The sequence below is a fragment of the Mercurialis annua genome, linkage group LG6 (assembly GCF_937616625.2).
Source record: "Mercurialis annua linkage group LG6, ddMerAnnu1.2, whole genome shotgun sequence".
NCBI classification, from domain to species: domain Eukaryota; kingdom Viridiplantae; phylum Streptophyta; class Magnoliopsida; order Malpighiales; family Euphorbiaceae; genus Mercurialis; species Mercurialis annua.
In genome coordinates, this window is record NC_065575.1 from 36416308 (window position 1) to 36481898 (window position 65591).

Here is a 65591-nt window from a genome sequence, read left to right on the forward strand (position 1 = left end):
CAATCGCTGAGTCTTACCTGGGTTTGCAATCAATCGCTCAATCATTGAAGATGGCGCGTTCTGCGTGATGAAGGCAGTGTAGAATGGATAAAGGAAAACGAAAAATATCAAGCTCATGGTTAGCACCTCCGAAGATTTCGAAAAATTACAGGTAAGACTCCATTCGCTCTGTTTTTTCAGATTTAAAGTTGGTAACAAATTTTTTTGGGGATTGATTAATCTTTGAATGTTAGGTTATTACTGGAAATAGGTGTTGAATGAATCGAATTTTATTGGATTTGTTCAGCTTTAAACAATGTTATTTCATGCTTATTTGGGCTGTTTGTTCACTCATTTTTGTTCACAATTGTAATTCATGCTTATCTTAGCCTCGACATTGTTTGTTCACTCATTTTGTGTGTCATTTTCAGTCATTTACAATGTTTAACCATGAGACAGATATGGGACAGTAATTAGTGTGTAACATAAGTGTCAATTCTTTTTTTGGCAGGCGATCGTGTCAGGTGCATGTGGGCGTGAAGTTTAGTGAGACAGACCCTATAATATTGAACGATGAAGGGATGATTTTGAAATATTATTAGTATAGAGATGAAAACCTCACATTTGAGGATACTGTCAAAAGGCTTAGAGACATGGGATACCCAGAGGTTGCTCGAATCGGGTATCACAAGCTGATAGGGGACTAGCACACGGTAACAATGGTGAAGGATGACAGAGGCATTATGAACATGTTCAATGAGGGACACAACTTCAGATTCGTCAAAATGTTCATTGAGTTCAAGCGTCCTGAAGCTGAATATTTTAACCACTTTGATTTAGATAAGACTTTTGTGGATGCGGTGGAGAGGAATGAAGCTGATAAGGAAGGTGATAAGGGTACGCCTGAAATAAAGATTGGAAATCAAGGGGATCACATAGATGATTGTATGGGCATGGGTGATCATAGTTCAGATGATGTCACTTTCATTTGCGAGTCTAACAGTGATGATGATAGTGTTAGTGACAGTGGAACAGATTTTGACGAGGAGTATATTAGTGCAAGGGAAAAGAAGAAAAATTTGAGATCTTCTGTTTGTGACATAATATCTGGCTTGGGATTAGATAAGATGTTAGAAGCTCCGGGGGTATATCTAATCGTAACGGCAAGTATTGGGAAGGTGGGGCAGCCGGGAAGTTATATGCCCATAAGCGTATACATTGTTGCAAAATCAGGTAACATCATGTGAATGTTACCATATTGACATGTTTTTTATGTTTATTGATTTGTTGACACTTATTCCGTTGTTAAATTATTGTTAGTTTTATTTTGGTGGGTGGCTATGAAATGAAAGCATCTTATTTGAATTGAATTTGTGTTTGTAACTCAAAGACTGACTAGTTTGGTAGAGAGGTAGAGAGCTAGAGTGTAATTCAAAGACTAATTGAATTCATATTTGTAAGGATTCACTGATGCTACTGAAAGTTATTAAGAAATTCTAGATGACTTTGTATTCATTACATTATTTGTATGAGATATTCGAGCTGTGGCGGACTGGAAATTTGTACCTTTGCATAGCAAATCAGCCATTGAGTACCTTAATGTCTTCGTGTTGAATCTATTTGTTTGAATTGTTTTGATGGTTAAGTCAGCAGACACTAGTTATCAAATTTTTGAACTGAACCATGTTGCTAGATTCATGTTTTTGGTTACTGTTTTTGCAGCCTACTACGCACGAGGGAGAGAGGCATGTTAGCGGAGCAGCGGCGGCAGCGGCTACAGTCAGAGATCCACGACCACCAAACTCCAGTTACATTTCATCTCAAGAAGGATCAACAACCACATATGATCCACGACGACCAACCTTTGTTATGTACAAGTCAACCGCGTCGCAAGTTGCTACTCCTAAAATTGGCAAACTTCCTATTAAGAAAGGAAAGAAGAAAGCGTAGGAGCAAGTAGGAGCTCATATTTTTGTAAAAAAATTTGCATTTTTTGGTATAGATGGCATGGTGAAGTAAAAACCATGCATTTTTTGTATAGATGGCATAGGTAAAGTAAAACCCATGCATTTTTGGTATAGATGGCATAAGTGAAGTAAAAACCATGCATTTTTGGTATAGATGGCATAGGTGAAGTAAACACCTTACATTTTGGGTATAAATAGCACAGGAGAAGTAAAAACCTTCCTTTTTTGGCCATCGATTAATCTAAATTTTTGATACCGATGTTAGTGTACATCGTCGTAGTAGCATAGGTAAACTTAAAGCCTATGGCTTTGTGTTATATTGCTTATGCTTAATTTTACCATTTTATTATTTTTGTCTTTGTTCTGTGAAATGTTCTTGTTTGCCATTTAATGTAGGCTACTTTGTTTGTGTTGTGGAGGATTTTAAACAGGTCTAAATGCAGTTTTCTTACCAATAAAGATGTTGGTGGGGGTTAGTTAATGAACAGTTATTTGTGTGAGTAAAAATACGCAAGCGTACGTACGCCAACTTGTAATACAGACTGCGAAGTCCGGATATCGTACCCATAGATAAAGCTACTAAATACAACCAGTTAGGAAACTTAATTTGAATAGCCAAAAAGATATTTGAATGTTGTTATTAAACTAAATAAACTGAAATAACAATTATGGATAAAATTAACTAAAGTAATATTGAAAATAAGGTTTTAACAATGATGGGAAGAACAGGGATTATTAACTTTCATTATGCTGTTTAATCAGATTGGAATATGGATTTGGTTGTTCTATTAAGGTTCAGGCTAATCGTAAGCATCTAAAATTCTCTCTCGAGCAATTGTAGGTAAAAACAGAAAACAAACTAGTAACAGGCTAATTACTCACTCTCGCACAATAATTAACCTAAATTACTAATCAATTAATGTTTATGAAGTAAACTCTAAGAACACGTACTCGTCAATTCACTCTCGCGCAATTAATTCCTACGTTCTTAATTATGTTGATCTATTCCAGTTTTACTATCTCGAGCTAAAACCAAAACACAAGATAATGAATAAATTGGCCAAATAAATCCAAGCGTTAAAAACAATAATTAAAACATAGTAATAACAACAACCCACAAATCCAATTCGTTTAAACAGACATAAATCCCATTAATAATCCCCAATGAAAGGTTTAGCTACACATATTCAAAGCTAATTCAACAATAAAGTAGTAAGAATTCATGGCTGAATAAGAAACAATAAAATTAATCTCTTAATAGTTGTTGTACCTTGATCGATAATAATCCCAAAACAATAATGTAGAAAATCCAGAATACAAGCTAAAACGATGAACGAATATAAAAAAACCTAAGCTAAACTAATGTAATACTCCCTCCGTCCCACAAAGATAGGCCATCTTTCTATTTTGGGCGTCCCAAATTATAGGCCACCTTATATTTTTATTTAATAATTTTAAACCTAAAAGTCTTACTTACCCATAATAAATGTACATTGTTATCTTCAACTTAATTAATTGCTTCATGTTCCAATATGAAATAAATGTCATTTTTTTAATATCAATGCAAAATACACCAATACAAAAATTAGTCATCAATACATTATTTATTTATTTAAAAAAATATTAAGGGCTAAAAATGGAAAAGTACGCAAATAAACTAATTTTAACTAATCTAACTACTTTTTTTTTAATTCCCGTGTTTGTCCAAACAGCCTATCTTTATGGGACGGAGGGAGTAACTAATGTCTAATGTGGCAAACTAAGCGAACCCTTGATTTGTTGTTTTGTGCGGTATTTATATGTCTTTCAGCTCAGAGAAGGATTTTGGCTCGTACCCATGTGTAATTCCAAAGTTGCCCTCAAGTTCAAATGAATTCAGGTGATTTGGTAAGGTTTAGACGACGTTTTATGGCTTTTCGGTGGTGTGCGTTCGCACACTTTGACTTGTGCGTTCGCACACCATTTTCTGTTGCATAACTGTCAACTTCAAAATTTCGTAACTCGACGCACAGACCTCGGAATGAGTTGGTTTTTGATTCTACGGAAAGCTTAGAATGTATACTTTATTTCTTATGAAGAACAAAAATTCATCAGAAGTCTTTAAGTATTCAAAAATATTCAATCAGTGCAGCGGGGTCAAATTCACAAGCAGGAAATTGTGCTCTCGGAGTCTATTTTCATCGGATCTTCGCACAACTTTCCTCAAAGCTTCAATTATGATCCCAATGGCCTCCAAATGGCTTGAATATCATGCAAAACTCCCACATTATGCCTGAAATTCTCAAACAGAAAAATGAGTACAAAGAAGCTCAAAACCAACGTCAAATGCACATATATGACATATAAAACACATAGAATATAGGAGTATTTCTACTCCTATCAGTTGTGGAGGATTTTAAGCAGGTTTAAATGCAGTTTTCAGACCAATAAAGATGTTGGTGGGGGTTAGTTAATGAACAGTTATTTGTAGTATTTCCCATACCTTCACATTAATCACAAATGCAGCGTTGTGTTCGTAAAATTTGTGAAACGATACTAAATACAAATGGCTAAAACGGCATGATAACATTACGTTGTTAATTGTCAATAACATTAAAAAATTCCAAGTACGGAGGCATAGCTTAAATACATAAACAACAATAAATACATAAATCCTAATACAATACATAAACATCAGTCAGTTACATTGAAAACGCCTACACCTACTTGATACAATAACTAGACTGAAAATAACTGACTGCATAACAAAAACAACACAATACATTGCTACAAATCAACACCGGCTGCCATCACCGTTACTTCTGCGTGCGCTTAACTTTCTCACTTTAAAACCTACAACACACAATACAGCCTAGAGTTTTCATACTAAGGAAGTAGAAGCATTTGATTTGAACTCCTTGTTGATGCCATAACATAAACAAATATGACATACATACACAATAACATCATCAGAGCTTTCTTGCAAAACCTAGAACAAGATTGTGACCCATCTGGTTTAGTGCGTAGTTCCTCATTTTCTTTCCGTAGCCTGTCATTTTCATCTAATAAATTTGTAAAAGCAGCGACTACTTTTGCCCGTGCAGCTTCAAACTTCCTAATTGTGTTTGTCATTTCAGCAATTCGATTGTCGTGATCGACAAGCTCAGCCTTCAGTCCATCGATTTTATCCAACACGATATGAAACTTCAGAATTTGCTCTGGCGATATCTGATCGTCGTACCAGCGGAATGCCTCACAGTCTTGAGGTGTCTGGTAAATACATAAGATACAACATAAAAATTATCAAATACTCATCCAACACAAATCAGGTTATTATAATAAACCATCCAACGCAAATCAGCCTATGATTGCAACCAAATCTGTAACTGAACAATGCAACAGCTCAAATACGTCGATAGAGAAAAATTGTTACTGAACGAAATAGAGGAAGCAAGAGGAAAATGGCAAATAATATAGATTCATAATTGTAAGTAAAAGTATTCATAAGGAGTTCGAGTACAAGAAGGAAACGAAGGATGATTATAAAATTCTACAACGTTACTTCTATAATTTCAAGTATAAGTTATCTACGGATGTACGAACTAGCATGGAAGGAATTTTGATAAAGAACGTGTAATGGAAAAGGGGCAAGGCATCTATTAATCATGATAGATAGATGGATAATTGGATTGAATTAGTAAGATCTAATTCTCTTCTTAGAACCAAAGAACTTTAAGAAGAATTAAATTAAGAATTGTGCGAGAATCTACAAGGTCGGTAAAGACATAAGAATATAACAACATGAAGATTAAGATCGGATTAAAGTAAAGTGTCATTAGATAAGAAATGTCTAATGAAAACCATAAGTGACTAAGTTAAGAAGCTATTGAAAGGATGTTAAAGGGACAACGACGCATCGAGAAATGGATCGAAACAGCATGAAGAATACTTCTAGCTATCAACAAGCATAGGCTACAAAACTAACCTATAAATTTGGAATTTTGAAATACAACCTAAGTGAAGGATAAGCAATACCAATCGGAGAAATGAAAGGAGTCAAAGGATCGGGAGGCGAGATACACCCAGGAAGACAAATGTGAAACATATCAAGTAAATCCAAGGGTGCACTCAACTTCATGAGATTCAGTACCAGGAAACCATAAAACATGAAAAGGAACTATTAAGTCAAATTGTACAAGTTTAAGAGAACGTGTACAGGTGGCACAACAAAGGCAAACGCCAAGAAGAGATTTCCCTAACCTAAAGTAAGGTCACTTTGATAAAGACGTGGACATGGATTCGGACAATTTGAACGAGTTTTGGTACATATACCATGGAGTAACTTGAGTGAGATTTGACTCATGATACAAGACCGCAATGTTAGCAAGTCAACGAAGTAAAATAATGATAAACAACAGGGACGTAGTATCTTTTCATTGTACGATCAACTAGAGTGAAAGTATGCATCGTAAGAAGATAAATAACAATAAGATAATGGATATAAGATCAAGATTAGCAAAACTACATGTGAGATAATTACTTTGGATAAGTAATTTAAGTAATGCAAGCAAGGAACCTTGCTACATGAAAGTAAGTAGGAAGCCGTCAAAAAATGACGACATACGGAATTTCAAAGCACACGATGGATTGCAAAGACGATAGTATATGGTAGTCGCACAAGTCGATGTTACCAGAAAATTGAAATCAAGGTAGTAACAGAATAAGGAACAAGATATTAAGTAACTTCTAATAAAGGAGCGACCGCTGTACGCCATAAGTGAAACAATTACTTCTAGCAAGTAATTTGAAGTATGCAAACAAGGGAACCTACTACCAGCAAGCTTAACCGATGACGTTAGATGTAAGAAAAAGCGATAAGTGTGAAATGCAATGATGGTAACAACATTTGGATGCAACTCCGCTACAAAAAAAGGTTCATCAGAATGACAAGTCTAGAGTAAGACCTCAAGTCATTACAAAGGAATGTAATACATGATAGACAATATTATTGTAATTATAAAGGTATCGATTGGTTGAACTAAATAAAAAGGGTTTAAGAAAATTCGAGGACGAATTTTTATAAGGGGGGGAAGAATGTAATACCCCAAAATATTTTAAGATAATCAAGTCGTTCCACATGTTGTTATGTCGATAAATTAAATTAAGAAGGAATTAATTTAATTATATCGGGAATTTAGAATAAATTTTATTAAGCGGATTAGCGGGATTTAAGGAAATAACTTAAAAAATTAATATAAAATAAAATATAAATTATGTGAGGGAAATTATTTCGCCAAAGTCCGCGAAATATTTTGTAGTATTTACGGTTAAAATCTCGAGTCAATCGCAGACCTTTTAAAATTTGGACGCGGATAAGTTTTGGGCTAAATTGCAACTTTTGAAAAGTTTCAAGGACCAAAGTGCAATTTAGCCAATCATATATAAGAAATGAGATAAGGGAGTGAAGGAATCCAGAAGATATCAGATCATCATTTCCTATCTTTCGTTTCCTTCGCCGTTCTCACCGTTTTCATCGTACGATCTCCGTTTCTCGTCCGTTTTCGACGTTCTATAGCACGAATCGATCGTATTTCAGTGGAGAATCACGGTAAGCATGTCGTTTCGACGTTTGTTTGAGTTTATTTGGTGTATTTTTGGTTAAAACGTTAAGGTTACGGCGAGATCATATCGAAGTTACGTTTTGATTTGTTTTAAGCGTTTTTTTGCTTTTCCGACTAGCTTGATTGATGATTTCGATCCCCTAATCCGATATCGACTTCCATACTCCGAAAATGCGAAATTCGGACGTTAAACGAGTGAAATGTGACTAGTAGTTTGGAATGAGATAGAATATGATTATCAATTGGTTTTGTAAAGAAAACCTATATTATATATGGAGAATTGAATCAAGAAGTATTAAGAAACGAAAGAAGTATGATTCGTTTATCAGAAACGATTACGTTTGAAGCACGACGGTTTATGCTTTGTGTCTTGTCGTGTTTTGAGTCTAGAATCGATCTTAGAATAGGATTCTAATGTGAGTCTCTTGATTTGAAATCGTTATAGATCCGGCGAGACAAGAAGCTACAGGACAGGGAGCTCGCGAAGCTTGACGGTGTTTGAATACCGTGGTGTTTTTGGAATAGCGTGTTTTGTGAGTTTATATTTATACTGTCGATTTTTAATACTTGCATTTGTTTTATCAAATGCTTTACTTAAATTTCACTATTGCATTTAAATGTTTTAAACCTAATATAGATCCGATGAAACGAGCTATCTATTGGGCAACAATAGAACTGTGTGTACACCAGTCATAATAAACTGAATATACATAAAACACGAATAATATTCATTAAGATATTAAGACATGAAGAATATCCTTCAAGATAATTGATGTGAGTTGAACTCGGTTGAACTATCTGGGGACTACATCAATTGAGATACGAGGTTTAACTCGGTGGAACTATCTCGGGACCTGTATCTCCCCAGTTAACTCGGTGGAACTATCCCGGGACTTGGGCCTAATAACTAAGCTTTGATCGAATAAATAAGAAATACAAATTTAATAAAGAAACATAATGAACTTAGGGTTTCATTCGGTTCGGTATTTGGATGCATACAAAGATATTTTTTGTTTTCGTTAATTTTATACGGTATTTATATGAACTCACTTAGTATATTCTCATATACTGACCCTTCATAATTTCCTTTCAGGTGAATAGTATTTTGAAGGGTTGGATTTCCATCCTTTTTCTGGAAGTCTATAATATTTTGAAGTATGTACAGAAGCATGTTTTACTTCGTAGCGCTGCAGTAGTCAGTAGATGTCAGACCAAGAATAATGTTTTGTATCAAACAGTGTTTTGTTGTTAACTCGGATATAATATAATGCATGTACATAGTTTTATAAAGCTGTGCCCTTTTATCCGTTTGATTTACTTAACCAATTGCCTTAGTGGAATTGGTTGTGATCGTGATTAGAAACAGGCGGTGCTGGATATGAGATATCTCTTTGTAAGACCCTGGTTTCTAAAAATCGTTTCGCTTCGGTTTTCAGAAAACGAATATGATATTTTAATAATCATAATTATCTTATTTAAAGAAGTCTTCTGAAAACGTTTTACGAATAATATGTTGTAAATGCGAAAAATTTATAGAGGATTCTAGGCTTGCTACGGGTTTTGGAGCTACCACTCTCATTCCCTAGCGCCGGTCTCGGCTCAATAATTTGGGTCGTGACAACTTGCGATTATTTGCCAACAAGTTTTTGGCGCCGTTGCCGGGGAGCAATTGCGATTAAATTAATTAAGAGTATCTTATTCTGAATTGAATTAGTTTTTATTTTCAGTTATTTCTTTTTATTACTTTGTGAGTTTATTGTTATTAGATTTTACGTTGGTTTTCTTGTTTTTGTTTGCGCAGGGGTTTTGGTTAGTGTATGCCTAATACACGACGAGCCAAACAACCGCTATAACCGTTTCAGTTAAACCTAACGTCCTTCGAAAGAAATATCCGAAAAACAGCTCGGAAATCCAAAACAATGGAGGACGACCGTAACCCTCCGTTGAATCATGATGGGGTTATTCCAACACCACCACATGATGGCCTAGCTCTTAATAGGACAAACGAAAGGGTTGTCCCTCATCCACAAAGACGTACCTTGGGAGAGTTCTTCTTACCCAACATGGACAACTCCAACTATGGATGTTTTGCACCTCCTATCTTTGCTAACAACTTTGAAATCAAGCCGGGAACGATTCAACTACTTGAGAGTCGTTGCCAATTTTATGGGTTGGAAAGCGAGGATCCAAACGCTCATCTTTTAAAATTTACGGAGGTGTGCAACACATTCAAAATCCATAGTGTGACAGAGGATTGGATTCAATCACTTCCAAGTACCTCAATCACAACATAGAAGCAATTGGCACAAGCTTTTCTCAATAAATATTTCTCTATGGGCAAAACGGCGAGGATGACCAAGGAAATTATAGATTTTCTCCAATTACATGGTGAATCTCTATACCAATCTTGGGAACGCTTCAAAGAGCTTCAAAGAAATTGTCCGCATCATCATCTAGGTAGAGAACACCTTATCTCTATCTACTACAATGGTACCAATGAGCGTACACGGGCAACTATCGATGCGGCATTGGGAGAATCACTTATGAAGAAAACTTATGATGAGGCCAACAATTTGCTAGAGGAACTCGCTACAAATAGTTGTTCTAGGTCAACCGAGCGGTTGAGGCAACCACCTCAAAAGGGTATAATGACCCTCGAACAAACCCAAGAATTTGAAGCAATGAAAGCTAAAAATGCGACACTTCTAGCACAGCTCGAGATGTACAAACAACAAGCTAATCAAAGTAATGCTCAACTTGCGGTAGTTTAAATGAGTTGCGAGACTTGTGATGGGCACGATCATTCGGGAATGGATTGCCCCGTTCTACATCAAAACTCAAATGAGCAAGTCAATTATGTCAATGGGCAAAGGCAAGGCAATGACCCATATTCCAACACCTACAATCCAGGGTGGAGGAATCATCCTGACTTTGCATGGAGGGACAATTTGGGTCAAGCCAATGCCAACCCAAACATAGGAGGGGCAAATTTTCAAGGAGGAAACCGTCGTCCTCTAAACCAAGGCAACTTCAACAACTATCGGCCACAATATCCTCCCGGTTTTCAACAAACTTGGAATGCGGATGAAGGGAGCAAACTTGATAAGCTTATTGAGGAAGTTCGATCCGGTTTTAAGAACCAAGCTTCCGTCAATCACCATCTCAAGACTCAAATTTCTCAACTTGCCATCTCGCTTCAAAATAGAGCTCAACGTGGTCTACCATCTACAACGGAGTCAAATCCAAGGGAGCAAGTAAAAGCTATTGAACTTCGAAACGGGAAAGAACTTGATGATCAACATGCAAGTAAAGAGAAAGCGATTGATCTAACAACGGGCTCGAATGAGGAGGAAGAAACCGAACTTCCATATGTCAAGCCGCCACCGCCACCTCCTCCTCAATTCGTGCCAAAAGTCCCCTTTCCGGGACGATTAAAGAAGACGCCGGACAACCAAAAATTCCATAAATTTCTGGAAATTTTCAAGAAACTCCAAATCAACATAAGCTTTGCGGATGCTTTGCGTAAGATGCCTCAATACGCAAAATTTTCAAAGAAATCATAACGAAGAAAAGGAGCTGGGACGACAAAGGCACAATTTCTATAACGGAAAATTGTAGCTCACTTATCCTTAGTGACTTGCCCACCAAGCTTAAGGACCCAGGGAGTTTTACAATTCCTTGCAAAATAGGCGATTTAAATTCAATTAATTGTCTATGTAATTTAGGGGCAAGTATCAATCTAATGCCTTTATTTCTTTTCAGGGATATTTCTGGTGATCAAACTTTGAAGCAAACATCGATGATGCTTCATTGGCAGACCATTCACTCAAAAAGCCATACGGAGTGGTGGAAGATGTTCTAGTAAAAGTAGACAAATTCATCTTTCTGGTGGATTTTGTCGTACTTGACTATGCGGCGGATAAAACATGCCCTATGATTCTTGGGCGTCCCTTCATGAACACGGGGAGGGCATTGATAGATGTGCACGCCAGACGACTCACTTTGCGTATCGATGATGACAAAGTGGAGTTTGATATGAAAATGATCATGCGAAACACTTTTGAAGAGGAAGAATGCATGAGATTGGATATGATTGATAGAATCGTGGAAGAACTTTTCCCGGTTTCCAAAGTCACATTCCATTCCGATGAGACACATGAGACCACCGGAGAAGAATATTCCAAGGAAGATGAGTCGAAAGCCGAGAATTTATTTAGAAGAGAAAGTGTCACACCGCCTTCTTCTATTACTCCACCACAAGTTGAGCTAAAAACGTTACCATCTCACTTACGGTATGCGTTTCTAGGCGACAACATGACACTTCCCATCATCATCTCAAACAACTTGTCGGAAACACAAGAAGCAAGAGTTGTTAAAGTGGTGAAGCAACATATATTGGCGATTGGTTGGCAAATTTCGGACATTCGAGGAATTAGCCCATCGGTGGTAATGCACAAAATCCATCTTAAAAGTGAGTCACGAGCCTCGGCTCAAAGACAACGACGCTTGAATCCAAATATGAAGGGGGTCGTGCACAAAAAGATAGTAAATCTTATCGACGCCGAAATTATATACCCCATATCCGATAGTGCATGGGTTAGTCCCATGCAATGTGTTCCAAAGAAAGGGGGGATGACGGTAATTGAAAACGAGAAGGGTGAGCAAATTTCCACAAGGACGGTAACGGGATGGCGTGTTTGTATTGAATACGGAGATGAGGAAGGACCATTTTCCGTTGCCATTTATCGATCAAATGTTGGAGCGGGTAGCGGGTCATGCTTACTATTGTTTTCTCGATGGATATTCCGGATACAATCAAATTCTTATCTTTCCGGATGACCAAGAGAAAACAACTTTCACATGTCCTTATGGAACGTTTGCTTACCGGAGGATGCCATTCGGTCTTTGTAATGCACCGGCAATATTTCAGCGATGTATGACCTCCATTTTTTCCGACATGATTGAAGATATTATGGAGGTCTTCATGGATGATTTTTCGGTATTCGGGGACTCCTTCGAGATGTGCTTGAATAATCTCGAGCGAGTGTTGGCCCGGTGTGAGGAGACCAATTTGGTTTTGAATTGGGAGAAGTGCCATTTCATGGTAGAAGAAGAAATTGTCTTGGGACATAAAATCTCCAAAGACGACATTGAAGTGGATAGAGCGAAAACGGAGATCATCGAAAAATTACCACCACCAACTACCGTCAAGGGAGTTCGTGCTTTCCTTGGGCGCGTTGGGTTTTATCGACGATTTATCAAAGATATTCCTTATGAATTTACTAATGATTGGCTTGTTGCTTTTTCTAGGTTAAAGGAAGCGCTTATCTCGGACCCAATTATTTCATGACCCGATTGGACTATTCCTTTCGAACTTATGTGTGATGCAAGCGATATAGCACTCGGGTGCGTATTGGGGCAACGAAAGGAGAAAAAGCTTCATGTGATATATTACGCAAGCCGAACATTGGCGGGTGCTCAACTCAATTACATCATCACCGAAAAAGAGATGCATGCTAGTAGTGGTGTTCGCATTAGATAAATTTCAGTCGTACTTACTTTGCTCTAAGGTTATCATCTATACGGACCATGCGGCCCTTCGATACCTTTTTGCAAAGCAAGATGCTAAACCGAGACTAATTCGATGGGTGCTTCTCATGCAAGAGTTTGACATCGAGATTCGCGACAAGAAAGGAACGGAGAACGTCGTCGCCGACCACTTGTCAAGGTTAGAGATTCCGGAACCAATTTTAAGTGGCGTAGAGATTAATGAAACGTTTCCGGATGAGATGTTGATGGTACTTTCGGAGATAGAAACGCCATGGTATGCGGATATTGCAAACTATCTATCTTCCGAAATAATGCCACCGGACTTGACTTACCACCAAAGGAAGAAGTTCTTGAGCGACACTAAACAGTTTCTATGGGAGGAACCGTACCTCTTCAAGGTGTGTGGAGATGGGATTTTGAGGATATGTGTACCACTACAAGAGATGATGCCTATACTTAGTCAATGCCACTCATCGTATTACGCGGGTCATTCTGGTACATCAAGGACCGCTGCTCGTGTGATAGAGTGCGGTTTCTTTTGGCCTACGCTATTTCGCGATGCAAAAGACTTTGTTAGTCATTGGGATAGATGCCAAAGAGTGGGGAACATATCTAAGCGAGATGAGATGCCGCTTACCACCATTCAAGAGGTTGAGCTTTTTGATGTTTGGGGAATAGACTTCATGGGTCCGTTTCCTATGTCGTTTGGAAAACAATACATATTGGTGTGCGTAGATTACGTTTCAAAATGGGTAGAAGCGGAAGCATTACCTACTAACGATGCCAAAGTTGTGTTGGATTTTCTCAAACGTTTGATGAATCGATACGAGACTCCTAGAGCAATAATAAGCGACGGTGGATCTCACTTTTGCAATAGGCAATTCGATGCCTTGATGCGGAAGTATAAAGTCTATCATCGGGTCGCTACTCCATACCATCCTCAAACAAGCGGGCAAGTTGAAGTTTCTAACCGTGAGCTAAATTTTTTTTTGGAGAAGACGGTTAATAGCACAAGAAAGGATTGGTCGCTAAAATTAGATGATGCATTATGGGCATATTGTACGACTTTTAAAACGCCTCTCGGAATGTCCCCATATCGCATTGTTTTTGGGAAAGCTTGCCATCTTCCGGTGGAACTTGAACATAGAGCATATTGGGCCATCAAAAACCTCAATTTTGACCTTAAAGCGGCGGGAGAGAAACATATGCTTCAACTCAATGAGTTGGACGAATTTTGCTTAAATGCTTATGAAAACGCCAAGCTTTACTAGGAAAGGACAAAACGATGGCACGATGCACATATCGTTCCTAAACCCTTCACTGAAGGGTCGTTAGTCTTGCTCTACAACTCGCGCCTCAAATTATTTCCCGGCAAATTGAAGTCTCGTTGGAGCGGACCCTTCAAAATTCGAAGTGTGGCAAATCATGGAGTCTTGGAATTGGAGAATGCGAGCAATGAACTCTTCAAAGTAAACGGACAACGGTGCAAACCGTATCTTGGACCTTTGACGGATCAAGTGGTGGAGCAAATCATGTTCACCACTCCTCCATAAATTCCGGGCCACGGTCTAGCTTTTGACTAAAAACAAAGCGCACTCGGGAGGCAATCCCGAGAAGTTTGTTTATTTATGCTTTATTTTTATTTATTATATTTTCTTTTGATATATTTTTTTCCGTTTAATTCCGGGGTGAGTTCTATATTTTTTTCCGTTTTATTTTCCGTTCATTTGAAAAAAAATGAAAGGTCATGGTTTTATATGGCAATTTTTAGAAGTCGTGACTAAAATGAAAATTTGTGTAAAGGTCATGACTTTTTATGGAATTAACCCTTTGTTTTATCCTTTTTACCTACCCTTTACCTTAGCCACATTACAACCCCAATAAAAGACCATATGATTTTTGTTGATTACCGAATCAAGCAGCGGAGTCCGGGACTATGAGCAAGCTTATGGTGAGTATACATGTTTCAATTGAGAGATTTTCTTTGTTATATACCCCTACTTGTTGATATATTGATGTCATTAGCTCGATTTTTACTAAATTGTGCTATGATTTGCCTAAAGTGAGAAATTTATTATTTTCCATGTCCCGCAAGTGATAGAGAAGCTTGAAGTATGATTTAATTTAACCTTGGACTAATGAGTTAGTAACCGTTGTTATATTGAATTATGTCATGAGATTATTGTTTTTATTTGATTGCATCATTATTAGTTGTCGGGTTTAGATGCTTTGATTGTTCATATTATTCATAGGTTGGGGGATTTCTTTTATTGATTCATTATTAAGATATGTGCTAAGGATTTCTAATATATTTTGTAGAGTAAGATTTACTTCTTGCTTGAGGACAATCAAAGGTTAAGTGTGAGGAGGTTTCATAGGAGTATTTTACTCCTATAATTAGGGTCGATTATACTCGGTTTTTATCACGTTTAGTAGTAATTACATACATTATTAGGCGTTTTATGTGTTTGATAGTGTTTGTTAGTGTTTCAGCGGAAATTAGGTGATTATCGAGTATTTAGAGCTAAATCGACAAAGGATTAAGTGTTGGAGTTAAAGCGTAGCTTGCGGATGAAGAAATTGAATTTCAAGTGAAGAAAATCAAGAGTCTCAAACGAGACATGTGATTCTCAAACGAGACCCATGAAGAAAAAGCATGAGTCTCGAACGAGAAAAGGATTCTCGAACGAGACTCAAGAGGAAACTAAAGGGAACGTTCTTGGCAAGGGGAAACGAGATTTTGCTCTCGGAAACTCAAGGTTACGAATGAGAAGGGGGAGAACAAACGAACCATGGAAATTTGGCCTAAGTCTCAAACGGGAACCTTAGGGTACGAACGAGACATAGGTGAAATTTGCCTAATCAGACTTGGACTTGGATTTAATCTCCTTTTCCGACTTCAACCGAAACTCCTATTACAAATTCGATTTGTAAATCGACTTAGAAGATTCCAGAGCTTCCTCCACTATATAAAGACCTTATAATAGACTAGATTAGACATTAGATTATATTAGTTATATTTTAGTTCTCGTTAAAATAGCGTTTTAGCTTCTTTTTCCAGCAGTTTATAAGTAGTTTATAATTAGTTTCTGTAAAGAACGATTGTGAAGATTTCAAGTTTAATCAAGACGATTCTTCTGAGATTGACAATCCGGTATTTATTGTTCTAATTATGTTTAATTCTTCATCTACTTCTTTTTTTAATTTAAGTTTAAGCATGAGTAACTAAATCCCTTGTTCAGGGATTGATATGAACACTTAGAGTAGTTTTCGAATTGGATTAGGATTTATTAAGTGAGTAAATTGTGTTTCAATTATTACAACTAATGCTAGAATTATTTTGATCACTTAGTTCATGATTTTGTGTTTAATTAACTAATTGAGAGATTGTTAATTAAATAGACATAGGTAATTAAAAACTTAGAGGAAAACACCGTGAGAGCGGGTTGGAATTTAGGTACTCATTGAGTTTGCTTCATAATTATAATTTAATTATTTAATTCAGTTTTAATATTGTGAGAGCAAGTTAATAATTCATTAGTTAATTAGATTGTGATTTTATTTGAATCTTTGAGGCTTGAGAGAGCGGGATTCGGTGCATTAGCTCGTTTCACAATAAAATCACTAAGTAAGTTTTAATCCATTCTTTAATTAGTTTATTTGGAATTATCAATCCTTGAGTTCTTTATCATTATTGTTTAAACCTTAATCTATTTACTTGTTTTAGTTTATATTAGTTTACATATTTGAGTTAACTTACTTTAGATTTAATTTGAGTTACAAAATCCAATTGATTCTTCTAGCTAGCCAATTAAAGAGTAATCTAAATTAGTTGTTTAATCCATTATTTCTGTGGGATGGATACTTGGTCTTCCAAATTATATTACTTGCGCGATATCGTACACTTGCGATTATTTGCAAATATTCATCGATGGGGTGTTATACAAAAAATCTTTTACTCAACCTTGGTCAAGATGCTTGACAGTTGAAGAGGGAGAATAAGTTTTGAAAGAAATTCACAAAGGATTATGCGGAAGTCACATCTCGCATATGATGCTGACCATGAATTAGTTTAAAGGGGTTACTATTTACCCACCATGGCTAAATAGGCCATCAGTCTAGAACAAAATTGTGAGAAATGTCAAATGCACCAGAACTACTGTCATGCACCTACCTCATGTCAGAGCTTGGTCATCATGGCCGTTTGCAGTATGGGGAATGGATATCTTGTGACCTTTCCTAATGGAATTTGGGCAGAGGAAATTTCTTATAATGGCAGTAGACCACTTTACAAAATTGATCGAAGTGGAAGCAGTATCTACCATCACGGAAGCCCGTTACAAGGATTTCTTTTTCAAAAAAGTCGTATGCAGATTTGGAGTACCCAAGATCCTAATCACGGATAATGGGAAGCAATTTGATTGTAAGAATTTTAGAGAATTTTGTTCCTTTTTCAAGGTTGACCTAAAGTTCACTTCAGTCACTCACCCCCGTACCAATGGAATGACAGAAGTATCAAACAGGATAATCCTAAAAACAAGGCTTGATGAAGTAAAACGAAGTTAGGTTGAGGAATTGCATAGCATTTTATGTTGATATCGCACTACGCCAAGAGCGAGCACTAGGGAAACACCTTTTAACTTTACATATGTCCTTGAAGCGGTGATACTTGTCAAAATTGGAATGCCAAGTTTAAGGGTTCAATATTTTGATGAAACAAGGAATGAGGAGGGTTAAAGAGTCTTTGTAGACCTACTGCATGAAATAAGGGAACATGCTTCAATAAGAATTGCGGCATACAAATAAAGAATGGCGAAATACCATAACAAGAGGGTGAAACCCATGAGTTTCCAAGTTGGAGATTTGGTACGATGAAGGGCTGACATTAGAAAGAGTGAAGCTGGTGTAGGATAACTTGGGGCTAACTAGAGAGACCCCTATAGAGTTATCAAAGTCGAAAGAGGGGAGCTTATAAACTGGCTTACATGTCAGCAGAGGAACTACCTAGATCATGAAATTTCCAGGTTTTGAGATAACACTATTATTAATTTAAAATTATTTACTATGAATGGAATTACTTTATTTAAATTACAACCATCAAATGATAACCATCATTATAATTTGAAACGTACAATACTCATCTTAAATATTATAAACTATTGCCCAACTATATTGGAAATATAAGTGGCGTAACCCCGAAAATGGAAGCATAAGTGTCGCAAACCCGGCATACGAAACATAAATGGCGTAAGCCCATTCGTGAAAGCATAAGAGGCGTAAGCCTGGCATCAGAAGCGTAGGAGGTGTAAGTCGGGCATTAGAAGTGCAAAAGGCGTAAGCCCGGCTCGAAAGCGTAAGAAGCATAAACCCGACATTAGAAGCGTAAGAGACATAAGCTTTGCATTAAAAGCGTAAGAGGCATAAGCCCAACAATAGAAGAATTGTTTCGATTCCCAAATCCATAATTAAATACCAGCCGAATGGTTTCGATTCCATTGCGCATACCAATCTATTCACGAACTCGTCACCAAAATTGGTATCATAGCTTCAACAATTGGTATCAATATAACAACAATTCGTATCGAAGTTTCAACAATCGGTATCAGTATTACAACAATAATCAGTTTCAAGATCGTGCCAAGAGAAAATGGAAGAGCTCTCTATAACTATAAAAAATCATATGGATGCTTTATCATATGATAATAATTTTGAAATTTATTTGAGAAGCAAATTCTGATTTTTTAGACGTAAAAGAAAACGCTCAATCCTCCATCAATAAACGGACTACAAATATCATTCTAAAAGACTTTACAAATAACCGACCTTTAAGCCGAACCAGACAAAAAAAGCCTCTTTATGCAACTATAAAGTGATGCTAAAGTCGAGCAAGAAATGACTATAGAACACAATGAGAAAACAAAAAAATGTTACACAAAACTGATTTAATCAGTGTTAGCCTGCATGTAGGAGATAAAATATTGTCTTTCCATAGAGCCAATAAAAACTAAAGATGCTTAGACAGAATCACATTAAAAGAAATTGGCAATTCAGTTAAGTAATATGAAGTTTCTCAATTTTACAACTAATAAAAAAAGAGCTTCGACGTCTACATTGATTTCTATAGTCGAACTCTTGTAAAAATTAAGTTTAATACCTTATATCAACTTAAAATCATTAAAGAATTCGAAATAAAATTTTCCATCTGTAAATCATTACAAACAACAAGGTGTTGTTCGAGCATTAAATAATAGAGATTGAATCACAATATGAATGTCTCATGGTAAACCATGGTTTTTAACTTCATCAATTAAAGGCTTCAAACCCCCAAAAGCAATAAAGCATTGGAGATAAAAAAAATCTCTATCAAATATTTTTCATAGGGGCTGTCATTAACGAGAATAGATAAAAAGAGGTATTTACTTTTTAGTTATTTTAATATTTAAACGTGCTCAAGGTGATATTTCTATTTTCATACTATTTTGAAGTATTTATCAATATATGTACAATTTTTTTTAAGTTTTTCAAAACGAGCATATAAATTATTTTAGTTTTTTTTTCATGAGGACTCCCAACGTTAAGAAATCTCACAAAAAATTTATTTGTGTTTTCCTAAAGAATCACTCAATCTCTTTTTTTATTTCTTTATTACTTAACCCTTCAAGTGTTTTAGGTATTTTTGTGATTTTTTTAAACATTGGAGTTTATTTGCACCATTTAAAATATTGAGAGCTCAAACGGAAAAAAATAATTAAAACCTTTGTGTGCTCTTTCTGAATAATTTAAAAGTTTTTTTTATATTTTATGCCTATGTATCTAAATAGAGGATAAAATGAGAGAAGAACTCCTATTTTATTTTGAAACTCTAATTTCTTTTAGATGTCTGATTTTAGAAGTCTCTTCAATATTTTTAGACAAAATTTAAGTAAAATTTATTTATGTATTCCATATTTCACTCTTCAAATAAAGGGCGAATAGTTCTAACACCATTTCATAGGGACAATCAGTAAAATATAGATAATTTAATTCTTTCTTAAACTGTGTGTAAAGTAAAGCCGGACTATTAAAATGTCGAATTAAATTAATCATGTTGTAAAAGTCCAATAATTAAATTAATCTTCTTGTAAAAGTCTAATAATTAAATTAATTATCTTGTAAAAGTCTAATAATTGATGGTCAGGACGATCCTATTTCTATCCTGCAGTTCGCGGATGACACTATTCTGTTTGTTCCAAATTATATCGAGATAATTGAAAATCTTCTTTGTATTCTGAGGTGTTTTGAATTGATATCTGATTACATATTAAGTACCAAAAATCTTCTATTATTGATATTAATGTTGATCCAGTTTCCCTTTCTAGAGCTTCAGATATTTTAAACTGCAAGGTAGAAGAGCTTCCTATTGCATACCTTGGCCTTCCTCTATCTGACAGATCAGTGGGCATATAAGGCTTTGGGATTCTATAGTGGCGAATTTCTCTTCTCAGTTGTCTTCTTGGCGTGCTAACGTACCCTCTCCTACAGGCATGCTTATCCTTATTAAATCCGTTCTTTGCAGCTTATCCGTTTATTTTATGAGTTCCTTTTGTATCCTGAGTGCTGTAGCAGACTTTCTTGGACGTATTACGAGGAGGAAGTGATGCCTCCTCATATTCAGTTTTTTGTATGATTGCTTGCTAAAGATCGTATTTTGTCAAATGTAACTTTGGTTAGGCGAAGAATTATGAACTTGGACCAGTCTTCTTGTTCCTTATGCGGCTTAGATAAATCGGGTTTGCATATTGTCCTTCAATGCAAATTTTCCTGAAAATTTTGGTCATACATATTGAATTTTTGTCACATTTGTTGGGTAGCGCCTTCATCTAGAGCACTTCTTCTTACTTTGACAAAGTTTATCTTTGGGCAGACACCGAAATCTACGGAAGTTTATTTAGTTTTTTGGTGTTTGGCATCTATGGAAAGCAAGAAATAAGCGGGTTTTTAAGGATGAACATTCGAGCATTCATAGCTTTATTTTTCTAAGCATATGCAAGTCGGTGGATTTTTATAGAGCTAGGAATCATGGCTTTTCCTATACGGACAATAACGTTCTTTGTTGTACATAATTTTTTTGTAGAAATTTTTAGCTGTTTTTTTGCCTCTTTTGCCACCCACTTATTTGTGGATGAGCTAATCCACCTATCATTTATAAAAAAGAGTCTAATAATTAAATTAATCATCTTCCAAATTTCAAATTATATTTATCCCATACAAGACCACTACACCTTTACAACATGATAATGAACATTTGTGATACATAATCTTTAATTATTATTTTTTTTAAACACTTCAACATGGCTAACGTCTTATTGATTTACCGCATAAATAATGTGGCACAACAGTTGCATTGTATAACTATTCCTAATTAAAACAAGAGTGTTTATCTCACATAACAGTTGTGCCACGTTATTTTTACAAATTCTCAAAAAATTTATAAATATTTATGGCACACACATTATTGATTTATTATACGGATGACATGGCACAACCGTTACGTTGTATAATTATTATTAAAAATAATCATCTACAAGTATTCTGTTTAAGATTCTGAACCGTCATCCAAAGCTTAGTTTCATCATTTACAAGGACGTAATCATATTTTAAATGGGATTGAAATAAGAATCTTTGAAAAAATATTGATCACTATCAAACCATCAATTATTGCCTATTAATTTTTTGCAAAATTATCATGTGTGTATAGAGTTATGTTGTAAACATATGATTCTTCTATTTCTAACAAAAAAAACTATTAATATTCAAGCTCAAGGGGCCATAGAAAAGCAATGAAATGAAAGATTCCTTTAGAATAGTCATAAAGCATAAAAATCTCTAGAGCTCCAAAATTGTATTTGTATAATTTTTCTTGATTAATTTTCAAAAAAAGAAAAAAATTTATCTTGATCCAACAATATGTGTTGAATATTAAGTGTGATGGAAATCCCACATTGGAAAGATATGAGTAGAATGTGGAATATATAAGTGGGATGGACTACCTAACCCATTACCTTAGGGTTTTGGGTTTAATGTGGTGTCCGGCCCACGGTTATATGCTTCACATTCTGGGCCTCATGAATGTATTCTCCCATACATTGCGCTCAACTTGGACCAACAATTGGTATCAAAGCCCGGTTCGGCTGGGTGGAACTTGGTGACTCCGGGTAGCCATCCCGAAAGGGTTGGAGTCTAGTTCCGAGGTAAGTTGAGCGATCTAATGTGGAAGGGTATCACACTTAAGGGGGAGATTGTTGAATATTAAGTGTGATGGAAATCCCACATTGGAAAGATATGAGTAGAATGTGGAATATATAAGTGGGATGGACTACCTAACCCATTACCTTAGGGTTTTGGGTTTGATGTGGTATTCGGCCCGCGGTTATATGGTTCACATTCTGGGCCTCATGAATGTATTCTCCCATACATTGCGCTACTTCTGGTCCAACAATTGGTATCAGAGCCCGGTTCGGCTGGGTGGAACTTGGTGACTCCGGGTAGCCATCCCGAAAGGGTTGGAGTCTAGTTCCGAGGTAAGTTGAGCGATCCAATGTGGAAGGGTATCACACTTAAGGGGGAGATTGTTGAATATTAAGTGTGATGGAAATCCCACATTGGAAAGATATGAGTAGAATGTGGAATATATAAGTGGGATGGACTACCTAACCCATTACCTTAGGGTTTTGGGTTTAATGTGGTGTCCGGCCCACGGTTATATGCTTCACATTCTGGGCCTCATGAATGTATTCTCCCATACATTGCGCTCAACTTGGACCAACAATTGGTATCAAAGCCCGGTTCGGCTGGGTGGAACTTGGTGACTCCGGGTAGCCATCCCGAAAGGGTTGGAGTCTAGTTCCGAGGTAAGTTGAGCGATCTAATGTGGAAGGGTATCACACTTAAGGGGGAGATTGTTGAATATTAAGTGTGATGGAAATCCCACATTGGAAAGATATGAGTAGAATGTGGAATATATAAGTGGGATGGACTACCTAACCCATTACCTTAGGGTTTTGGGTTTGATGTGGTATTCGGCCCGCGGTTATATGGTTCACATTCTGGGCCTCATGAATGTATTCTCCCATACATTGCGCTACTTCTGGTCCAACAATATGGAAGGACCATTACGATTCCTTAATATTTACACAATGAAGAAGAATGCACGTCGAAGTAATGAATAAAATTCCGTTCGGGTCAATTTGAATTTTGGTTAAACTGAATTATAAGAATGATTCTTTTTTTAAAAGTTAAAAATAAAGAGTTAAATTTTATATAAAATCATTATATTTATACGTTTTTTCATTTTTATCACTTCCTTTAAAAGATATCATATAAATTTACAACTTTTCATTTTTTGCAAATCTATCACCGATGAGAAAATCCGGTATCTTTTTCTCCCAAATAAACGTCCTAATCTGTCTAATGCCCGAATTAACACAAAAAATACCCTAATTAACATAAAAAATACCTTACTCTCTTTTCTTATTTATACTGGTTGTCGAGCCAATAAAGATACACCAAATTTTCACACTCGTGATAGATTTGCAAAAAAATAAAAAGTGATGATTTTATTTGACACTTTTTAAAAAAACATGATTAAAATAAAAAATATATAAAAAATATTGATTTTATATGAAACTGACCCAAAAATTAAAAGAAAGAATAAAAGGTAAGAGAATATAAATTTTGAAAATCAAATCTAAATAAATTATAACATATTACATTTTAAATATTTAAACATATAAAATAAAATGTTATTTTAAAAAAATAACTAGATTCCTCAAAAAAAAAAAAAAAATAACTAGAAAAATTAAATTATACTTATGTAGTTTATTTTTCTTTAACAATTAAAATCAAACTAAATTAAATTATTTTTAAAATGTAAAATAAATAAATTAAACTGATTATTTTTATTTAATTCGGCTTGGATTTTGGATGGATTCGGTTCTTTTACCCCCGGTATGATTGTGCCAAATAAACTACAGAAAAAATTTCAATGTGCATGCCAAAACCTAACTAACAATGCGATAATTAAAACATTATGCTTGTCTTTTTGGTAAAAACTTAAGACTACTAAAAACAAATATATCTTCAAATAATGCAACTGGACACTCACAAAAATTATATTTATTTCAATTTTGTTCTATAGTTAAGCTTTGACTTCACATTTTAAGATCCCAGATTTTTTTATTATTTTCTTTATTTCTCCAAAACGTTTTTCTTAAAAAAATTAGAAAAAAAAACATGTTTTAATTTGAGGATATATAGGAAGTTATATTCTTACTGAGGAAATGAATAAGCCAGCCAAAAAATAAAAATCGTTCCAGTTTTATCTATCTATCTATAATCTATCTATCTATCTATCTATATCTATAATCAATCTATCTATAACTATTTTATATGTGGGAGGGGGGGGGGGGGGGGGAGGGACAGACAAAATTACGATAGTAGGTTTCATTAAGGGTAGAATTAATAATTAAAAAATAAAATTAATAAAAAATTAATCTAAATGGAACAATATAAGGCTAATTTAAATATAGAATTGATAGAGTTTCATAAAAGACTTACAAAATTAATATCTATCTATCTATCTATCTATAATTATCTTATATGTGGGAAGGGGGGACAGGCAAAATTACGATAGTAGGTTTCATTAAGGGTAGAATTAATAATTAAAAAATAAAGTTAATAAAAAATTAATCTAAATGGAACAATATAAGGCTAATTTAAATATAGAATTGATAGAGTTTCATAAAAGACTTACAAAATTAATATCTATCTATCTATCTATCTATAATTATCTTATATGTGGAAAGGGGGGACATGCAAAATTACGATAGTAGGTTTCATTAAAGGTAGAATTAATAATTAAAAAATAAAGTTAATAAAAAATTAATCTAAATGGAACAATATAAGGCTAATTTAAATATAGAATTGATAGAGTTTCGTAAAAGACTTACAAAATTAATAGAGTCCATAACATTCCAACTATCATTGACAAGTTAAAATTGTAATAGGAAACTACTATCATAAGGGGATAATTAGTGGAGTTTGTTATTTACTGAAATTTATTAATATAATTAGATTATCAACGGAAGTAGCTAAAAAGTAAAGGCTTAATGGCAAAAAAAACCCAAACCTTTACGACTTGTTACAATTATATCCAAACCTTTTAATTTTTGCAATAATATCCAAATTGCATTATTTTGTTGCAATAATATACAAATTGCACTTTTTATGTGAATTTTTTTGAATTTTTTTGGACTTTTACTATATTATTATACATCCAAATATAATAATAGTTTAATATCTTAATTGAAAACAACAAGTTTAGCCATCAATTTGACTATTATTGCTACAAAAAATATAAATTGGATATTATTGCAACAAAAAAAATTCAATTTGGATATTATTGCAAAAATTAAAAGGTTTGGATATAATTGCAACAAGTCGTAAAGGTTTGGGTTTTTTTTGCCATTAGGCCAAAAGTAAAAAACTGGTTACTTTTTTTTGATGAAAACCTGGATGCTAATTAGCCAATAGTATGATAAATTAGCTAATTAAATTTAACCATACGTGATAGTAATTAACTAAACACTTGACGAGTCATAAAAATAAATATAATTAATAAATAAATGCAAATCATATGTGATAGTAATATAAATAATAATAATAAAATTTTTAACTCCAACTCATATTAAATAATGTCAAATTAGAGTTTAATTTCAGTAAATATAATATAAATAAAAGACGAGTCATAAAAATAAATATAATTAATAAATAAATGCAAATCATATGTGATAGTAATATAAATAATAATAATAATAAAAAATTTAACTACAACTCATATTAAATAATGTCAAATTAGAGTTTAATTTCAGTAAATATAATATAAATAAAAATACTATAAATTAATTGATAGTTTAACTTTTATGAGGCAATAGATGCGCATGGAATTTAATTAATTGATAGTTTAACTTTTAATTGCACAAGTATATTACTCATATAGAACTCTAATTCTAATATGTGGTTTATATTAGTCTAAATAGGAAGTTTGCGTTGCCTTTTGAAGTCTAATAAGATTCCGTTAAATAACCAATGAGTTATAACTCAAATTGTATAAGCGCTAAGCAGCAAACTGCTAGGTCATGGGTTCGATTTCTCCCACAAGCGCTCCCCCCTCCCCAATTATCAAAAAAAGGAAAAACAATTCTGTTAAATACAGTACATCAAATTAGACAATTAATTTTTTATATTTCAAACAAATTCATAGCATTATCAAAACATCTATGCATATACACTAATGTTTTGTGGATTTTATTTCCATAGGATGCGATGAACTGTGCAAAAGACTATTTCAAATTCTTGTGCAAATGGGCTTTGGAGAATTGTTCCGACGATATGAATTTTTCTACAAAACGTATCGATAAAGGTACGTAGACTCAATCTTCTTGAAGCAATGTCATCCATTTCATGTCATATGATTAATTACATGGAATCAGTGGATATTTTGAAGCAGGTTAATTTCATATTTTTTACACTTCAATAATCATATTAATTAACTGATTTAATTTCTTCCATATGGTATTTTTTTTTTCAATACAGAGTTTGATATTTAAGTTTGTTCGATCTTTTCATTTCAAATCTTATATTAAAAAAAAGATTTTTAAAAAACAAATTAAAAGTTGCGATTCCTAATTGTTTTTTCTCTTCTCTGAAGCAATTTGCAGCTAATAGGAAAATTATCTGCCTATCTTTTGGCTATGATATTTCTAGGTGGGAATCTCAGTGTGTAATCCATCACCGAGTTGCTCGGTTTAATCTTGTTGATTTAGCAGGATCTGAAAGGTATTGAGCAATAAAAATAGATGCAAAAGTACCAAATGTTTATCTTTACTATAATAATTAGTCTATAAATATGATCACAGGCACAAGAGTTCTGGTGTTAAAGATGAACGTTCGAAAGAAGCTACTAATATCACCAAGTCCCTTTTGTATGAAGGGTTTCCTATTAATTTAGAATAAATTTAATCCCTGATTAAATACCGGTAAGATGCAAATATTTTGTTTTAATTGTCGTGTATTATTTTAATGTCAATTCTTTTATGAAGTGTTACTTATTAATTTAGCATTAATTTTATCCCGTTTAGATGCAAATTTTTTGAGTATATATATGTTGTTGTTTTTTTAAATCTATATATGCTGTTTTACTTTGTTTAAATGTGTAGTGCAGTTTTCTTGGTTCTAGCAGCTATATGACCTTTTCCAAACTCAACAATCAGCTTTAAATAAATATTGAAGGAAAATAAGTTCAATTTTAATGAAAGTCATTAGAAAATAAAAAATATTGTTCTGCCAACCATAGTCTAAAAAGATAAAAAGAAAGAAAATAAAGGTGAAGAAGAGATAATAATATAATCAAAAAATGAAATATGGTATAATTAAAACACGTCTTGTCATTGTGTCAAAAATGCCATTTTAAAAATTTATTCAAATATTTATATATTTAATTTGAATAGAAGTTTAATTTAAATAAAATAATATAAATCAAAATATAATAAATTAATTAAAAGTTTAACTCCAACTCACACTAAAAAAATATTAAATTACTAAAAATTTAATTTAATTTATATAAAATAATGTAAATAAAGACCATAAATTAAGATTAATATTAACGGGTCATATAAATATCGCTCACGTGTGTAGCACCTATACTATAAGTGTGAAGGAGGGGGGACGAACAAATTTACAAAATTAGCCTTCAATAATTAAAATATTTGCAAAGTTAAGTACAAGTCCAATTCCAATAAAATTTAATAATTAAGAAGTTAATTCTAATATAAAAACTAAAAAGTTAATTACGAGTCTAATTCCAATAAAATTTAATAATTAAGAAATTAATTCTAATACAAAAACTAAAAAGTTAATTACAAGTTTAATTCTAATATAAACACAATTAAAAAGTTTGAGTAGTTTGAGTTATACATGAATTAATAATAAATTATTTATATGTATATATATTTTATAGTTAGACGTCACTATGTATTTAATGGAGAAAAAGGAAGCTGTAGGAGAAACTGCATGCACATACAACGTTATGGAATTTATAGTATACCTGTCACTGCAGAGAAGATTTTATAATTAATGGCAGTCTATGTCAAAGTTGAATTTTACTAGCCAGCTTGGTTGCAAAGCTTGTGTATTTGGAGGGGCATAATTTATTTCATCTGCAAGATATATGTAGTTTTTGAGATGAATATTGGTTGTTTTGTTATTGAATTTTTGTCTTACCTTTATGGTGTAAGTCTAAATCTATTAAGATAATAAATAAGTATGCTTTTGCTGGATAGAATTTTTAATATACTTCCTTTTTTAACATTAGAATGTAATCATTATCATCATAATTTTAACCTTAGGTTAAGTAATGGTTTTTAATGTAAGTGTGCAATTACAAAACTGTAGAAGCAGTAATAGCAATAGAAACAAATAATATTTTTGCTTATTTAGATTTTATTGATATTTTAATTAAAGTAGAATTGTTATTCTATATAATTAGTAGTTTAAATAATATTAAAATAGATAGTTTAACAGAAATAGTAATTTATGAGAGATTTCTGTTATTCACAGGTGACATTACGATAATAAACTTTATTAATAGTTTAATTACAATAAATATTTAAAGAGTAACTATATATAACAAGGATTCAAAGACTTTAACTACTGTAAAGAGATTAATGATATAATTATTAAAGAAATATCAAACTAATAGTAATTAAGTTCAAGCTTATTAATTTAATTTCGATTAAAAACATAAAATATAATACTAAAAGTAGTAGAATTGTTAGTTAAATTCTTATAGATTTAAAAAATATCTATATACACGGGTGGAGGATGAAGGAAAAGCTATATAAAGGCATACATTATTTTCTATTCTTTAATATAAAACGGATTGGTATCACTTATCTAATGGATTAGTTTAATTTTAAAACTCGTGAGTTCAATTTCAAATTAAACTCTTAACTAAGTTATATATAATAACATATGCAACTATAATTATAGCTTATAAAACAAACATAATAACGGATCACATAAAAGATAACAGTATGCATAAAACTGATAACATTAATGGAAATATACAAAATTATTGATTGAAAGCAATAATAAAGGACAATATCTTATACTTGGCCACTACTCCAAATCTTATACTTGTCACTACTCCAAATCTTATACTTGGTCTCTAATGTCACGACCCGAAATCTCAAGTCGCGACCGGCGCTAGGGAATGTGAATTTTCGTTTCCAAAACCCGTAGCAAGCCTAAAATGAGTATAAATTTTTCGTGAATAAATTGATAAAAAAAAATCATAATCATATACAAAATCATTTTCATGAAAGCCTTTCCATTCTTGACGTATGCAAACGTCTGTTTCAAAACCTGAAAACATTACATAGGAACCTGGGTCTTATATTGCGATGTCTCACATCCAGCACAGCCCGTTCCACCTTTAACAAACGGTTTAAAAGCGCAGTTTCAAAACCTTTTACAAATATCAGAGTATACGTTTTACAATCAAAACCGTTTGACACACCGTTACAACTTACTAAAACTCAACTACTGCAGCACTATTGATTCTGTACAAACTCCGAACTTCTGGAACAAGGACATAGAAGTTCGTCACATCCTTTACTATGACCCTGAAATGAAACACTGTGAGGGGGTCAGTATTTTGGGAAATACTGAGTGAGTTTACGTTTACTAATGGTGTTATAACATCGCATTTAAAACATAACAAATATATATGAACATAGTATATATCAAGTATTAGATCCGATTGAAATCTTAATCTTAAACTCTTACTATTTCCTATTCGTATCATACTCATATTGTATCCATCAATATTATATCAAATCATTTCAATCCAAGTGGTACGGTCCCGAGATAGTTCAACCGAGTTACTCGTTACCACGTGACATAGTCCCGAGATAGTTCAACCGAGTTACATCATGCCACTGCTTAATCCCAAGGTGTGAGTCCCGAGATAGTTCAACCGAGTTACTCACTAGATACGGGTCCCGAGATAGTTCAACCGAGTTACTCACGTATCTACCAAAAACATAATCCTCCTTACTCCCAAACATAGTCATCATTTAACGAGATCATATCAAACATTTTTAAATACATGCATCTATCTATACTAATTCTATGACTGACCGGACACTGGTGATCACACAGCCTATTGACGCCCAATAGGTAGCTCGTTTCCTCGAATCACTATACTAGTTTTATTTCATAAAGAATAAAAATTTAATAAAAATAATAATCATTATAAATAATAACGTTTCATGCGATGCATTTATAATAATAATAAACAAAATGAATAACTTTTATTAATAACACGCAAAAGTAGACTGTAAACTCACCACTTGCTATCCAAAATCTTCTAGAACAAACAAAGCAATATCGTTCGTCACGTTCCGTGTCCTGTTAGTAGTTTCCTCGGCAAGTCTACAAAAATTCGATAATAACCTAAATTATTAACATTCTAACTATATGCTAAATATCCAAAACATAATTTCTAGCCAACTTCGGCTATCGAAATCGCTCATTTAATACAATCCGACCTCTAAACAAACTTAACATTCTTAAAGTTTAGAATGTCTCCTAAAATATTCGTTTAGGTCTCGGACTGAGATAAGCACCCGAAGGTGTCGGAAATTAGCTCCAAAGTTATTTCCTTAAAGCTGATTACAAGTGCAGGGCAGACTGCACAATACAATGTTCAGTCCAAAATGAACATCTTAGGTTCCGATTCATCAAAAACTTATACTTAGACATATTTAGATAATATCCTTAAGTTTCCGTACCAACAAACGGAACTTAATTTGGAATTATATAACTCGAGATACGGCCTTCGCAACAGGGCTGTTTTGCAGAATAGTTTTCTGCAAAACGTCCTACTAGTTTGAGTAACTTATCTCGTAACTTATAACTTATCGAAACCTAATACCTTAGCATTTATATCATAATTTATTGTACTAGACTAGGGCCAAATGCCTTGAATATTAACCATACCAAACTTCAATCAATACTTATTTCGAAAACGTCGAACTACATTCTTACCTCGATCCGTTACTTGTCGAGTTTAACCAACGACGAATGCTTTCGTTCTCGACAAGTGAGGACTTCCCACGAAGCTCCTAAGGTCTATATTCCTCTGCCTTCTAGGGGCAGGACATGTGTGGTCGAGTGTCTTTCCGAACCTAGGAAGCAAAACGCTCAACGTTTCATCATCGCCAAACAAGCATTCAAACACGCAAACCCGACATATTGCCGAAATCACTTAGTTCTCGTCCAATTTTAATCATTAAAAATTTCTAAAATTTTCAGACATAATACTTCTTACATAACAGCCCTAGATTATCAATATTCAACCATCAAATCTCATAATTAATGACTTAAATTTATCAAGAATCATTAACATAATCAACACACCAAATTCATCCATGATTGCCAAAACTTGCCTTCAATTTCACATCCAAATCTATCACTTATATTCAATAAATTTCGGCCATGACCTATATTAAATATATCAACCTTAATTACTCATAATTCCATCATCAAAATATCAAATTCAAAGCTTATAAACATCAAGAATCATCAATTATATATTCAACCATGAATTCATGAAATTGCCGAAAATGAACAGCCCTTTACTCATCAATTTCGTCCAAAATTCAGCAAATAAAAACTGGAATTGATGCTTACCTTGAGTAGAGGATTGAGTCCTGAATCCATAGCCACCAAAATCGTTCAATTTGGTCGAGAAACAAGCTCCGTAGCTCGATTTTGCCAAAAACGCTTCAAACCCCATCTCTTCTTCTCTTCTCCATCTTTTCCTTTCTTTTTCTTTCTTTTTCTTTCAATGAACAATGGATAATGAAGGAATATGAGATAAGGGAGATCAGCAAGTCAACATCTTCTTTAGTAAGTTTTAGACTAAAGTCCATTTTAATTCTTGGAGTTGCCTCCTCCTTACTTATAAATCCATAACTTTTCTTTCGTCCAATTTAGTCCGTCAAATACTAAATCCTTTAGGTCCGATTAATTCTATATTATTTATTACCAAATAAATAATATTATTCTCATATCTTATAACTTCATTTTCTAATAATTTTATTTTGGTAATTTTTGCCAAAAACGCTCAAATTTCCATTTTGAGCTAACTTGCACTTTTTCGTCCAATATTTCATTTTAATGATTATCGATAATCATTTTATGGACATTATTTTCTTATCTTAAGAAAATAGAGTAAAACACAACTTCCCTCTGAATTTTATGGTCAAAAGTCCACTTTAGTCCTTAAAGTGGCTAATTTGCACTTTAACTCAACTTCTCAATTAACCGACATGCTTAACTAAACAATGTCCAAAAATTATGAAACTTTTTCCATAATTTCTTAAAAATATTTCACGGACCTTGACGTGAAAATCATTAGATCGGGACTTATACTTTATTTTATTTTAATTACTCTGACTTCCCTTTAGTCCCGCTAGTAATCACTATGAATAATAAATTTTCGCTTAAAAATTATTATTCCGCGATCCAATTAATATACTTATTCCGACAATACTTGTTATTTTGATTCTCATTCCCGATCACCTTATCCCAACTTTCTTAATTTCGGACAAGTGGCACGTCCTACAATCTGAAAAGTATCTTAACAGTTTACGGGGTATTACATTCACCCCCCCTTATAATAAATTCGTCCTCGAATTTAAACTTTTGCCACTTACTCGAAATAAACACATATGAGTAGCTTCCTTGCATACTCGCTCTTACCTTGCACGTACACTCTTTGATAGAGTGATTTTTCCAAAGAACTTGCATCGCTGAAGTATCGTTAGTTCGTAGGTTTCTTATTTGCGTAACAACGATCCCTACTTGTTCCTTTTCTTATTATAGATCCTTGCTCACTTGTACTGTACACCAATCTTCGATTTTATCCATACCTTTGGGATAACTTTCTATTCTATCCAACCTGAACTGTATTTTTTTTCCTTGGAATTATTTCCTCTATCGTTTTCAACTTGAATAACTGTCTTTGTTATCAAGTTTTCGATTCTGCTTACGAGAATTGCTAACATCTATAAAGATTGTTAGTTTTGTCGTTGCATTTCTTTGTATCATAGTCAATTGTACGTCTATACTTAATATCTGTTCGTAAAAGAGATGACCAATCTCTCTGCAACTTTCTTAGTTCACGCGTAGCAACTACGTATACGATTTCCGTATCGATAGGACAACAACAGGTGGGATAACAATTGTTATCGCATTGGGCTCTTCTCCCGTCGTCCATTAACCTCTTGCCTTAATAGGCTCGTATCCTTTCACTTCTTAGTGCTAACACTCTTCAACTTTAATTTATCATTCTCTTTGTGATATCGTAAGATTCATACTACTGCTAATACTAACTTTCAGCCAACTTTCCCAAACTTGTGGTCGCAAATCAATATGGACTCATTCCCATATCAACTTCGCACATTTCTTTGTCCATCATCTATTAATACAAACTTTGACTTACAATTTTTGAGTTATCCTAAACTTGTCTAAAATTTTCTTTTCTAGCTCTCTTTGGCTATTCAAATTTCTTAGTCATAAAGCGTATGTTTACCGAAACAAGTTGACATTCTTATAGTCAACAATGTTGTTCACAACGTTTCTTGACACTCCGGGTTGAGATTGATACTCAAAAGTGTCAAAATTGGCCCGGAAATCGCCTTCTAGGCTATCGTTGATTGCTTGCACAGGCTGTTGTTTAAGCTTATGAACTAAGCATCTAAATGATCCTTATTTGAAATACTTTCGTTATTCTTATACTTCATCCTCTTGTCTACATCTTCTGTTAAGAGTCAAACTTCTTTCGACATTTCTTTAATCTCCTTAAATGTTCACCTATACTTTTCTTTTCTTGTTGAGTATTGGATTAATCCTTCACCTTATCTCAAGTCCTATTCTTCCGTAGATTGCTTATTTTATGATGTGTTGTTAATTAACACATATCCTTTATCCCTAAATTAGAGTCTTTCTTTGTCTTATGTCCTTTAGTTCTTTGTTTCTTTCAATATTCATCATAAACTATCATTCCACAATAGTCCTGTCGACTCTCTTTCGCTTGTTTCTCGAGACCTTAACTTTATTCTTAACTCTTATTTATTAAGCTGCACTATTCCTTGATGAACCTTTATTCCATTTCTACTTCTCATGAACTTTCGAGCTTATCAAAATCCAACGTCATCTTTCTTATTGTTTCCTTCATCCTTCGTATTCCATCATATATTTGTTTACCTTTTCCTCCTTTGCTTTTGCTGCGACACCTCAATTATTCATTTACTAACTATTGTCTTTATAGTTAGATTCAAACGGTCTTTCGTCCAACAGTCTTATCCGTGTCGTATGGTAGTTAGGAATTCCTTTTCCTTCACCACAGTTCATGTATTTCATAGCTTCATGAATCTCATGAAGTGGAATGCCTGCCTGGCATTTCCCGATATGTATCGAGTCCTTATCCATAATATATGTTATCTCTCGATTCTTTATTTTTAACTGTATATATCAGACTGGTAGTATCTTTTACCAGCGTCCAATGAAATCATTACCTTTCCTTTACTATGTTTCTTGACTACTTTATGCTTCTTGTCTTAATGTACATGTTGCTTTCCGATCCTTTTTATTCATACAATTCCATTGCGTATGTTTCTTTTGGATCCTCTAATCTTAGTGAATATAGGACTGGTAACTCCTTTACCAATGTCCGGTGAAGTTCTCACCTTTATCCTACTTACCTTTCGATCACCTTGTACTTCTTATTCCAATATCTCCAATTTTATCCTTGGTTTAGGGTCGAGGGTTGTTCCCTTTTGAATTGTTGACGGGTTGCACTCTTGATCGTGTGCAAATCCCTTTATCATATTCTTACTGATATCTCGTCTATCAGTAAATTTGTTCACATACCTAGACCAATTCAATTCCTCTTAACTTCTTTTGTACAGACGTTGATTTCCTTGTTCCCTTCTTGTTACTTTCCAAGTAACGTTCTCACTTCCATTCCTTGATTACCTTTATAGAGTTCTTTTAATCTACGCAGGCTACACAAAACCTCTTTAGCACTGATTATCTTAATAGATCTCTTCGCAACCTCTATTCATCTATTTCTTTGTTCGTCAATCGCAACGATTAGTCTCTAGTTAACCGTCTTAGGATTATCATATTTTAAAATCAACCCGATCCAACGGCTTAATCATAATTTATCAAGGTTTTACTAGCCTTATCTCTCGTTTACTTCCTTCGCGTCTGCTAAGCGCTATCGATCCAAAACTATGTTCTTCTTAGGGTTTATGTGTTCGCGTGTCATGAATTCCCATCATCGTGATGGTTGTCAATATCGATCACACACATCTTGGTGTCGATGTTCGCAATCATATACTTCGATGTCGTTATCTAACGATCATCGTTGTAATAACCCGAATTTTTTTTAAGGATTAGCTCGTGCTGCAAATCCTAAATTAAGAAATTATGTCAAGTAGGTCGGAAATGAGATTCAAGTCAAGAAGTATGGTGAGAATAAATGAATTGAATTGGTCGAGAAATAATAATTTAATTGGAAAATTATTATTTCGCTAGAAGCGGTTATTAGCGGGACTAATTAATAATTAAGGATAATTTAAAATAAAAAATAAGAATTTAGTCCCAAGCTAATAATTTATATGATATCGTCCATAAAATATTATTCGGAAGTGAGTGTGAAAATTTTATTGAATTTCGAAGTCGTATTAAAGTTTGATGCGACGTAAGTTACGGAATTGGATTAAATCGTAAAAAAATTTAGAGGAACTAAACTGGATCTTTTGCCATTTGAAGTCCAATAGATAAGGCCATATGATATCATCCTCTTCACTTTCTTAAGACTTCAAGAAGCTACCAAATTCTCACCAAAAAGCTTCTCTTTGCCGAAACCATAACCCCACAACCATCTCCATCAAATTCTCACCAAAGCTTGGAGTTTTTGGAAGCAAAAGACTCTAAAATCAAAGGAGATCAAGGTATGATAGATTAATTGAGAAATGAATGGTTATATATATTATGATTTAAGCTTAGTAAATTTTAAGGTTTTTGGTTAAGATTATGATTTTGATGTGGTGTGTTGTGGGTGAGATTGAGAGTTGTTTTAGTTGTGATTTTTAGCAAGTAAATAGATGAATTATAGGTTAACCTTTGGAGCATGTCGGGATAGGTTTCCGGTGGCCGGAGTTTGCTCCGGTGAGCAGCAATTGCTGCTCACCAAGAGCAGCGAATTCTGCTCTCAAGAGCAGAATTCTGCCTTCGAGAGAATTCTGCCGAGAGAGTAGAGCTGAGCTGCTCTTTTGAGGGCTGCAAACGCAGCCCTCAGCCGTTGTAAGGAGCGTAATATTGATGCTAAGTCAGCCCCTATTCGCGTGATAATTGGTCCATGTTAATAAGCGTTGTTTAACGGTTTTATAATGATTGTTTATAACGAGATAAATTCACGTGGAGTAGTTTAAGGTATGAAAAATATATGGAAAATACATTTTTAAGGTTAATATGAGATGATTGATTGGCAATAGATTTGATGTGTAAGTCGAATGTTAAGTTTGAAATTAAATTGTAAGTTAACGGAAGGATTTAAACATAGCGAGGAGCAAACTTTGAGAGCGGATTGTGGGCTAACGAAATGTCGGAATGAGTCGATTTTGGTGTTGTTTTGTTCGTTACGGAACAAAGAATGAAAGCATTGGACAGCCACTGCCACAACAGTGGCCAAACAGCTGCAAAAATGGCTGTAAACAGCAGCCCATAGGGCTGTTCTGCTGTCTATAAAACAGCCCGGGGAAGCAACTTCGGGGCTAGTTTCCGACATCTTCGGGTTTGATTTTTGATAACTTGTGATCTGGAATCGTAGTCAGCTCCGACGAATACTTCAAGTCCGTACCTACAAAGTACAAAACAACCGTGAGAAGGGTGCCGGAAGGGGATTCCGGCAAACCACTCCGACGGTCTAGTGAGTAACTGTTTTAGTGAGAGAAAGAATAAGAAGAGAAAAGAGGTTTAGAGTTTAGAGAGAGAAAGAGAATTAACCTTTTTTACCTACTTTTTCATAGCCTTTTATACTATGTGTGTTGTTCCTCTTTGTCTGGGCCGACAGATCTGATTTTGTTCTCTTTGTCTGTGCAGATGTTGTCTAGAATGTCAGGGTACGTTCTGACAAGTTTGTCGTTGTGTCTTGTTGAGAGTAAACTCGGATGGAACCGAGATGGCATGCCTGGTGCTCGGTATGGCCGAGATGGTATCTTTACGTGTGGCGTTCGGTGGCCGAGATGGTATATATGGTGTTCGGTTCGGCCGAGATGGTAACTTTTCATATCGTGTTCGGTGACCGAGATGGTACTACTTCTATGCCTACTGTTAATTATGCGTTCTGGTTGGTTAGTTGGATTGGTTTCTTGTCGTGATCTGCTCGGTTTGTATGCTATTTCGGGTTTGATCTTTTGTGTTGTTATCACAAGTCCCCCCCTAGTTTGGTCGGATATTTATGTCCGAGACTGGGTCGGTTGGGTCTTTTTGCTTTGCTTTCTTCTTTAATACGCTTTCTGGACACGTGTCCTCTCTTTAATGACGCTGCTTGACATCTGGTATCCACTAGCACATTTATTGAGGTGTCGTTTCAGTTGCCCTGTTTCGGTTCTTATAAAAAGCCTTTTCTTTTATTTGCTGATTTTCTTTTCTCTCCTTTTGCTCTCGTTTTTCTTTCCTTTGTTGGTGTCTACTTTCGTGTTTTTGAAGATATTCATTAGTAAGTTGCCTATTTTCTTTGGTTTTGATCTTGTTTATTGCTATTTCTTCATCTTTTTTCTGTTTGTTCTTCGTGTTCTTGAGTGTTCTTTCTTCTGGGTTGGTATAGGTGGGTAGTTGGTTGTTTGATTTTGTGTTTTTACTTTTTCGAATAATGTCTTCTGTGGAGGATTCCCAGAATGATTTTGTGGAGATTATTGATGAGGAGAGCAACTCGGACGGGTGTACCTCGGGGGGAAATAAATCAGAGGCCGAGCCTTCTGACTCGGCCAAGGGGGAATCTATTGAGATCCTTCGTAAGGTAGAGGATGTGGGTTGTTCGGAAGCAACCTCCTTTGTTAAACCGAGACGAGTTAGGCCTAGGAGTAGTAAGACTGCTGAGGCTCGGAGAGTTAGGATGGAAAACGCTTTCGCCGAGATGAACCAGGGGTATTTAGATTATCTCGTTTCTCAAATAAACCTTCGTGAGGGGTATCGGTTTGAACTGTCCCCTCCTGGTCTAACAATAAATAGTCCGGCCCAGCCAGATTATATAGTGGTGAGTGTAGAACACCTTCATTCGGGTGTTCGTATTCCTCTTCAAACCGACTTAGTAGCCTTTTTAAAATTTTATAATATGCCTCTTAGCCAATTTCACCAGAATGGTATTAGGCATTTCTTGTGTCTTCGTCGGTTATGCCGACGTCGTAGGATTCCTTTCTCGGTAGAGCTGTTTGCCAGTATTTATGGTCTTATTTTTGGCGGTGCTTATGATTTTTCTACTTTCAAGATTCTTAAGTCGGAACCTAGGCATGTTATAGAGAAAGTATCTACTTCGGTTAAAAGGATTAGGGAGGATTGGTTTCGGATATGTCATCCCACCGCTTTTGCCGACTTGCCGCAGCGGTGGTTATGTGCCTCTCCCGTGACTCTGTTGAGGCGGGATGCTGCGGGGAATGAGAACCATAGGCTTCTCCAGGACGTTTTGAAGACGACTGGTCCCATAAATACTTACTCCCTTATACCGAAACTGCCTATTGTTAAATTTGACCCGAAGCGGGAAGGTTGTTCTCGGTTGTTTGTCTTGCTTTATTTTGATGTGTTGTTTTTTATTGGTGTGCTAATACTTGTATTTTTTTGTGTTTGTCAGTGTTTAACATGAGTGCTTTTAACGCTGCTCGGCGAAAGGGTGGTGGTGCTGATGCTAAGGGTTCTTCTGTTAAAGGCAAGAATGAGCCAAAACCGGTGGGAAAAACCATAACCCAGGCTATTCCTTTGGCTTCCATGCCTCCTCCTACCAAACCGTTGAAGCGAAAAATTTTGGATAAGGGGAAAGGGCCCTCCTCGGCTGTGCCCGTGAAGGATGATGTGGCCTTCGTCGGCGGCACTGATGTTGTTGTGGGGTTGAGTGCACCCGAGAAGGAGAAGACGCTGTCTCCTCCAAATAAAAAAGCCAAACTGGTTGAATCAGGGGCTACTCCTGCTGCTCAGGATGAAGTGAAACTGTCTCCTCGGTTTCTTGCCCGTTATCTGAAATCTAAGTCGATGGAAGATTCTGTTGATTCTTTGTCGACTTCGGTTTTTCTGGGGAAGATGGTATCCCTTCCTCGGGACCGAGAGGCGCTGGCGGCCACTTCGCCCAAGGATTTTCTTGACACCAGCGTGTCCCTTTCTTTTCAGGTATGTCTTTCTGATAATAATTTTGGGTTTTATTTTAATTTATTTTACTAACTTTTTGGTCGGTTTATGTAGTTGATAAACCATCTTCTGGGGGCCCGGTCCTTTCAAGAAGACTTGACTGCTCAAGCTTCCTTGGATCGGGAGAAGCTGACCACGGCTGTTGCTGAATTGGAGAAAGAGCAGATTCAGAGGGCTAATGCTGAGTCCGTCTTGACGAGCAATACTGAGAACTTTAATGCTAAGATTGAGAAACTGAGCGAGGAGGTCTCTCTTTTGAAGAAGGAAAAAGCCGAGCTTGCTCTTGCGAAGGAGGCTTTTGATAAGGAGAAAGAGCAGATTCGGGAGCAGCTAAACGAGGCTTTTGACAAGGAGAGAGCTGCCTTTCAGGAGACGATAGATGGTCATCATACAAGTTACATGCGTTTGCATGACATTCTCGATGATACCACCAAGATCGTGGAAACTCAACGGGACGATAGATGGTCATCATACAAGTTACATGCGTTTGCATGACATTCTCGATGATACCACCAAGTTACATGCGTTTCCCACAGACGGCGCCAAATGATAACTTGTGATCTGGAATCGTAGTCAGCTCCGACGAATACTTCAAGTCCGTACCTACAAAGTACAAAACAACCGTGAGAAGGGTGACGGAAGGGGATTCCGGCAAACCACTCCGACGGTCTAGTGAGTAACTGTTTTAGTGAGAGAAAGAATAAGAAGAGAAAAGAGGTTTAGAGTTTAGAGAGAGAAAGAGAATTAACCTTTTTTACCTACTTTTTCATAGCCTTTTATACTATGTGTGTTGTTCCTCTTTGTCTGGGCCGACAGATCTGATTTTGTTCTCTTTGTCTGTGCAGATGTTGTCTAGAATGTCAGGGTACGTTCTGACAAGTTTGTCGTTGTGTCTTGTTGAGAGTAAACTCGGATGGAACCGAGATGGCATGCCTGGTGCTCGGTATGGCCGAGATGGTATCTTTACGTGTGGCGTTCGGTGGCCGAGATGGTATATATGGTGTTCGGTTCGGCCGAGATGGTAACTTTTCATATCGTGTTCGGTGACCGAGACGGTACTACTTCTATGCCTACTGTTAATTATGCGTTCTGGTTGGTTAGTTGGATTGGTTTCTTGTCGTGATCTGCTCGGTTTGTATGCTATTTCGGGTTTGATCTTTTGTGTTGTTATCAATTTTGATTCTGAGATCTAAATGAAAGTTGTAGAGGACAGAGTGGACTATTGGAATGTCAAATTTGTTTTGAAATATGACCAGTTTACGTGCTCTGTTTCTCAGCCCGAAACAGCTGCCATAGTAAACTGTTTTGTAGACCAAAACTGTCAATTTTAAGGAACAGACTTCATGACCAATTTTCGACATCTTAGGAGGATAATTTCAGTTTAGAATCTAAACGGAAGTTGTAGACGAGGTTACAAACTATAAGGATGTCAAGTTTGTTTGGGAGTCGGGCCGTTTTAAATAAATGTTTTAATAGCTCAAAGTCGGCTAGTTAACTAGTTTTGGGAAAACTAGTTTTAATTAACGAAATGTAAAGTCGTTAATTAATTGGGTTATAAATTGACGTTTTGAGCTAATATCAATTATAAATTATGGAAAGGTGACTTATTAAATTAATTATCGATTTAGCTCGATAATTAATTTAATTTAGCTAAATTAGATAGCTAATAAATAACATTTGGACTAATGTTATTTATTAAATGGAATTATAATTTTAAAACGTTATCAATTTATTCCGAGGCAAAATAAATTGATTTATTCGTTAAGTCTTCTATATCTAGAACACATAGGATCCATTTTAATTACGATTTGTTATCGTATTTATATAGACTCGACGAGGCGATTATCAAGGGGACGCGGAACGTTAAGAACGCGACATCGCTTTGCTAGGGCCGAAGTCTTTGGATAGCAATTTGTGAGTTTGCTATTTACTTTCGTATATTATCATTATAAGTTATTTGTGTGGTAATCTATTAATTGCATTGCATATATATTATTACTTGGGTACTTCATGTGAATACTTTGCTCATGATATGGCTTGGATACACTATTTGACGTATCATTGTTATTTGTAAATTGTGATGTTTGCTTTAATGATCCGAGGAAACGAGCTACCTATTGGGCGTCAATAGGCTGTGTGATCACCAGTGTCCGGGTCAGTCATAGAATTAGTGTCGATAGATGTTTGTATTTGAAAATGTTTGATATGAGCTCAATATACGCTAATCATGTTTGGGTATCGGAAAGGAGGATTATAATTTTTGTTAGATACGTGAGTAACTCGGTTGAACTATCTCGGGACCCGTATCTAGTGAGTAACTCGGTTGAACTATCTCGGGACTCACACCTTGGGATTAAGCAGTGACATGATGTAACTCGGTTGAACTATCCTCGGGACTATGTCATGTGGTAACGAGTAACTCGGTTGAACTATCTCGGGACCGTACCACTTGGTTTAAAATGGCTTGATATAATATTAATGGATACAATATGAGTAGGATACGAATAGGAAATAGTATTAATTTAAGATTAGGGTTTCATCGGATCAAATATTGTTGTTTCTTTTAATATATGTTTATGCAATTTATATTTAAAATATCTTAAGTAAATGCGAACTCACTCAGCGTTGTCTGACCCCCCAATAGTGTTATGTTTCAGGTGTATAGTATCAGATGTAACGGACTTCTATCCTTGTTCCAGAAGTCCGCGAGTACAGAAAGAATGAACCAATCAGTAGTGCTGCAGTAGTCGAGTCCTAGAGTGTAATTATGTTTTGTCAAACGGTTTTAAATATTTTGTTTATACTCTGATATGTATAAAGGCTTTAGACTGTGCTTTTAAACCGTTTATATATACGTGAGAAACAGGGCATTGTTTGATATAAGATATCGCTTTGTAAGACCCTGATTTCTAAAGATCGTTTTGTATCGTTTAAAGAAGTTTTATAAAAACGTTTTGAGAATGTTTCGCGAAAAATTTATAGTGATTTTTAGGCTTGCTACGGGTTTCGGAGCTACCACTCCCATTTCCTAGCGCCGGTCGCGGCCCTCAATTTTGGGTCGTGACAATTGTCATACCTATTACTCTTGAGGTGATTTACTCTTCTTATACGATCTTCATTTTTATAGGCTCTACCTATGAGCTGTTAAGCTACGCTCACTATCAAACTATCTCTATACAATCCTTTATATTTGTTATTGCTCTTTGTTAAAGCTTACATATATTGGTGTCACAAGAAATTCCATCTAGTTTTCTTATGTTTTCAAATTGTTTTGACTTTGCCCGTCGGCACTTTCAAAACGTTCTCTTTTCAAATCAAATACAATTTCAATAATATCGTTTCAAAACCTTTAGTATAATTGCGCCTCAGAGTGATGACACCTCTCATCACTAAAGAGTTGCTATTTCAAATTCTTTTAATTGCTCGTATCAGCAAATGCATGATGTAGAGTAAAATTATGGTTTTATATCAAAATATTTATACATATATGTTGATACAACAATATGTTTTTAATCGTGTCTTTCATGCTTCCTATGGCATACTATATGCTGGGACTGTGCACAATTATACTTTTAAAAGAAATCTCAAAGATTTATTTCTTTTATAAATACCATAAGTCAACTCAGATCGAAACTTCTGTGACAATTTAGTTTTTCTTTATTATGGCTTTTTATCAATCTTATTGGTATATTTTATTCTCATTCTCTGTCCTCCTATCACATATTATCAAGCTATGTTCAGGGCATAGCTCAGGTTATTCAGGCATATTTGACATTTTGTAGAGAATGTCGAACTCTTTCAATGTATGTTCGATGTGTGTTTAAAGTATGTTCTCTACGTTTTGTTTCCTTCCTAAAGGAATATCTTAGGTTATGCACCTAGGTTCTCATTCTTCATAGAGCATCGTCTATTCGTTAACAATTTATCTCTAATGCGATACGTCTATACCATAATGGCTTGCCTTATTGGCCAAACCATAGCTACTAAAAGAAATGTGATAGCACAAAGCATATGCATCGTACTTGGGGGTGCTTGACTAGATTCGCCCCGTTCTCATATCACTATTCCTGATCGGCGACCTTTGATTCACTTCGGGCTATTTCTGATATACGGGAGGTACATCCTCTCCGTTTGATATAGCGTATGGCTGAGCCTCGTCTTTCCCAGACATGCTTGTGAGAGTCCATTTCTCACATGTCCTTCTCCGTATGCACATTGCATATGCATACTCTATCATAAATGAAACACGCATCCTTATCGTATATACATAATCCATACAGAACAAACAACGTTTCACAAAGCAATCGATTATAATGACTCGCATCCTATCGAGGAGAGTTAGAAGTTTAAAACAAATTAGGACCTATAAATGACATGACTCGAGTCCTATAGCTGCAGTAGTTCCTAGGTCACTTAATGACAGAGTACCTAGGGTCAGACAGACATTAATCACAGACTGGCAGTAGTATCAACCTGCCTCAAACCATATTAGCAGTGGTAACTGGACCAACTGCTCTGATACCACCTTTGTCACGACCCGAAATCTCAAGTCGCGACCGGCGCTAGGGAATGGGAATTTTCGTTTCCAAAACCCGTAGCAAGCCTAAAATGAGTATAAATTTTTCGTGAATAAATTGATAAAAAAAAATCATAATCATATACAAAATCATTTTCATGAAAGCCTTTCCATTCTTGACGTATGCAAACGTCTGTTTCAAAACCTGAAAACATTACATAGGAACCTGGGTCTTATATTGCGATGTCTCACATCCAGCACAGCCCGTTCCACCTTTAACAAACGGTTTAAAATCGCAGTTTCAAAACCTTTTAAAAATATCAGAGTTGTAATACCCCAATATATTTAAGTATTTAAATGGACCATGTGTCCAGTTCTGATTCGCTAGGGTGGCGATATCAGAAATAATTTCCAAGAAATTAAAGTAAATAAGCATTTAGTAGGTCGGTCTTGGGAAAGTAATTATGCGGAATTTAATATCATATTCCAATTCTAAAGTTGGAGTTTAAATTAAAAGGAAAAATGTCAAGAAAAGTCCCAAACGAGAGTTCAGGGACTAAATTGGTACTTTAACCAGTTAAGTCCCAAAAAGGAAAATTATTTCGCCAAGGTCCGCGAAATGTTTTATAGTATATGTGGTAAAAGTCTCGAGTCAATCGGAGACCTTTTAAAATTTGGACGCGGATGCGTTTTGGGCTAAATTGCAATTTTGAAAAGTTCAAGGACCTAATTGTAAATTAGCCAATTAAGCCTCGAGAATAGCAATTGAAAGATTATTGACGGAAAGTAATAATCTTGTGTTAGTATTAATTATTGGAATATAAATAATACGTAAGTAATTGAGTTAAAGTGAATAATTAACCATTTGGTTAAATTAGAAAGTTTAAAAGAGAATTGGTTTAAGTTAAAGAAATTAAGGATGAAAGTGGTTAATTAGCCAACATATAGATATATGAATTCCTTAAGAATAAGGAAAGGTTAAGATCAGAAGAGGAAAGAAAGAACAGACGAGAGAAATTTGGCGATCGACTTCGATCCGTCGCCGTTTCACCGTTTCTCGTCCAAATCGCGAGTTCTTTATATCGATTCGTTCAGAATTCGATTCTCTATCATCTTTGAGCTTCAAATTTAGGTAAGCTTGACGTTTTAGTTGCTGAAATTGAAGAATATAGGGCTGCCATGTCGAGATCGAATCGTATCAACCGTAATCACGTTGTTTTTGACGTTTTTGATGATTATTGAGTTGAATATTGTGTTATATTGATGTAGAAACATGTCGGAATGAGTTAGGGATGTCGGGAGCATGTCGAGATGATATTTGGGGCTGTTTTAAGGTGTCGCACGACGTGCGACAAGGTCTCACGACGTGCGACATAACCTCGCGACGCGAGCGGACTTGCGATTGACATAATTTCTTCGTTCGGACTCGGAATTGAGCGATTCTCGTTGCGTTGGAAAGAGGAAAGGATTGTCTATCAATCCTAAGCATCATATCAAGGTAATATTTCTGATTTGGATGTTAAAAGTTGAGGTTATAGGCTGTCTCAACGAAAATGTTACGCTCGAATCGTGTACGTCGGAATTGAGACGTTTACGGTTGATTTCGAAGTGATAAAAGTGTTTATAATGTGATTAATTGATCTAGGTATGTGTTGGAATGAATTTGGAGTAATTTGGGGCTTTGAAAAAGGTCTAGGAGCCTCAAAACCGCTGCTTCCAAAGTGCGCACGACGTGCTGCACTTCAGCACGTCGTGCTGGTGCGCGACGTGCACCACAAGGGTGCACGACGTGCACCACAAGGGTGCACGACGTGCACCAGTGAAGGGCACGTCGTGCCCTTCATGAAAAATGAAGGGCACGATGTGCCAAGCTGGCACGACGTGCCCTACTTCGATTGTGACCTCCCTGGGACTTCCGGGAGCGAAAACTGGCTTCCGATGGCATGATACGGGTGTAGAACTCTGATAAATGTCTTAAAATGAATGTTAATAAGACATTATAGCAATGAACATTAGCATGATGAGTAATCAAGAAATGAATAGAGATCTTCAAAGAAAGATACGTTTAGAGAACGACAATTATGTTTCATTCTTTTATCGTGATAGGTATCTAGTGCAGTTTTTAAGAATAGGATTCTCTAAGTATATATTTTAACAATAGAATCCTATGATAGATGTGACAGACTATCGAGCTACGAGTATGACGAACCAAGAAGCTCGATGAGGATTGACGGACCAGTCTCCTGGAGCTTACGTTCGGATATAAGGAATAGCGGTCACAGTGAGTGGCAATTTACTTTCGCGTATTATTATTATTAAAGTTATTTTCATATATTATGAATATGATTATCAAAACGTCGCATTTATATGATTTGCTTATATAAGATGGTATGTTTGATGATTGTGATTATATGAATGCCATTATATTCATTGTTTGAATATGAGTATCTAGCATGCGATCCGAAGAAACCAACTACCTATTGGGTGTCAATAGGCTGTGTGATCACCAGTATTTGAGTCAGTCTAGCGTGTCTAGATTGTCTATGAGATTATGAAATGCGCATACGATATGAATGCGATACGAGTGAGAACTCGGTTACGGTGTAACCTGAGCCCCGTATCTAGTGGGTTGGACCCACCAGTGAGTTGGACTCACACTTTGAGATTAAGAGATTGATCGCGGCTGACGTGGTTGAGTGTGAACACTCCCGGGTCGGATCACTTGGATCAGTTTGATTCGAGTATTCGGAGTGAGATAAGTTCAGAGTTTAAGATTAGGGTTTCGGTCGGATCTGCTATTTATGAATATTATGTTATTTTCATATTATATCGAGATAAATATATATATGTTTGAGTATGCGATGTGTATTTTGATAATACCGATAATAAGTTGCATACTCACTCAGTATTTTCCCAAATACTGACCCCTCACTCTGATGTTTGCAGGTATTAGAAGTCGGATCAGACAAGCCATCTCCATTGTGCCAAAAGTCATTGGACTTGCACAAATATGAGTTCCTAGAGCTGCAGTAGTCAGTAGGTGTCAGTATAAGGATAGCGATTTAATTTCAAATAGTTTATTTTGAATGTAAACTCTAATATAATACTTTGATATCTATAAGTATGTTATCTAAAAGAGTTTTCTGAAAATATTCTATATATATGATAATATGTTTTTAAATGCGAAAAATTATTAGTGGTTTTAGGCTTGCTACGGGTTTTGGAGCTACCACTCCCATTCCCTAGCGCCGGTCTCGGCTCAATAATTTGGGTCGTGACAAGAGTATACGTTTTACAATCAAAACCGTTTGACACACCGTTACAACTTACTAAAACTCAACTACTGCAGCACTATTGATTCTGTACAAACTCCGAACTTCTGGAACAAGGACATAGAAGTTCGTCACATCCTTTACTATGACCCTGAAATGAAACACTGTGAGGGGGTCAGTATTTTGGGAAATACTGAGTGAGTTTACATTTACTAATGGTGTTATGTAAAATAACATCGCATTTAAAACATAACAAATATATATGAACATAGTATATATCAAGTATTAGATCCGATTGAAACCTTAATCTTAAACTCTTACTATTTCCTATTCGTATCATACTCATATTGTATCCATCAATATTATATCAAATCATTTCAATCCAAGTGGTACGGTCCCGAGATAGTTCAACCGAGTTACTCGTTACCACGTGACATAGTCCCGAGATAGTTCAACCGAGTTACATCATGTCACTGCTTAATCCCAAGGTGTGAGTCCCGAGATAGTTCAACCGAGTTACTCACTAGATACGGGTCCCGAGATAGTTCAACCGAGTTACTCACGTATCTACCAAAAACATAATCCTCCTTACTCCCAAACATAGTCATCATTTAACGAGATCATATCAAACATTTTTAAATACATGCATCTATCTATACTAATTCTATGACTGACCGGACACTGGTGATCACACAGCCTATTGACGCCCAATAGGTAGCTCGTTTCCTCGGATCACTATACTAGTTTTATTTCATAAAGAATAAACATTTAATAAAAATAATAATCATTATAAATAATAACGTTTCATGCGATGCATTTATAATAATAATAAACAAAATGAATAACTTTTATTAATAACACGCAAAAGTAGACTGTAAACTCACCACTTGCTATCCAAAAGCTTCTAGAATAAACAAAGCAATATCGTTCTTCACGTTCCGTGTCCTGTTAGTAGTTTCCTCGGCAAGTCTACAAAAATTCGATAATAACCTAAATTATTAACATTCTAACTATATGCTAAATATCCAAAACATAATTTCTATCCAACTTCGGCTATCGAAATCGCTCATTTAAAACAGTCCGACCTCTAAACAAATTTAACATTCTTAAAGTTTAGAATGTCTCCTAAAATATTCGTTTAGGTCTCGGACTGAGATAAGCACCCGAAGGTGTCGGAAATTAGCTCCAAAGTTATTTCCTTAAAGCTGATTACAAGTGCAGGGCAGACTGCACAATACAATGTTCAGTACAAAATGAACATCTTAGGTTCCGATTCATCAAAAACTTATACTTAGACATATTTAGATAACATCCTTAAGTTTCCTTACCAACAAACGGAACTTAATTTGGAGTTATATAACTCGAGATACGGCCTTCGCAACAGGGCTGTTTTGCAGAATAGTTTTCTGCAAAACGTCCTACTAGTTTGTGTAACTTATCTCGTAACTTATAACTTATCAGAACCTAATACCTTAGCATTTATATCATAATTCATTGTACTAGACTAGGGCCAAATGCCTTGAACATTAACCATACCAAACTTCAATCAATACTTATTTCGAAAACGTCGAACTACATTCTTACCTCGATCCGTTACTTGTCGAGTTTAACCAACGACGAATGCTTTCGTTCTCGACAAGTGAGGACTTCCCACGAAGCTCCTAAGGTCTATATTCCTCTGCCTTCTAGGGGAAGGACATGTGTGGTCGAGTGCCTTGCCGAACCTAGGAAGCAAAACGCTCAACGTTTCATCATCGCCAAACAAGCATTCAAACACGCAAACCCGACATATTGCCGAAATCACTTAGTTCTCGTCCAATTTTAATCATTAAAAATTTCCAAAATTTTCAGACATAATACTTCTTACATAACAGCCCCAGCTTATCAATATTCAACCATCAAATCTCATAATTAATGATTTAAATTTATCAAGAATCATTAACATAATCAACACACCAAATTCATCCATGATTGCCAAAACTTGCCTTCAATTTCTCATCCAAATCTATCACTTATATTCAATAAATTTCGGCCATGACCTATATTAAATATATCAACCTTAATTACTCATAATTCCATCATCAAAATATCAAATTCAAAGCTTCTAAACATCAAGAATCATCAATTATATATTCAACCATGAATTCATGAAATTGCCGAAAATGAACAGCCCTTTACTCATCAATTTCGTCCAAAATTCAGCAAATAAAAACTGGAATTGATGCTTACCTTGAGTAGAGGATTGAGTCCTGAATCCATAGCCACCAAAATCGTTCAATTTGGTCGCGAAACAAGCTCCGTAGCTCGATTTTGCCAAAAACGCTTCAAACCCCATCTCTTCTTCTCTTCTCCATCTTTTCCTTTCTTTTTCTTTCTTTTTCTTTCAATGAACAATGGATAATGAAGGAATATGAGATAAGGGAGATCAGCAAGTCAACATCTTCTTTAGTAAGTTTTAGACTAAAGTCCATTTTAATCCTTGGAGTTGCCACCTCCTTACTTATAAATCCATAACTTTTCTTTCGTCTAATTTAGTCCGTCAAATACTAAATCCTTTAGGTCCGATTAATTCTATATTATTTATTATCAAATAAATAATATTATTCTCATATTTATAACTTCATTTTCTAATAATTTTATTTTGGTAATTTTTGCCAAAAACGCTCAAATTTCCATTTTGAGCTAACTTGCACTTTTTCGTCCAATATTTCATTTTAATGATTATCGATAATCATTTTATGGACATTATTTTCTTATCTTAAGAAAATAGAGTAAAACACAACTTCCCTCAGAATTTTATGGTCAAAAGTCCACTTTAGTCCTTAAAGTGGCTAATTTGCACTTTAACTCAACTTCTCAATTAACCGACATGCTTAACTAAACAATGTCCAAAAATTATGAAACTTTTTCCATAATTTCTTAAAAATATTTCACGGACCTTGACGTGAAAATCATTAGATCGGGACTTATACTTTATTTTATTTTAATTACTCTGACTTCCCTTTAGTCCCGCTAGTAATCACTCTGAATAATAAATTTTCGCTTAAAAATTATTATTCCGCGATCCAATTAATATACTTATTCCGACAATACTTGTTATTTTGATTCTCATTCCCGATCACCTTATCCCAACTTTCTTAATTTCGGACAAGTGGCACGTCCTACAATCTGAAAAGTATCTTAACAGTTTACGGGGTATTACATCTAATACCATATTAATTATGCTAACATTCCCCCTCAAACTCATGATGCGATAGCAATAAGCATCGAGAGTTTGTCAGTCAAAAAACAAAAGCGCGAAGAGGACAATGATTTAGTAAACAAATCTGCAAGCTGTAAGGAGGAAGAGACGAATGCAATGTTAATGTGCCATTCTGAAGATGATGGCGAGTAATATGACAGTCAATCTCAATATGCTTGGTCCTCTCGTGAAAAACCGAGTTATGAGCAATCTGGATAACACTCTTATTATCATAGTGCAAAGGAGTTGGTCGCCGCAAAGAAACACCCATATCAGCAAGCAACCATCGCAGTCAAACGATTTCACAAGTAGTAGAAGCCATAGCACGGTATTCGGCCTCTATTGAAGACCGAGATATAACATCCTGCTTTTTACTTTTCCAAGAGATAAGAGAATCACCTAGAAAAATACAAAATCCAGTAGTAGATTTGTGGTCAGTAGGATCACCAGTCCAATCAGCATCAGAGTAAGCACATAACTCCAAAAATGAAGTAGAGGAAAGAAAAAGAGTCTGAAACTGAGTGCTACGGAGATATCTCAAGATGCGAATAATAGCAGCCCAATGAACTGTAGTAGGAGAAGTAACAAACTGACTGACTATGTGAACAACATAGGCAATATCATGGCGAGTGATAGTGAGATAAACCAAACTTCCAACAGCTGTTCTATAAAGACTGGGATCTGGCAGTGGAGACCCATCAGAAATAGAGTACCGAGCATTGAGCTCAATTGGAGTATCAACAGTCTTGTTATCCGAGAGGCAAGCATGCTAAAAAATATCAGAAATATTCTTAGTTTGAGAAAGAAGATACCCTTTTGGAGAAGAAGCAACTTCAATACCCAAGAAGTAACGAAGAGGACCCAAGTCTTTCATAGTAAAACTTCGAGTCAACTTAGACTTCAACAAGGTAATACCAACAACATCATCATCTGTAATAATCATATCATCAACATAAAGAGAAAGCAAAATTCGACCAGCCGAGGTACACTTGACAAACAAAGCAGAATCATGGTTACTTGGGCAAAAACCAAGAGAAGTAATCACAGTAGAGAATTTCTCAAACCAGGCACGAGGAGCCTGTTTGAGACCATAAAAACCTTCCTAAGTTTGCAAACTTCACCAGGTTAGTGATCAATACCAGGAGGAGGAACCATATAGACTTCTTCATGAAGGTCGCCATCCAGAAAGGCATTTTTAACATCTATTTGAGTGATATCCCAACGACGAACAGAAGCAACCGCAATAAGAGTTCGAACTGTAGTCATTTTTGCAACAGGAGCAAAAGTCTCCTCATAATCCATACCATATTCCTGAGAATAACCCTTAGCAACCAAGCGAGCTTTATATCTTTCAATAGATCCATCAGCTTTAGTTTTAATTTTATAAACCCAACGAGAACAAATAGCACGTTTTCCTGCAGGAAGAGTCGACACTAAATCCCAAGTATGGGTTTGGTGAAGAGCAGTTAGCTCCTCAGCCATAGCACGCTGCCAAAGAGGATCAAGAATTGCCTCTTTGAAAGATGAAGGCTCAGAAAGACAATGAATAGAAGCAAGGGATGAAGAAAATGAACTGGAAGGACAAGAATAAGCAAAATCAAGTTGTTTAGTAGACTTACGATTTCGTACAGGATAACGGTGTTTAGTAGTATCCGAGTCTCAGAAGATGATTGGGTAGTGACTGTAGTAGAGGGGCCAATAGGAGTGTCAGGATGGCCAGCACGAGGTATCTCATCATTATCAACAGTAAAAGGATCAATGTGAATAAGATCAGGCATACATATACTGTGAGAACGGTCAGGAATTGTAAAATAAGGAATATGTTCAAGAAAAACAACATGACGAGAAACATATAGCTTATGACTGACTGGATCAAAACAACGATACCCCTTTTGTCCTGCACCATAACCAAGAAAAACATATATAGCATACCGTGAAGTTAACTTACTCTGCTGAACATGAGGAAGAAGAACAAAACAGGTAGAACCAAAAACACGAAGAGAAGAATAATCTTGAAGACAACCATATAATCTCTCATAAGGAGACAAGTCAGAATTATGAAAAGTAGGAATTCTATTAATCAAATAAACAGAAGTAAGAGCTGCCTCCCCGCAAAATTCACTAGGAACACTAGCAGAAAATAAAAGTGATCTAACAGTCTTAAGAATATGCCTATGTTTTCTTTCAGCAACACCATTTTGTTCAGGAGTATCAGTGCAAGAAGTTTGGTAAATTATGCCATCTAAAGCAAGAAGTTCCTTAAAAGCATGAGAAGTATATTCATCCCCCCAAATCATATCTAATTCATTTAATAACAGCTGCATGTTGAGTTTTTACCAGAAAGCGAAACTCATTATAAATGCCAAAAAGGTCTGAGCGGCGTTTCATAAGATAAATCCAACAATAACGAGTGCAGTCATCAATAAAAGTGACATAATAACGAGAGCCCCCCCTTTGTAGGAATAGGAGAGGGTCCCCAAACATCAGAATGAATGAGAGATCAAAAGGTGCAACAGAAAAAGAATTACTTGCAGAGAACTTTGCAAGTTTACAACCACTGCAATCAGAAATATCATGAGTTTTCAAATCTCCTAAAACTCCTGTAGACGCTAAAAATTGTAATCGAGATCTAGAGATATGACCAAGGTGAGAATGCCACAAATAAAACTCAGAAGAAGACTGACTCAAACGAAAAGACAAAACATCCACACTAGGAACAACAGCCGCAATCTTAAGAGTTTTGAGCTGATCCAACATATAAAATCCTCCTTCCCTATGGTCGGTCCCAATCACTTCCTCAGACTTTGGATCCTGAACATAACAAACAGAAGAAGAAAAGGAAGCTAAACAACCATTATCACAAATTTGACCAACAGAAGCAAAATTTAACACGGGTGAATGTACCTCAAATAATTAAGTAGCACTCGTGTTAAACCCTCTCTAAGAAAGTCGAGGTTAAATCTTCCCTCTCTATGTCATTTAACACGAGTGAATGTACCTCAAATAATCAACTTTCTTAGTTGGACGACGAGCATGAGTTTTCCCCAATCCATGTATATCTGATTTTTCAAAAGCCAGAATATTGTTAAAACTCACTGCTCTACCACTCCCTGCATGTTCCACTTATTTTGGTCTCTCATTATCTGCTCATTCTAGACAACTACACTCTCAGCAGCCTGAACATTTTGCTTCATATGATCAACTATGAAGATGCGGTCCTCGTACATTCCCACAAGAAACATTACCACATTCTCTAGCAAGCTGTTTAAAGGCAACTTCAAGGTCTGCTCATTAAAAATAGGCAAAAGGTACAAAAAAACCTTCCAAGTTTATCCAAAAGTACAGGAAAGCCCTTTAATTTATTTTTGGCACAAATAAACTTTCACAGTTCTAAAATCGAATAAAAACCCCCCTCCGTCCATGAATTTGACAAACAGACATTAAATGGATGACGTGGCACTAGGAAAAAAGTTCAAAAACACCCTTAATATTTAAAATACTTACTCATATTTCAATATTTTTCTTATTATTTCACCCTCTAAAAAGATTCAAAAATACCATTAACTTAAAATAGATTCAACCAAACCATCTTCTCTACTGATTTAAAAAAAATAAAAATATATTTTTGCAACCTCTTTTCCGGCAATTTTCCCGACCTCCCGCCGATATCCGTCATCGTCTTTCATGGAAGACCAGAGAGAAGACAGATCGTATTCCCCAAAGGAAGTCCAGCTGCTGTTGGTCTTCCTTTGGGGAAGACAAATCGCCTTCCCCTTCTAATGGGGAAGACGATCTGTCTTGCCTTTCTAATGGGTAAGACGACATGTCTTCCCCATTTGAAGACCAGCAGCAGCTGGTCTTCCTTTGGGGAAGACAGATCGTCTTCCCCTTCCAATGGAGAAGACGATCTGTCTTCCACAAAAGATAGACATGCTGCTGCTGGTCTTTCTTTTGGAGAAGACAGATCATCTTCCCCAAAGGAAGACCAGCTGCTGCTGGTCTTCCATGGAAGATGAGCAGCTCGTCTTCCACGCTCGTCTGCGGAAGAAGGCGGCGGCGGAGTGCGGCGGCGGGAGTATCGGATTACGGTGGTTCAATTATTATATGATTGTTATAAAAAAAATTAACAATAGTTAATTAGGAAGAAGAGGGTGAAATAATAAAAAAAGATATATAAGTATAAATTTGGTAAGTGTTTTAAAAATTAAAGGTATTTTTGAACTTATTATGAGGGTGAAATAATAAGAAAAAAATCGAAATATGAATTTGGTAAGTATTTTAAAAATTAAAGGTGTTTTTGAACTTTTTTTCCTAGTGTCACGTCACCCATTTAACGTCCATTTGTCAAAGTCATGGACGGAGGAGATTTTTTGTTCGATTTTAGAACTGTGGGGGTTTATTTCTACCAAATATAAATTAAGGGGCTGTCTTGTACTTTTGGATAAATTTGGGGGTTTTTTGTATCTTTTGCCTTAAAAATAACACGCTTCTCTCTTTCTTGAATATCAATAGAAGTACCAACGAATTCTTCAACCTCATTTGCACGATCCCTTCTAAAACATTCAAGCAAAGGTGCAACCCCTTCCTCTACAAATAAAAATTTATCCTCATCATCACCCCTTGGCATAGGAGAACGATAAAACAAAGCATCACTCAAAATTTGTTCGTCGACAGGATTAATTCTCTTGTTGTTCCTCAAAAAATTCGAGACAATTGTATCAAAAGACTTAATTTTACCATGGAGTTAGAAGAATCATCTCCAACCAATTTTTCCAAAAACACCGGATGCATTGGTTCAATAAAATAAACCGAGCATCTCTCCCCGTCAAATTTATCTCCAGCGAATGATTGATAGACTGACAAGTACTCAAAATAAGCACCCAACTCGTGTCAAAACGCTTTTTCAAATCAACATTCGAATGAAGTATGATGCATTCACCAATAGAATTCCATATTTCTTTAAAAACACCTGACAACCAAAGAGATAAAGGTAATCTCATGATCGCAACCCAAACCAAACGTGTAAACACTTGATTAAAATCTCTTGTCCAAGAAAAAGATTGAAAAAAATCTAAGAGTGTGTGACCAATATGAAACATAAAATTCTCAGCGTTCAGAAAAGAATTAAACGTAAGAAGTAACAAATTACCTCCCATCAAGGCAACATTGCCCACCACGATGTTCTTATGAAAAAGGAACCTCCTCACCTTCAATATTGAATCAATATTATTGACCCTAGCAATGATGGATCTCTCCATCTATTCGCTGCCTGTAGGAATCGAAGCCTGCGGAAGAGTTAAGCTAAGATCATGAGACTTCACAAAATCCCTAGTTTCAGCAACAACTAAATTTCATAGTGAAACAACTTCCTTTTACGATCTCTTATCTCTAAAGGAAGGAGATGAATAGTCCGGACCACCGGAGAAAAAGTCTTCTTCATAGGGGAAATAGTCCGTGTCTTCATCTTTGGAAACTTAGAGATAAACACTCGAAAACTGAATTTTCCAATCGCGATCATGTTCAGCTGATTAATAATCCATGAAGTTTCTTTGTTCAAATCCGGTCTAAGAAACCCAAACCTGACATTACGTTTGGTAAGTTTTTTTGCCAATAAAATTCTACCAATAACACCATACCCAATAAATACTTTCTTCAAATCACAATATTTCCATGTCCTGAAAACATTCTCGAAGTGGATTATTCTTTGGTAGGAATTCTTCTCACCTATCCCAAGAGTATTGACAACCTTCGAAATAGCAGTTGATCAGGTGACGACTTTGAATTGTGCATGGTCGGCTTAGTCAGGGTTATGGTTTTCCTTGCCTAGAGTTGTACGTGGGTTTTCATGAAGGACAACTTTCTGTAGATTGCCAGAGATTGAAATTGGAGGACGGTTACTGGTGGTCGGAGCAAAGTGACTGGAAAGATGAGCCCTTGTCCATCTTTTACTACATGTTGCATCATTATAAGTAATAAAAATCTAATGATTAAAAAAATTAAATATTTATTTGTTCTATTAATTTCATTCAAAAATTGTACTTTATTAATTGTAATATATGGAAATATAGAAATTGCAGTCTTTTGGAATGAAAGCTCTTTAAAGAAGGCGGTGATTTTTTATTGCTTTACTAGAGCAGTTTTTCTTTTAAAGTGTAGTAATAGAAGTTTTTGTTACTCGGTTTTAGATTTCTACAGAAATTCTTTCTGTATTCGAACATGTGATTTTTTGTCCTTTTCCTATAATTTAAGTCTTTAGTGTGCCACCTTATGTCTGTCACTTCTTATGCAAAAGGTATAAGTTTCGGCTGTCACTTTTTGTGGCTTTTATATAAAATTATATTCATCAAATAAAATTTATAATATATATTGTATTTTTTTTATAACTATATTGAATTTATTAAATAAAATCAGTTTATCTTTATAAATATATTATTAATTGGATAATTGTTTTGTTTTTATACTTCTTTCAATGAATAACCTATTCGGCGCAACGGTTGGGTTACATCATTCGTACAATAAACTAAAGAGTTTTGAATGTTAGGATATTTAATGATGAAAAATAAAAAATAATTAAATTCTAATTTACAAGTATTTATTGTTGCACAAAAAAACATGATACAATCTTATAGAATAGTCACTCCTTTTTATGATATGATTAAAAAGACTTGACTATATTAGACAATTGTTAAATGGCTATAAATGAAATGAACAAATTTAATAATTAAATTAAAAATATTTAATTATAATTCATACAACTGAATTTAAATTGTTAATCCATTAGTTAAAAAATACCTGGTAAGTTATTGGGCTTTGAATTGTAAATAATTGGATCTAAAATGTGTGTTAGTTTGTGATCAGCTCTTTTCAACAATGAAACACTAGTAGAACTTGAAGCTCGTTGGACGTTGTTCATAGGAAAAAGAGAAAAGTATGCCTTATAAATTGTTTTTATTGCAAAAATACACTATTATTGTTCATTTTTTTATAAAAATATACTTTCAATTTATTTCATAAAATTATGCTATTTTAACAATCTATTAAAATTTACCAATAAACACCAATGGTCTATTAAAAACGAACTTTTGTAAAAAAAAACATATTTTTACTAAACAAAAAAACAATCAAAGCGTATTTTTATAAATAATCAATCGAAAATAGATATTTTTGTAAAAAAATGTTGAAATTTGATGCTTAATGACTCAGTAATTTGTTAAAGTTTAAGTTAACATTCCGAAGAAAAAAAAAATCTTACAATTTTTTTTTTGCATCAATGTCTCTTTTTATAAAGGTTTAATTCTTTTAAAAAAACCTCCATCTTGCACTTTTTCTTCGTTTGTGCGCTTACCTTGTAAAAACACCATTTGTACCCAATTTTGAATTTTTATGTTTCATCCCTACCCAAAAGCATCAAATTGTACTCTTTTTATTTGGAAAAAAGTTTAAAACATATTTTTTTCTATTTTTAAAAATACAAATAAATCCTTAAATTTAAAAAATAATCAAATACATCCAAATAATTAATTAATTTTTTTAATTTTATAAAACAAAAAAAAATTAAAAAAAATTATTATTATTTTTAATTTTTTTGTTGGAAATATTTTTTAAAAAAATTAAAAAAATTAAAAAAAATTCGGAAATATTTTAAAAAAATTAATTTTTTTTTTTTTGAAAATGGTATATTTGTACTATTAATAACATAAATGTCTAATTAGTATAGTATATAAATTAAAAATAAACGATGTGCTCTCCTTGTTTGGAAGGCGGTAGCGGCTTAAAAGATTTAAAAAGGCAGAATAACGCCTTTGTTATGAAACTAGGATTCATGGTGATGACTAACCCCGACTTGCTTTGGGTTCAAGTGGTTCGTAGCAAATATGGTTGGACGAGGAATGGTAATACTTGTGAAGCTGCCAGTAACAGCTCGCCACTTTGGAGAAACATCTCTCAGTTATAGGACACTATCAAATCTTGCTGTAATTGGTCTATTGGTGATGGTAACTCTATTAATTTCTGGAATGATAACTGGATCAGTGATCTCGGCCCTCTCAAACATCTTTCTCTTATTCCTATTGTGGATACTGATCTTAACCTTAAGGTTAAGGATTTTATCTTGCAGGGTAGCTGGAACTGGAATCTTTTGGTGCGCCTTCTCCCTAATTATGTCCTCCTCCATTTAGCTGCGACTAAGCCTCCGACGCAAATCAATAGGAATGCCCAGCTGTTTTGGAGTCCGACTAGCTCTGGAAAAATTACAGTCAGCTCAGCTTATGAGATTCAAGGCAACAACCAGAGAGAAGAGTTGCATAGAGACTGGAAAGCGATTTGGAACTGGCCAGGGGCTCATCGCGTTAGAATTCTGCTCTGGTTGCGCGCTAAGAACAAACTTTTAACTAATCATGAGCGCAAACGTCGGCACATGACTGAAGATGCTTCTTGCTCGATCTGCGGGGAAAGTGTTGAAAATGTTGATCACGTTTTTCGTATGTGCTGTTTTGCAAGGGAAGTTTGGCGCAAATTACTCAATGGTAATCATGATAATGGGTTTTTTAATTTACCCTTCACTGATTGGTTTTTCAAAAATCTGCAGGTTAAAAACGGTCTAGGAGAGGAGAGCTGGAGTGTGCTTTTCGGAATCACTTGTTGGTGTCTTTGGAACCATCGTAATTGCTTTATCTTCAAGGGAGAAAGAAGGAGCTCGGGGGATATTGTTCATTCCATCCGAACGATGGTGATGTACACAGCACAAGCAAAAACGTTTATGCAGCTTGCAATGCCCGGTTTGTCTCCTAAAGAAGCGGTGCTCATTGGTTGGGATGCCCCACCTGAAAACTGGATAAAGCTGAACTCAGACGGCGCGTTTCGTCCTATGATGAACAAGGCAGCCTCTGGTGGTGTTGCAAGGAATAACGAAGGGAGGTGCATCTTCAGCTACAACAGATTCATTGGGACTTGTTCGGTTTTGCAGGCAGAACTCTGGGGAGCTATAGACGGCTTGGAGATTGCTTGGACTCGAGGATTCAGGAATGTTATTTTGAAAATGGACAGCAAAATTGCGGTGGAGACTCTTTTGAAGGAAGACAACAATATCAATGCTAACACCAATCTTTTCTATGCTATCAGGAATTTGGTGGATAGAAATTGGAATGTTCGCATTAGACATATTCATAGGGAAGGGAATCGTTGTGCTGACAGGATGGCTAATCTAGGCTTCTCCCAAGATAGAGGTTTGGTTATTCATGAAGGAATACATCCCGGCATCTCTGATTTCATTATGGAAGACATTGTTGGTGTTTCTTATCATAAAATGTGCAGATTTTAGTCTCTTGGCCTTGGCCTCTCTTTGTTATCAAAAAAAAAAGTACAATTTAATGCTTTTAGGTAGAGATGAAACATAAAAATTTAAAATTGGGTACAAATGATGTTTTTATAAGGTCGGGGTATAAACGAAAAAAAAATGCAAGGTGGATTTTTAAGGAATTAAACCATTTATAAATGTTTCTATTCTATACCTTTATAATTTAGTTTAATCTTATCTTCTATTTAGGGATTAGATTATTGGGATTATAGACGATGGTTGGCGGTGGTTGGCGGTGGTTGGCGGTGGACGAAGATACCCGGAGGTGGCCAGCCGAAAGCTGATGGTGGTCGATCGGCAGTAGTCAGAGCTTGTTGCGAGCTGTGGTCAAAGATTTATTAAAATACCACTTTGGTTTCTTCAAGATCTGAAATCTTGACCTTCTAGTAAGTGTGATCATGTGTTATTATCATTATTTAATATGCACGCCTTAATATGTATATCAGTGCATGTGCAAGTCTAATAAAATATGAACACGATTAATGAATTTCGAAATTAGGTGTCAGTGTAGAATTATGAAGAAGAAAATGAAATCAAACTTATATAAATTATCTAAAGAACTAATTGCTTAAAAAAAACCTCACCTTGTAACATTTTTCGTTTATACCCTCACGTAGGAAAAAATTCATTTATATCCTTTTTTTGATTTTTCGTTTTCATCTCTACCCTAAAATTTAAATTTTTGACAATTAAATTAATTAAAGGATGAAAATATTATAAATGATTAATAATATTAATGTTTAATTAAAATATAAGCTAAATATAAAGGATCGTTTTGAATATTTTTCTAAATGAAAAGAGGTCAAATTAGCTCCTTAAGGTAGAGATGAAAATGAAAAATCAAAAAAAAGGTACAAATAAACTTTTTTTTTAAGTCAGGATACGAATAAATGTTATAAGGTGGGTTTTTTTTTAAAATAATTAGGCCTTAACTAAATGCAAACTAGGAATAAAAATTATATATAAATTTAGAGTAAGCTAATATAAAATAAATTTTATGTAAACTGATTATAAATTTATCTAATTGAAATAAGTTATTTAAAATTTATATACCAAAAATAAATATATAAAATGAAAAATCAACTGATTGTGAACCAAACATAAACTAATTTTATTAAAAGTAAAGTATATATAAACATAAAGTAAATTGAAAGTAAAATCAAAATAAATCAACCTAAAAGTAAACGGTAAGTAAATGATTATAAATATGAAGGAAACTAAGTCAAACTAAAATTGTTTATTGAAAAATTATAATATACAAAAATGTATATGGTGAAAGTAAAATAATAATAATTTTTTTTTTTTGATAAATAAGATGTATATTAAAAGCCACGAGAAGTGGCATTACCAAATTTTAAACTTTGGTACAAAAAGTGGCACACTCAAAATGGCACACTAAAGGCTACGGAAAAGAAAGATGGCAAAAAACGATCGAGATTAAGAGTACAAAATAGAATTTGGATTTCTATAGAAATTCAAATCAGAATAACTGAAGTTCCTATTACAAATAATAGTAAACTTAAAATAAACTAGTTAAAATAAAACTCTTAACAAATTTATTATAAACTTACAAAAATTTAACATAATTGAAACAATTTATGTAAAAATTAAAATGCCAAAAATTATTTTATAAAGTTAAAAATAAGCTGAGATAAACTAACTAACTGGGTGTAATTTAACGTAAACTAAATGCAAACTTTAATTAATTTCAATAAAAATTGAATGTAAACTTAAAGCAAACTAAAGTAAAATAAATTCTTAGTAAATTGGTTATTAATATAAAATAAATTTAATCTAACTCAACTAATTTATCAAATTTTTAATATTAAAAATAAACTTCTGAAGTGAAAAACAAATTGATAGTAAATTAAAAGTAAACTAACCATAGTTTTACATGTAATTGATTTTGAGGATATCCAAACTATCATTTTTTTTTATTTTAGTGACTAAACTTTATTTTTTCATTTTTATGACTAAAGTTTGTTTTATTTAATTTTATTAACCAAAACTTTATCTTTTTATTCAAATGAGTTATTTCTTATCAAAATATATACATGCCAGACACAAATTAACATGTGACAATCGGATTTTGCTAATTTTACCTTGAACACTTGTCACATATGAATAATTTCTTTTTGAAGGGAAGTTTTTAAGTTACATTTTTATACATGATAAATTTTTAGGTAAAAGATATTACATCTATCACTTAATTTCGGCCGAAAAATCTCCTATTGATGAAAAATAAAAGTTTGGTATCAACATGGAAAAATTACTTTTGGCCTTTTAAGATCAATTACCAATAGTCTTACTAAAAATAAATTGAGATGTAAACTCATCTAAAGTAAACTAATTATAAACTTCATGGAAACTTTGTCTAACTAAATTAATTTACTAACTATTTATAATACTAAAAATGAACTTGTAAAGAAAAAAGTAAACTAGAATTACACTGAATGTAAATTTAAAGTAAGCTAAAAGTAAAATGAGCATAAACTAATATAAAATAAATCCTAAAAAACTCATTTATTCTAATAAAAATAATTTAATAAAAATTTATAATACCAAAAAAAATTAAAAAGTAATACACATAATTTATATACATTTTTTCTTGGTTTTATGTGTTTAATATCGATTCTGAATTATTATAAAGGTGTTAGTTTTGTAGGAAAAAAAATCGTTATGAAGCATGGAAAGATTCAATGAGTACTTGCAAAAGTGCCCGCATCACACAGCCACGAAATGGTTGGTCATTTAAACTTTCTATAATGGTTAGAATATATCAACAAGAATGAAGCTTGATGTGGTGTCTTAGAAAAGCTTTAACATAAAGAAGTTTGAAGAAGCAAGTAAATTAATTGAAACCATGACATCAAACAACTATGAAAGGAGTTGTGCACGAAAACCGGTTTAAGTCCATGAGATTTTATTTTGTTATGGAAGTTTTTGGGATTAGCAATTCAAACATGATTCAAGGATTGGAACAAGAAAACTTTATTGTTAGCCAAGGAACATATCAAATTAATCATTATTTGAACTTACATGTAAAAGACCGACTTTTTCTTAGTCTTAATGCGTTTAATGTTCATTGATTTTGAGTTATTATGCTCGTAATTGTGTCAGTTTTATAGAAAAAATATACCCAAAGCATGTTGGATCGATTCTACAGAGCCAATGAACTTAATGACTAATTTTAAGTATTCTTTTGACCGGTTAGTTATAAAAATCCAACTTCGAATATGATGCGGCTACTGGGTTTTTGGAGAATCAACATATGTTTTAGGTGTTTTCAGGATCAAAATATTGTGTCTGTGGTGTGTGTAAATTTCAACTACGCTATTTTAGGTGGGCCGAATTTAGCTTCTCTAATTTTAGGGTTTGTGTGCCACCTTTAATTAGGCTAATTAGCGGTTCTATTTATAATGGTTAGGGGTGACCTAAGGTTAGGTAGAGGTTCAGTTAGTTTTAAATTACTATTTATCTAGTTAGAATTTGTTTTAAATTTAAAATAGTGTTAAGTGATAGATTATTTTGATTAGGATTAGGTTCAAATTATTTACTTTAGATTTTTACATGTCAAAATTGTATTCATTAATATTAAATGATAACTATGTCTAAAAGTGTTTTTTGGTGCCGAAAGTATTTAAAACGACTCTTGGGACCCTATGTGTTTGGGTGTGGTCAATTTCAGTCCATAAAACTTGCAAATTTGCCCATAAACTTCTAAGACATTGCAATTAGTTCAATTTATGGACTTAGACTACAATCTCTTTCGGCTTTCATGGACTATTTACGTCTAATTACGTTTTAATTCTTCAAATTTGCAGCACTGCACTGATCACGCCTGTTTGGATTTCAGCAAGTAAATTTGTACTCGTCACCCAGACGGATTTCTTTGAAAATCATCATTGGATGATTCGGTTCTTTATCTTTTTTTATCTTTTCGGAAAATAGGTGTACAATTTCTTATGAAATTAAGGAAGAGACCTAGCTATTTATACTGTTTAAGAAGTTGAATGAGCTCCCATCAAAATCCGTTAATTCCAGCCCGCACTTTATTCTTCACATACAAATTAGAGCCAATTACTCTTTATTTAATCGCACAATCTATACTATATATAAAAGCATGGAAGGGGGGGGGGGGGGGGGGACAGGAAAATTTACTGAATAATCCTTTTCAGTTTACTACTAAATAAAGGTTTTATAGTCATTAACTAATTAGTTATTTAATTCATCACTATTGCAATTAAAATCTTAATTCGAATAGGTAGCTAAATTATCTCCAATTTAGTCTTGACAGGTAAATTTACTGAATAATCCTTTTCAGTTTACTACTAAATAAAGGTTTTATAGTCATTAACTAATTAGTTATTTAATTAAACTATTGAAATTAAAGTCCTAATTAGAATAGGTAGCTAAATTATCTCCAATTTAGTTTTTAGTATGTAAAAATTAAATAAATTGTCTCCAAATTAATAGAAATACCTATCTTTTAGTTTGATTGAACTACAAAATTAAAATACTGTATTTGATCAATATATTATTATTTAAATTTCTATCTTATTATTTTTAAAGATATTATTTATAAAATTAAATTGATTATTTAATTGTGATTACTATAAAATTAAAATAAGAATAAATTCAGTATATAAATAAAAAATTGATATAATTATAATAAATTTATTAATATTTTCATTGACGAGTTACGTTACGAGCCATGTGCATATCACGTAATGCGAAACTAGTCTTAATAAAAACACTCACCCATTATCAAAGTCTATGTATAAGAAATTAAAATTAAAAATTCCAACATCCATTTCACGTGTTAGCATTTTTTTTAGCTCTTCTATTTTGAACGTGAAGTATTCTTTAAGAATATTTTTCTTTTTCTTATTCAAATAGAATAAGAAAAATAAATATTTCTTTAATATAGTGAAGCTTCTATTCAGGAAATATTCTTTTTATAGCCTCTATATATAAAGGACTCAGCATAAATAACAATTCGTTTTTGTCCAAAACATTTGCACATACAGCAGATTTTTTATGCTCCATTACTTCTTGAAGCTCATCGTTCAAACAGATTTTAAATACTACTCCACGAGTATATGATTGATCATCTTCTTCTTCCTTTTTTCTTGTTCCGGTTAAATAGGCCTAATACCTTAAAAAAATTCCGACTTTTTAGCCCCTTTTCAATTCTATTCTAACGTTAAAAAAATCACCAATTTTACTCTATTTTCCATTTTTATAAGTCAATTGTATTATAAAATATTAAATTGACATCTTTTTTATTTGGAAAAAAATTCAAAACATGTTCTTCATATCTAGCATATAATAATTGTATATGTTTAAAATATATTTAGATTTAGTTAAATTAATTAATAAGTTAAATAAGTTTTAATTTTATTATGGTTTTAGTTAGTTTTTAAAAATAAAGGACTTATTTGTATTTTTTTAAATGAAAATGAATCTAATTTTATTTTTAAACTTAGTTAATTGAATGATTTTATCCTTTAAGTAAAAATATTGTCAAAAATTAAAAA

The 65591-nt window shown here is 34.4% G+C and overlaps 2 protein-coding genes, 2 long non-coding RNA genes and 1 other non-coding gene across 5 annotated transcripts; 4 read left to right on the forward strand and 1 right to left on the reverse strand.

Moving 5' to 3' along the window:
- Nucleotides 1-9894: 9894 nt before the first annotated feature.
- On the reverse strand, nucleotides 9895-10001 carry LOC126654208 (small nucleolar RNA R71). Its single transcript, XR_007632464.1, has one exon. It is a non-coding gene; the product is annotated as a small nucleolar RNA R71 (small nucleolar RNA).
- LOC126687811 (uncharacterized) lies at nucleotides 9898-11408 on the forward strand. The gene is made up of 4 exons (XM_050382366.1): nucleotides 9898-10291; nucleotides 10397-10665; nucleotides 10714-11068; nucleotides 11272-11408. Exons 1-4 carry the CDS (start codon nucleotides 9898-9900, stop codon nucleotides 11406-11408), a joined length of 1155 nt encoding a protein of 384 aa, XP_050238323.1.
- A 185-nt stretch (nucleotides 11409-11593) lies between these two features.
- LOC126687812 (uncharacterized) lies at nucleotides 11594-12931 on the forward strand. Its single transcript, XM_050382367.1, has 4 exons — nucleotides 11594-12311; nucleotides 12514-12590; nucleotides 12639-12761; nucleotides 12857-12931. The coding sequence occupies exons 1-4, from the start codon at nucleotides 11594-11596 to the stop codon at nucleotides 12929-12931; spliced, it is 993 nt and encodes a 330-aa protein (XP_050238324.1).
- Nucleotides 12932-36093: 23162 nt separating this feature from the next.
- LOC126686265 (uncharacterized) lies at nucleotides 36094-42530 on the forward strand. The gene is made up of 3 exons (XR_007643864.2): nucleotides 36094-36222; nucleotides 41496-41581; nucleotides 42312-42530. It is a non-coding gene; the product is annotated as an uncharacterized LOC126686265 (long non-coding RNA).
- Nucleotides 42531-45569: 3039 nt separating this feature from the next.
- LOC126686267 (uncharacterized) lies at nucleotides 45570-47359 on the forward strand. Its single transcript, XR_007643866.2, has 3 exons — nucleotides 45570-45681; nucleotides 46358-46464; nucleotides 47130-47359. It is a non-coding gene; the product is annotated as an uncharacterized LOC126686267 (long non-coding RNA).
- Nucleotides 47360-65591: the final 18232 nt, after the last annotated feature.

Coding starts and splice junctions, on each gene's coding strand:
- LOC126687811 (XM_050382366.1), top strand. CDS start 9,898: ATGACCAAGGAAATTATAGATTTTCTCCAATTACATGGTGAATCTCTA. Junction 10,292..10,396: donor CAAACAACAAGCTAATCAAA/GTAATGCTCAAC, acceptor CAAATGAGCAAG/TCAATTATGTCAATGGGCAA. Junction 11,069..11,271: donor AAGCTTTGCGGATGCTTTGC/GTAAGATGCCTC, acceptor TATGTAATTTAG/GGGCAAGTATCAATCTAATG.
- LOC126687812 (XM_050382367.1), top strand. CDS start 11,594: ATGCGAAACACTTTTGAAGAGGAAGAATGCATGAGATTGGATATGATT. Junction 12,312..12,513: donor TCGATCAAATGTTGGAGCGG/GTAGCGGGTCAT, acceptor ACATGATTGAAG/ATATTATGGAGGTCTTCATG. Junction 12,591..12,638: donor GCTTGAATAATCTCGAGCGA/GTGTTGGCCCGG, acceptor AATTGGGAGAAG/TGCCATTTCATGGTAGAAGA.